Below are 69,519 nucleotides of genomic sequence, written 5' to 3' on the forward strand. Positions count from 1 at the left end.
ACAAAATAATCACAATAAATAATTAAAAGAATTTTATAACTAATGCACATATTTAATCTAATATGTATTTAAAAGAGCGGGGCATTACAGCCATACACTTGAGTGTGTGAGAGAAACTGCTATCTCTACATGTGATTTTTCTGCTCAATGGTTTGCGGTATGACATTACGGATGATGCATGCATGTTTGATCTGAACTGATAACTGTGCAGTTTCGTGTCTTGAGTCTTTATTTCTTTTCTTTCTTCTCTTTTCGTCGGTGTCTTTTGTGAATCCATCTGCATACTTGAGGGCAAGTATGGTTTAAGTGTGTAGGTGTGATGCGTCTTCGACTTTTGGGCCATTTGGCCCTATTTTTCTCTTTCTTTTGTTTTGTTTGAGTCCTCTAGGGGAGAAAACAGGTATTCAGGAGGAGGAAGCTCGGAAAAGGGCATATGCACGAAATGTGGTCAGAATGGGCATTACCGGAACAAAACTATCCAAGCTTCCAGAAGTGAAACTTACCAGGAAGAGAGCTCGACGAAGTACCCCTTAGAACCATTCGAGGCGCGAGAATCTCCAAAGTGTACCACCTGGTGTGAGGCTAACCGAAGGAAGCAGTTGGTAAGGCCATAACAGCAGTCGCAGTCAGCACATATGAGCTATATATGAACCAGGAAGAGAGCTCGACGAAGTACCCCTTAGAACCATTCGAGGCGCGGGAACATTCGAAGTGTACCACCTGGTATGAGGCCAACCGAAGAAAGAAGCTAGTATGACCATTCCCGTCAACAGCAGTCAGCAACTGGAGCTATATATGGAAAGACGTGTGGAGGAGATTGCCCGAAAGATTCTGGCGAATTCTAGCAATGGAAGGATCTGGAATAATGTGGAATCAACCCCAAATCCGCTGGAGATCCATTAGCTATCAAATCAAATCAAGGATCAAGCTAAATATGGAAGGAAATAATCTGCCAGATTTGGTCTGCCGGCTAGGGTTTACCGAATTGCTATATAAACTTCAGCATGTGTGGCTGGCAGAGGGCAGTTTGGATAGGAGTTTGAGGGCAGTTTTAGAGGAGAGTGATCCACGAGTTTTTCATTACTTACATAGTATTTTTAGTGCTCTTCTAGACTTAGATTTTAGTTAGTTCACCAAGAAATAATTTATTTTAGTTCTTTTACATTTTTCGCACCAAACGATTTAGTTGCTTTTCGTATTTCAATTCCGTTGTGACGAACAAAGCCAAGGTTGTTGCCTTAGGTATTTTTATATCAAGTATTTCGAATTTCCTTTCATTCATGTGTTTATTTTATTTTGCATTTACGTTTTTCAATATGCGTGAGTAGTTCCCTTGGTAAGGTTTAAGGGGTGGAAATAATTGTTGTTAATATGTAAACATTCGTGAGGCATTTGTTCTTTCGGTTGAGTCTCGTGGTTCCAGACGGATTTGTGCCAAACCATGGACAGTAGGGGCCTAACGGGTGATCTCCGTTCGGTAAAACGCTGTTCGTGTTAAGCAAAGGCCAGGGCATACCAGGGCGTGACAACCGGTATACCCACGACCGAGTAGCTGAGCAGCGTCAACAAAAGGCGTTGTAGATCCGAAAGGTGGGGAAAGGGTTGATGGGATACACTACCCTTCCTCAGTCTTGGGCTTCTCTAGAGGCTATCCATCAACTGTGACGAGGCATAAAGCCATGGTTATCAAACGAGGAAAGCAATCTCGGCGCCGTAGCATGTCTATGACTGGTCGGCTGACAAAGCCGGAAATAGTTGAGTCCAGGAGGCATGTGTCACTAAAAGCGTGGAGTTGGGGACCTCGGGAGAGAAGGTTGGTGAGGGCCATACTTGGTGAGTAACGGGTATGGCTACTATCTACGGAGAAGTGAAGCACTGCCTTGTGACCGGGGAATGTGTGACCTTCGGACCAAGTGACTACAATGGACTCAACCATCCTAAGTGTGAAGTATAACCTCTTGAAACGCCCCAATGTCTTTGGGCCACGCCTTGAGTTTATACGCATCATGGACGGATCATCAGTATGCCTATGACCGAAATAAATATTGACAACAGTTATGACCTAACCGTAAACCTTACCCCTTGTTATATTTGATCTTTGTTTAAGTTTACTTGTGCAGATAAACAGGTTGAGACCGTGACAACTCAATTTGTGCACCCGAAGAGTAAAGTAGTTCCTCACTCTCCGTGGGATCGACCCTAAACTTGCTGCTAAGACTATTCTTTGGTTGCGAGCAATAGGAGCGTGTACTGTCCGTCTAGGGCATACACAAATTATTTTGATACCGCGCGCCGGGCGACGGGCGCGCGCGTCCCATCAGTACTCATTTCGTGGACGGACGAAAAAGGAAATATGGGTACTCATTTCGTGGACGGAGGGAGTATATAATTTGAGCTGGTTGGAATTTTTTATGATTAGTTCGATCGTTTTGTAAAGTGTACTTCACTGTCCCTAAAATTGCCTTAATATGCGGATGATATTATTTTTATACAATATATAGAGTTTTGATATATTCAATTGAACAAATAAAATGTTATTTGTAATAAAGTATTTGGTGCAATATCTTTTTTTTCTTTTAAGGTATCTAAATGACAGAAAAGACAAAATAAATGCTATCATTACTAATAGCTTTAAGTCGTCGTTAAGCAAACAAAAAACAATTTGTAGTTGAAAATGGAAGTGGTGCTTCACGATTTTTTTTATGTTCTATAACACAAAGTCAACGCCAACATTTTTTATTTTAATTTTAATTTGGGGGGGGGGGGGGGGATGCGTTTTAACAAAGGTAAAGTACCCCAAAACCAAATTGAATCTATTTTTCAGAAAAAAAATCTTGATTAATCACAGCTTTAAGTGGTCAATCATTTTGATTGATTAAACTCCAATACCAAGAGGGCCACGTTGTCTACTTAAATAATCTAGTTGTTCGCAAGAAAATAAAACATCTTTTTTTTTTTAATTATTAATTATTAATTCTTTTAAGCGCACTTGAAACTTTCTAAAAGATACTTGAGAGTTGAGAGAAACAGTTATAATTGTTTCAGAGACATGGATCGGCGCATGAAAATCTAACTTAATTTTAACATAAGGGTAAATATCATGAAAACCCCTGAACTATACCCATTTTATCAAAAATACCCTAAAACTTTCGAAATGTTCTCTAAATCCTCAAACTATAATATTTTTATCAAATACATCCTACACCTATTTTTCGGTTACCACAATGTAATTTATATTCTATTTTTTTAAATACATAGAAAAAACGACTTCGTTTCGTACTATATTCTATCGTGTTTATCCCTAATTCTAGGTTATTATTAGCGTTAATTTCAAACACGATAGGAGTGAATTTTAAATTTCAGAGTGGATTTTTTTAATGATATGGTACGAAACGACGTCGTTTTTACCATTGCATTTTAGAAAAATAGAATATAAATTACATTGTAGCATCCGGCGAGCCACATCATGATTTTGGTGACCGAAAAATAAATGCGGGATATATTTGATAAAAACCTGATAGTTTGAGGGTTTAGAGAACATTTTGAAAGTTTCAGGGTATTTTTGATAAAACGGGTATACTTCAGGGGTTTTCATGATATTTACCCTTAACAGAATATTATTGGAATATATATAACAAAAATTAATTATAAAAGACACTCCCTCCGTCCCAAACGAAATGGCCTATTTCTTTTCGGCACAGAGATTAAGAAATGTGTATAAAGTAGATAAAGTGGGTTGGTGGAAATTATTTAAATATTAAGTATATAGAGAGAGTGTATTGCCAAAAAAGGAAACATGACATTTCATTTGGGACAGCCCAAAAAAGAAAACATGACATTTCGTTTGGGACGGAGGGAGTACAACATTATATATAAATAAATATTATCATAAAAAAGACATTAGACAAATAACTGTAACACTCAGTCTTTTATATATATATATATATATATATATATATATATATATAGATAGGGGAGGGATCCATGAAGAATTAGTATAAGAGAGAGAATGAAGAATTATTATAGAGCGTTGGATTTAACGCATCTAACGGTTATTATTGAAACTGATTTCAAAATTAAAAATTCTGAATATTCATTAAACATGTATTTTATTCTTACTAAAGGCTAAAACAGTAACTTGAAGAATGAGGTCTTATGATTCCGTAAGAGCACACGTCTTTCATCATTTTGTATCCCAAATTTCCTCCATGATTTTCGCTTCCCGTCTCATCATCTTTGAGTGGTTAGTTCGAATATTAAGGATTCATCTTCCTCATGAAACCCACACACACACACCAGCACACAGTAACATACACACACGCACGCACGCACAGAGCGCCGCCCCCTTCTACCCCAGCGAAGGCACGACCATCGCTTTCACGCCGCCACCGCCGCCGCCGCTGCCGCCATAGGCGAAGCCACGACCACTGCCTTCGTCCCAGCCATCTCCCTCTCGAACTCACCTCCATCATCTCCTATATCCTCGACTGAACATAAGCGGCAGAGCCTAGATCTTGATTATGCATTGCAGAGATTTTCCATCTTGATTTATGTTCATTGAAAAATGTATTTTATTCATTAAAGAATTGTATTTTGTTCATTGCAAATTTGCAATATAGTATTCTGTTCATTAAAAAATTTGTTACATTCATTGAAACAATGTGTTTTATTCATTGTGAAATTGTGTCATGATCATCAAATTTTTTTGGTTTTGTTCGCTATTTTATAAAAAATGGATTTAACATAAAACTTTTCGAATGAACGCCATAAAATTATGAACATTCAAGTAAAAAAGTCTGAATAATGATATTTGATTGAGATTTGTAAAAATATTTAACATAAAACTATTCGAATAAGTGTAACAAAATTACGAACATCTAAATAAAATATTCGAATATTTAACATAGAACTTTTCAAATAAGCGTAACAAAATTTCGAACATCCAAATAAATATTTGAATTGTTTTTTTTTTGTTGATATAAAATATTTAACATAGAATTAAAGGCCTAACAATCGAAAATATAAAACAAAATATTCAATTTTTTTGGTTTTGTTCGCTATTTTATAAAAAATGGATTTAACATGAAACTTTTCGAATGAACGCCATAAAATTATGAACATTCAAGTAAAAAAGTCTGAATAATGATATTTGATTGAGATTTGTAAAAATATTTAACATAAAACTATTCGAATAAGCGTAACAAAATTACGAACATCTAAATAAAATATTCGAATATTTTTTGCAAACATACAATATATAACATAGAGCTTTTCAAATAAGCGTAACAAAATTTCGAACATCCAAATAAATATTTGAATTGTTTTTTTTTTTGTTGATATAAAATATTTGACATAGAATTAAAGGCCTAACAATCGAAAATATAAAACAAAATATTCAAAAATATTAAATATTGAAATAAATACCGTGAATGAAACTTTGAAGTTGCATATTTTTTTTTATAATATGTGATATTGATAGATACAGCCTTATTTAAAAAAAATATAATGTGTGCAATATTAACTTGCAAAATAAAAAAGGAAAATAAAAATAAAAATAGCAATAAACACAAGATATGTCTTTGATCTACCAAAAAACAAGATTCGGTCAACTCCTATCTAATTCGGGACGGTTACATAAAATAATAAAATTACCTAATTAACCTTTAATATTATTTTTTTAAGAATTAATGCTAATTATCTCAACCATCAGATCTCCAATATCTAAGGGACGAAATCAATTCTTCATTCTCAAAATACTTACCATTCTCTATGGATCTTCTCCCTATATATATATATATATGGTCATCTTCAATGGAGACCACTTCCCTACATAGAGAATAGAGACCAAATCAGAGCCATTGATCTCACCAAAATCAATGAATCAGATTAATCCGAAATCCCGTAAATTCCTCATTTTCTAATTTTGGGAATCAACGAACATTATTATGAACTTACGAACATACTAATGTTCGTTGATGTGTTCGTATAAAAAACAAATGAACATACTAATGTTCGTCGATATGTTTGTATAAAAACAAATTAACATACAAATAAACATACTTATGTTCGTAAGTTCATAATAATGTTCGTTGGTTCCCAGAATTGAAAAATGAGAAATTTACGGGATTTCCTAAACTTGAAGAATTCGGATGAATCTGATTCATTGATTTTGGTGAGATCAATGGCTCTGATTTGGTCTTCATTCTCTATATATGGGAGTGGCCTCCATTGAACTCTTCCCTATATATATATATAGAGAGAGAGAGAGAGGGGTAGGCCAAAATAAAAACACCTCTTAAAATATAAAATATATATAGGATTAGGTTCTAGTGAAATTGATATTTTTCGTGAGATATGAGACTAATGAATAAGTCAATATATAATGTCGAATAAAGATATTCAAAAAATTAATAATATTTTTGCTCCCTCCAGGATTCAAATTTAGGTAAAAAAATTCTCCCTCCATATAAATATCAGCTATAGGATACATTAAATCAACACCTACAAATCAATCTAAGATTTCACCATATGTGAGACTAATGAATATGCCAGTATACAATGATGAATAAGACAATATATAATGTTAAATCATGAAATTCAAACATTAGTAAATTTTCGCTCCCTCCAAGTTCGAACTCAGGTAAAATAAATTCTCCTCCAGATAAATATTAGTCGTAGGATACAATAAATCGACACCTACAAATCAATCTAATATCTCACCACTATAAGGTACACCTACAAATCAAATATATATGTATATATATATATATATATATAGGGGGCCGCCCCAATTAGAACCCCTAATTTTAGTGAGATCTAAGGCACGATCTGATGCGTTTATTTTATCAATCCTATGGCTGATATTGTATCTGGGGGGAGATTTTTTAGTGTAGGATTCGAATGAAGGATTTAGCCCCATGTGGATCGTTTCTCGGATATCATAATTCACCATACAACGATTAATTCATAAATGCTCCTATGAATTTAAGTGCTGCACATTGGAGTTAGAATCACTTACTTGTGAATTGGATGCAAAGGCTGTCGATGACTGAATCGAATGACTCCAGTTCTGACCTTGTGAACTGTATCCCGCTCAATTCTCAATGTTGGATGGACAACGAACTATGAGAATTCCCAAGGAGAATTCGGCCACCTCAAAGTTGGTGCCCCCTACTGCTCTCTAAAACCACCCTGATTTTTGTATGTGTCTTATTCTGAGAGCAGATAACTGTATTTATAGACAAATTACAGTCCTAGAGCTCCCATAATTATAAGGGGCGAATTTTACTCCTACTGGGCTCAGGAGACTTTAGGCCAGTCCAGGGATCAGATACATGGAATAAAGATGGGCCTCTAATGAACTAATTCTTATGATCAGCCCAAATCATAATTAATTCATAAGTATTAATTCATTCCACTAGAGAATCAATGCTGACTTACCCCTTTATTACTGATGATGAGTCGGGGCTTGTATTTAGACTTATTAAATCTCCGTATTTAAAATATCCGACATCCATTAATTAATTAGAGCTCTGACATCTTAAATTAATTAATCTCTTTGTAATCCTTAAGTAGGATCAAACCTTATTATTGCGCCTGAACTTAATCAACCTGCAGGGTTTAACGCAATAAACCTTATTGAGCTCCTTAAGGGGATGTCATTATCCTATACCGGATACGGGTACTAATACAGATAACCAAATATCATATATTGACCGCTATCACCCAAGATACAGAGTACTCAAGTTAATATATAACTCTCACCCATAATAAATCAAAGTGATACACGAATCAACATATATATCTGAAATCTTATTAGTATTAAGATTCTATTAAGTCACCGAGATCTTGATTCTTCACTTATGTCAGACAGAAGAATACATCTCACTGTGATCCTATCAATACGTTATGACGTACCAGTATAGACAAATAGTCAAGACAAACTAGTTCCATCTATACTGCAGCCTAGACCAACGACTCGTCCTAGCTAGAGTCATCTCGACTGTGATCTATTTATATCTCTTAAGTTTATTCCAATTATATGACCTTCTGTGATCCGTTAATCACCATATAATCAACTTATATAGAGATAAAGGACATACATATGCAATCATGAACACAATCAGATAGGAGATTAAATAGTGAACACAGGAATCATTGTATACAAGCATAAAACGTTCTTGCTTTCAGTATACAAATCCAACATCGAATCCTAGAGGGAGCGAAATATTTTAAATTTTGTTATTCATCAGTAAATACTTCATTATTTATCAATATATATTGCCTTGTTCATCAGTATATATGTCTTATTCATTACCAATTTTTTAAATTTTATTTTTCATCAGTATATACATCTTGTTCATTAGTGTCATATGTCTTATTCATTATCCTCATATTACACGAAAAATAGGGGTCTCACTGGAGCGCGCCCCTATATATATGTGTATGTATGTATGTATAATGTATATATTTCATTATTTATTTATTTATTTAATGAAAAGTAATTTTCTTAATAATTTTTATTTCTTATTTTTATATTGAATTCACTAATTATACTTTATGGTTGAATGTAAAATTAATCACATTGACAAAAAAGAAAGATAGAAGATGAATAGATCAAAAGTAGGTAGAAGATATAGAAGAGCATTCAAGAAAGATAAAGATGTATGAGTGAAGACAAGAGACAGAAAGAGAAGGGCTCCATGTTAATGAAGAGAAGAAAAGATTGAGAAAACGAAAAGTAAATAAACCTTAATCTAAAGAGTAGAAATTTTAATGAAAATAAAATAATAATAAAAAAAAAAACATTTAGAGGCGTTTACTTGCATGATTGAATATTTTTATACTTAACAGTAAGATTTTTTCAATTTCATCATTTTCATAGGATAGGAATCAAGCAAACTACTTTGAATGATAGAAATAATCAAGGACATAGAAATATTTCAAAGTTCCAATCCATCAAAATAAACAATAGATTAATTTTCCTATTTTTTTTTATCTATCAAAATTAATCCTTCAAAATAAATATCCCTCAAATATAATTGGGGTCGAAAAATATGATATGATTACCTAAAACTCAAAATAGTTGCAATCTTTTGCAGCTAGAACAATTTGAACGCACAACCAACTATAGAATGACATGCCCTTTGCCGAGTGGGCTACAACAAAGAACAAACCATTAACAATTGAAAGTAAAGCATGTTACTATCTTTGTCTATAAAAAATTTGTCAACTTATGAATGACACGAGTTTTAATAAAATGTGAATAAAGTTTTTAATGGAATAATAGTCTCATTTTAAATATGAGTGGAGTTGTGTTAATATATTACAATAAATGAAAGTACAATTTTTATATGGACAAACAAAAAAAATTAATTATGGTAAATTTTTCGTGGACAGAGGAAATAACATATACCATATCTAGTTTTTTAGAGGCATGTGTGGCCGCTCATCTCGCACACCCCAAAACAGCCCTGATGATCATCTATGCATATGTACAAGTTATTTAGGGGGAACATCTCCAAATAATGAGATTTCTATATATAAAGAATAAGGTAAAGAATTCAATTTTTATTGTCCCCCTTTTTTCTATTCATACAAAAAAAGAAAAAAATATCAAAAGTTGAAGAAAACTTAGAAAATAGAAGATGAAATAAGGAAGTTTTAGAAAGAAAACGGTATAAAGGCGTCTAGTTTAATGTGGTTTAAGATATAAAGCAACTCTTATTTGACAAAATAAAACGATGAGAGGACCTTTTGACGAAAAAAGGTTGAGCCATAAATTTTAACATAAAATTCACTAAATAGAGGGATTGATCTCTGATCACTAATTTACTTAGCAACTAAACCGCAACTAAAACGGTGTAATTGTAGCACAAATGTAACAATCGAGTATCGTATCCACAGAGACTGTAAAACGAAATTACTCTATCTATTTCCTAAACAGACACTCACAGTAAACAGGCAAAACAAAAATGAAGGTGAATTACGAACTAAATTTAACCAAATAAAAACTCAAGAGCATATAAATACTGATAACTAACTCAAATATAAGGAAAACTCTGACCCTAGGGATGTACTTTTACTAATCAACTACATGCATTTAATATATTGATTCAATTACCAATTTAATCCAACCCTGATGAGAGATCACAGAACTATTCATAAGCTTCTCTAACGAACACCTATGAAAGTAGATTAATTTACCCCCCTTCACATTCAAGACTCCAAGGAATAAATTAACTCCCAAGCGTACACAAATAATAGCTCCCTACAGTTTCACCTATCCCATTCAAGTGTCAAGGCTACTACTATAACATGCATTCCTGAATCGGCTGAACAATTATCGCATTCAAGACTCAAACTGAACAGCTAGACATGCAAAATCATTGGCCAAATAATTCACAAGAAATTAAGCACCAGGAATCACGAATCACAAGTTGGAGGGAAAATTGATATCAATAAATCAAAAACACATAATTAATCAGCTATGTACAAACCCTAGGTTCAGATTAATAAATTAGCCAGACATACTAAAATAAAACATAAACATAATAAAAAATAACACAATTGTAAAAACCAAATTGTATAAAAACCGAATAATAATGATTGTAGCGGCTTGAATCTTCAATCTTGATCCAACCCTTGAAAACTGGGAAGCAAAAATATTCTAAAAGCTATAAAACTGAAATAATAATTCTGAGAACCTTAGATAGGTCAAAAGAGGACCTATTTATAGTCTTAGGGTAAAACAAGAGTTTAAAAATCGAAAATAACTCAGAAAAACGTAAAAACGCGGAAGCTGCAAAACGTGCGGTCAAAACGGCGACCCGTTCGGCGGTCGCCGAACAGGTCGCCGAATTTGGCCTAAAAACAGCCTAAAAACGGCGATCGCCATTTTTTCTCCATAAGGCGTATTTCCAATCCAGGGATTTCGGCGACCTACTCGGCGATCGCCGAGTTGGTCGCCGAATTTGCTCATAAAACCATCAAATTTCGGCGGTCAACTCCTTTGACCGCCGAATTGCTTCCTTTTCGTCCCGACTTCAGAATCTTCGTCTTTTCTCGATTTTTGGGCTCGATTCTCTCAAAACTTTTCTCTTCAACATGTTCCTTACACTCCATGCTTCAATATCACTCATTTCTGCATCCAAATAGTCAAAACTACACCCAACCGTGGAATCATGAAATAATAGTCAATGAACTCCAAACGATAATAAAACGGGCATAAAATCGACTTAAACTACAGAATATAAACCATAAAAACCATGCAAAATGAGTGTTTATCAATCTCAGGTCTAGAGACATTAAGAAAACGCCTTCACCACTGTGATGTTAAAAACTAACTACTTTAACAATAAATGAATTTCAATAATGATATATATATATATATATATATATATATATATATATATATATATAATACCATATATTTTGGGGTCCTGTTTCTTCTGAACCCTATATAATCGACCACCTCACGCAGGATCTAGGATCGCCTGTTCCAAATTATTTTCGCTACGCCGCAACTGCAAATATACAAATAGTTGTAATACGTGGAAGCAAGGTCGTATCCCACGAGGATTAGTGGTTAATTCTAGTGATTATCATAATTCATTGAGTTAGGGCTATTTAGACTAAGTGATAAAATAGTTGGTTTGATTATCTAATGATTATCTAACAAGTTCAAAGACAAACAAGATTAAACAAGCAAAGTGAATTACTAAGTGATTAAGGTGATTTAAGGACTAGGCATCAATGGACTTCAAGTTAGCTCAATATTAGTGATGATATGTCACGACCGGCCTTAATTAGAGATAATTAATCCGGGAAATCGTGACTAGGGAAGGGATTTAAGAAGCGGGGTTTAGAAAGGGCACATTTGACTCATTCATAACTCGATTATAGACATTAATATCTAGCATTAATTCTTGAAATAAAATTTAAGACATTGAAGCATTGACGCATATAATTAATAAAAAAATACTCGATGAACCCGAGTAAGCATTAGATATTTCTTTGAAGAGTAATTGGCATATAGTTATAGACTTGACTAAATCATAATCAGTGTTTTCAGCGGAAGGCAAGACGGAGATACATGTATGCAGACACATATCCTTTCTGAGCCTATTCTAAGTTCGACAAAAGCTCCACTCAGCAACACTTCATCGTTCATCACAGTTCAACCTGCACATTCATAAACATATGCAGGGCTAAGTACAAAAGTACTTAGTGGGCAGTTGCCAAAAACTAAATTATAAGCTTAACATTTTATCATCAACCACAACATCATATAAGCGACATGAATCTTCTTTCAAGTTCTTTGCATACTATCATTTTCAAATTCATAAATAGCGTAAGTGCATTCCTCATCATCAAAAGTCATATCAATAAGCATCGTGTCGTGAGGAAGATCCTCAACGAACACAGGCATCGCGCCGTGAGGGAGGCCTCCCTCAGCGGACACGGCATCGTACTGTTGAGAGAGGCCTCCCCCAACAGACGCTAGCATCGTACCATTGAGGGAGGCCTCCCTCAACGGACGTTTGACCGGCCAACCCTCTCATTGACTTACGGTCGCGTTGCATATATAAATATATATCCTGACAAGATAGCTATCCGCTCAGGAATCGATTTCGTTAACATCATCACATAAGCATTAGATAATAAGCATAAAGCATTAAAGCGTAACTCACATAGGCGTTAAATAATAAGCGTAAAGCATTAAAGCGTAACAAAGCGTGAACCACATAGGCGCGTAACAAAGCGTAACTCACTTAAAAGCGTAACAAAGCATAAATAATAAATAATAAAAATTTAAGTCGTAATTAAGTGTAAATAGCATAGCGTATATTATTAAAGCGTGACAAGCGTAGATAATAAAGAGAAATAAAGTTTTAACTCATTTAAGCATAATAAAGTAAATAGCATAGTGTAAATTATTAAAGCGTAACAAAGCATAAATTACATAGGCGTAAATAGTATAAACAACATAGCGTAAATCATTTAGCGTGAAGCATAATAAAGCTTAACTCATTTAGGCATAATAAAGCATAAAACTTGCATAGTTCTTTAATAGCATTTTATCTTACGCGTAAGAAATTGCCCACCTGATAGCAAGGTTTTGCTAAGGTACTGTGACTCCTTGAGTAATTCTTACTCTCGCGTTTGACCTTAATCACGAGAATATAAAATAAGACATTGGCTCGAGGAAAATTCTTAATTAATGAGAAAGCGTAATTTAACTATGCATGAATCTGGTATGCATGAACTAATACTCTGAGCGATAATCGGGAATTCTACTATTAATCCTCGTTAATAGATTTAGCTAATTCTCGTCTAGCGCGGTCGAATAAAACTTTAAAATCCTTAATATGAATTATTTTGAATCATTTCATCTCAACAAAACTGTAGAGACTTAACTTCAACTAATAAACTGCTTTGACTCCGAACTCTTATGGAGTCTAATTTTATATCAGTAGAAACCTCTTTGAGTTTAGTTTAATTGAAAAAAAAGTATGTTGAAAAACTCCAAGTAGTTTAAGAGATATAGCGATTTTCCCATCGCCTACCAGATTCGGCAGTTTCTGCCAACTGAATGTCCAGATTTGTGAAAAATAGCAAACGTTACCGGAATGACCTCAACTTTTATATGCAGATAGCTAACACATATATCTTTATACAATAAAAATTTGAGATCTAATATCAACATATGGTTACTGAAATAATTAACCTAATCATCTGCCTCACGACAGTTTCAGCAGATACTGGCAGTAGACTTCTTGAATTTTAAAAGGGTAGTAAACAAAGTTCAAATGACATGAAACTTTGCACAAATATTCACCACACTCCCATCTATACCCCAGAAATTTCCCATAATATAATAGAAACGGGAATGCATCGAAACAAGGGCGTCAACTTACCCCTGTCCAAGTGAGCACTAATGGAAGTTGTTCGCCGGGGGTTTTTCTGGTCGTCGTTCCGCAATGGTGTTTAGCCGCGAAGGTCTACGACTTAGTTTTCCTCGTGCGAGGTAGATCAGGCTACACAAAGGTGATTTCTCGATCCTTTTTCGTCGTAAGGATGGTGAGAAACGAAGGCCGTAAGTTGGCCGGTTGCTAAGTCGGGAATTCGACGTTGGCCGTCGAAGGATATTGCGGCCTTCGGTCAGGAAAATACAGAGAAGGCTTCGGCCTTTCGATTGTTGGATTTGGTAGCCTGAAGATGGAGGAACAAGTACACATTCCCGGTTCACGGCCTAGTGGCTGGTCGGCGAGGAAACGGGCCGGCGAAGGGAGCTCACTTGAGCTTAAGAAATATGCAAAGTTGTTTTTCCTCACAATTTTCTTCTCTCAAAATGCACTCACCAAACTCACTTGTTTTGCCTCACATCTCTCGCACTTCTGCACACTTTCATTCTGCAGAACTCACCTCAATTTATAGGCGAAGTTGAGCTGCAAATGTTGACATTAAGCAGCATCATTTGAAGAATTTTGGCTGCAGCAATTGTTGAAGGCTGCAAATTTCCTTCAAGTCAACAATTGCAACAAATGCAATCATTTCCTCCACAATCTTTGTCAACAATTGTGGCTTTGTACGTGAGGTCATTCCACATGAAGTGGAAAGCTTATCAACAACATACGTGTAGTAGGATTTTGATTTGCCGTGATCTAGTTTCTCAGCTCCTAGTTCTTATTCGTTTCTGTGCGTTGAAGGAGAGGGTGGAATAGTGTAGGAATAGTGTAGGAGCGTAGGGAGTGTGAAAGAAAAATGATGATTGTAAGTAAATAGAATTGAGGTGACTAATAAAAATCTCCTGCCTTGATTAATTAATCAAGTATTTGTAAAACTAATATTGGGTTCTACTAAATAACGACGCTTCGTTATAACTCTCTACGAATTAAATATCTAATTTAACTCGTTCTTCAATTCGGAATTAGATCACGACTTCCAAGTAAATAATAGAAATAATATTTCTATCGCATATAAATTAATAACTTGACTTTGCTAAGTCAGTTTATTTAAACTGGAAAATAAATTATTGAATGATTCAATAATTCAATTGCGATCATATCACGCAATGGCATCAAATTCAGATTTCTGAGCTGAATTAGTTGATAACTAAACACTGGATTTACCGTAACTGAAGAGGCAATATAACAATTATTGCAATCACTGGTCTTAATAAAAAAAAAAAAAAAAAAGAGCGGGCTACTACATGATATTACCTATTTATCTAGAGTGATCTCTCAACTAGTTCTAGCGTCCTCCCGGACGACTAAAATGGTATATTACGGGTCATAGTTGCCGTCCCCGGTCAACTTCTACCCTATAACTCTCAAAAGTACTAAGGATCGAAAATCTCTCACCCGACTTTCAACCTCCCGATTTATTGAGTCGATATATTTCAAGCACCTAATCTATTGTAATCATCATCTCCCGAATCAAATTACAAATGAGAAATGCATAAATAGTGGCCAACAATTCATGCAAGAGATAAAACTTGATAAGATATTGAAAAGGAAACAATAAAGACATATATTGCGCATAACAATCAATCCATTACATCATCCATAAAGCCTAATCCCCAAATCAAAGGGAATTTTGGCCTAACATGTTCACAATCAAAATACCTGAATAAAAAAAATACATAAATGACAGAGAGAGTAAGAAGTGACAAATCCTATTAATGGAGTTTTCTTCAATCTTCTTCCTTCTCTCCTCTTCAGTGCCTTCAATATTGATAGATAGATGTATTAATGGAGGCTAGTGTTTGGTGTGGAGGAGTTTTTGGGGAAGAAAGGCTTGTGTGTGTGTATTGAATGATCCCAAAAATGAGGGAAGAGGAGGGGTTAAGGGCTAAAAATCGTGTCTGGGCCCACTTGGGGGAGGAAACCCGCCTTTTCCCCCGCGGTCGCGGCTGGGACTGCGGATGGGAACGCGGTGAGGAGGTTAGGGGCCCGCGGTCGAGACTGCGGCCACGGTCCGGACCGCGAGTGCAGCGGGTGCAGTCTGTATCAAAAGGCTCCAAAGGCCGCGGTGTCTTGGGCTCTGTGCGCAGTCCGCACGTTTGGCTCTGTTCTCCCTCGTCCGAACTCTGATTTGGTTGTCGTTTGCTTTCACGGATTCCTCTCGAGACGTACTTCAATCTCATGTCTTCGAAATTCTCCAATTGATCTTTGATTTTCCCTGACATCATTCGAAAACTACACTAAAGAATCAAATCTAAATAAAACATAATAATGAGATACAAACAACCATTCATAAGCAAATCATGGGAGAAATGACAACAAATCATGCAGAATTGAGGTACAAAAACCATGTTTGTCACCGCCCTTGTCCACGTGTATGCCCACAAATTGCATGGAAGAACCACATGATTTAAGACCATGTCAATTATGTATTGATAAACAAAAACAAACATATTCTAAATGACAAAAAATTCCAATTCTAGCACAAACGCATATACACACTATCGAACATTTTCATATATATATAGGGAAGGGCTACCGTGTAACACTTCTTAAAATAAAAATAAAAATGTTTTTCAATGTACGATGTTTATGTAGAACACGTATGAATTCATCCAACAGGGTTACGAATTGTGAAAAATAAATTTTTACTGCCTGTGGGATTCGAACTCAGGACCACGAATTCATCCAACAGGGTTATGAATCAATCGTAGATCTTGATTCTCTAAGGGCTGAAATTGTTTATATTTTATATTTTAAGAAACGTTTTTATTTTAGCCCTCCCATATATATATATAGGGGTGGACTACTGTGAGAACACATCTTAGAATAAGAAATAAGAGCAATTTCAATGTATAAATTTTATGTAGAATACGTATGAATTAGCTGGAAAATTACGCGCGGCGCTAGGTGAGGGGGAGGAGTCGCGCGTCACTCAAAATTTTGGGGAGGAGTCGCGTGGTGCTGGAAGATTGCGCGGCGCTGGGTGGGGGTGATGCCGGCAAGCGGCGGCAGCGGTGTTCCCTAATTGGCCATAGTTTTCCGCTATATTGAATCTGCAAAAAAATTCACTCGACGTTGCCATATTGGAAAAAGGTAATTACAAAACAAAGCAAAATTATGTAAATTGCTATGTCCATGAAAAATTTTGTTAGAAACCTAGAACCTAGAAATTGTCGCCATGATAAATTGACCAGAATGGGAATTGAGGATTTACTAGGATATTATATACATATGATATACAGAATCAATTCGAGGAATATGAATTGTACATATTTAACCTTTTGCAATTAAGTAATATTTCGCTAGCAATATTTAATTAGCATAAAAATAAATTCTGGATTTAATCTGATCCGTTGATTTAGCTTTGATGAATGACCTTGATTTGATCTTTGTTCTTTATCTAAAAAGTGGTTGTCATAGAATGCAACCCTATATATATATATATATATATATATATATATATATATATGGGAGGGCTAAAATAAGTATATTTTTCTTAAGATATAAAATAAGAATCATTTTCAGCCCTTAGATCATCAAGATCTACGATTAATTTGTAATTCTGTTGGATGGATTTATGGTCCGGAGTTCGAATCTCAAAGGTAGCAAAACTTTATTTTTCACAATTCATACCTTTATATAGCGAATTCATATGTGTTTTACATAAAATTCATACATTGAAAATTGCTCTTATTTCTTATTTAAAGATGTGTTCTCACGGTAGTCCACCCCTATATATATAGGGTGCGGTTATAATGAGAACCACAATTATCGTGAGAACATAAGAACCAATAAAATTACTGTATCTGCTATACAAATTAATGCATCCGCTATTAAATTTAATGCATCCAAAAAAAATAATTTTTTTGCTCCCTTCAGGATTCCAACCCAGCATCTGCATCCATCCACCAAGATGATGCATTCACCGTAGATCTTGATGATCGAATGGCTTAAAATGGTTCTCTGTTCTTATTTTATTAGTGGTTCTTATTTGAACCTCTCCCTATATATATATATATATATATATATATATATATATATATATATATATATATATATATATATGAGAACTACAATGTGCAATTTTTGTGTGAAAGTGAGAATCAGTATAGTAAATGCATCTAGTGGTAAACTTAATGCACTAAAAAATAAAAAATTTGCCCCCTCCAAAATTCGAATCCAAACGATGCATTCATCCGGTAAGATGATGCATCCATCCTATATCTTCACGATCGAACTAACAATGATTATCCGTTCTCATTTTATATAGTTGTTCTTATTTGAATTTCTCTCTCTCTCTCTCCATATATATATATATATAGGGAATGACTACAGTAAAAACAGCTCATAAAATAAAAATTACAAACCAACAAAAATGTATGAATTTTATGTAGAACATGTATTAATTCACTGTATAAATGTATGAATTACGAAAAATATTTTTTTTGCTACCTATGGGATTCGAACTCAGGACCATGAATTCATCCAACAAGGTGATGAATCAACCGCAAATTTTGATGATCTAAGGGCTGAAAATGATTCCTATTTTATACAATAAAATGTGTTTTTATTATAGCCCTGCATTACCTTAGTGAATGAGTGCAACACTTGATGATGAGTAAAATATGCGTGGGGCAAGTTTGAAAGCACTAGGGTTGGCAGCACTGGGAGCGAAGGGTCTAAATAGTGCAATTCGGGGAAAACATAAAGGATAGAAGCAGCAGGGCCATTTCGGGAGAATTCAGATGTTATACACGACATGGCTGATGTAAAGAGGAAATGAGCAACGCTGTGGACTTGATCAAAGCTGACACAACCAGGAAGGGCATCTCAAAGCTGGAAGATAGACGCATCGCTGGAAAAGGTGGGCAACTCCCAACGGTTGATAACGACCTCAGAGAGATCCTCTCTAACTGCTAGGGTCACTTTCAATTGTACAATTACTACTTTACCCTTGTATTAGACGTCTATAAATAGGGGGAACGCCGGCCATTGTAGCACATGCAATCCAAACTTTAATACAATTCTCTCTTTTCTTGCTTTAATTGTTCTCGTCCTATCTCTACCGATTTACCAACACACTGCAGGTGAACCCCTTTACTCATAATCTAAAGGTGAAATTATCGAACTCACCAGCACTTGAGTTCGAATTCTGAATTGAGAGATTTTTTTCTTTTTTCGAGTGCAGTAAATTTAGCAATCCTATGGCTGATATTGTATTTAGAGGGATAATTTTTTTCGCAGGGTTCGAATCCTGGAGGGAGCAGAATATTTTAAATTTTGTTATTCATCAGTATATACTACATTGTTCATCAGTATATACTGCCTTGTTCATCAGTATATATGTCTTATTCATTACCAATTTTTTAAATTTATTTTTCATCAATATAAACATCTTGTTCGTTAGATATATGTCTTGTTCATTAGTATTATATGTCTTATTCATTGTCCTCAATGTTTCACGAAAAATAGTGGGTCTCACTGGAGCGTATATAGGGCAAAGTTCTATAGAAACACAAATATATACAGGGAACAGAGACGGAATCTCGTCCGTTGATCTTATCTAATCTAGCAGTCAACGTTCGTTCCTTTAACGTTCAACGAGAATTGTATTGAACATGTACAATGTTCGAACCCCCAAACCCCCAAACTTTCAACATAATTTTTTGTATGTTCAACCCATTTACTGACACGTTCATGACATGTTAAATGTTTCTCCATTCTCTACTTATATACTGGTTTCCATAGAATGCGACCCTATATATCTATATATATAGAGAGAGAGAGAAGGGTTCAACAGAGAAGCTAAATATTGTGGAGAATAGAGAATTCGTAAAATAAAATCGAACAGATCAATGTACCGCATGAACAACAATTTGCCCCGGGTTCAAATCCTGTTGGTGGCGAGTTTTTCTATATTTTTACTAAATATAGTCTGTTCATTAGTTATGTTGATCTGTTCGTAAAATATATAGATTTGTTCATGATGAATAAAAAGATAATTCTCTGTTGAACTCAACCATATATATATATATATATATATATATATATATGGAAGGTCTACCGTGAGAGCACCTCCTAAAATAAGAAATAAGAACTAGAAAAAATGTATGAATTTCATGTAGAACACGTATGAATTCATTGTATAAAGGTATGAATTGCGAAAAATAAATTTTTGCTACCTCTGGGATTCGAAATCAGGACCATGAATTCATCCAACAAGATGATGAATCAACCGTAGATCTTGATGATCTAAGGGCTGAAAATGATTCTTATTTTATATCTTAAGAAGTGTACTTATTTCAGCCCTATATATATATATATATATATATATATATATATATAGAGAGAGAGAGAGAGAGTTGGGCTAAAATAAAAACAGGATTTTTTGTTTAAAATAGGAACACATCTCAACCTTTGATTTGAATAGATCTCACGGTCAAATTTAATGCATCAATTATGCTCAATTCAGCGTAATTATACACGCTCTAAGTAAAAGAGGTTAATCATGTCATTTAACTTTTTCTAATCAGTTACTTTGATACGTTTTTTATTTCCCTATGATTTCCATATCTAAAGCATATCTTCTCTCACTAAATTAATCCCTAAATTAAGCCTGTATATTATCTCTTAAGGTCTTATGAAATTTTCTGCGCACATAATTTTTATCTCTCTAAGACGCAATAAAGCTGAAGTCCATTTGTTCTTTTCGTTGCTTGAAGATTTACATGGAGTCGCTTGGTACGTCACTCTTAACAGTTTGAAGCTATCCATGTTATTATCAAAAAATAATTTTTGTGCTGCTCGATATATAAGAGATGCGATTATACAATACATTGATTTTATGAACTATATAACACTTTAGTTCGAATTGCAATGATTCAGACATTCGATTCATGCATGCCAATGCTTTTGTTCACGACGATCTAAAATGCATGAATTTAACAGTTTACATGAATTCGTGCAAGATATAATTTGCCTATAATTTGATTATGTGATTCATAAGAGAATTTACTAATTCATAAGTTTTTTGGGTTTAAACAATGAGAATATGTATTGTCTCACGTTTCAGGCATTACCCTGTGGTTTAAAAATTGTACTTTGATTCATATGGTATCCGTATCCATGCCCGATATGAATCCTGAATCTTTAAAATCTAATTCGTATAGATAATACACATGGTTCATATACATGACCTACTGATTCGTGCCCACTGCAAGTCCAGAATTGTTCAATGCATATACATGTCATTTTTTCCTAATCTGTATTCTCTGTATTTTACAGAGGATGAAATTCATAATGATGCAACTGCTGATTCTCATTGCCACTTACCAGTTTGTGAAGACATTAAGAAACCCTATGTAGGTCAAGTGTTCCAAACATTTGACGAAGCATATGATTTCTATGAGAATTATGGATATGCTGCGGGCTTTGGAACTTGCAGGGGGTCTGTCAAAAGAGGCAAACATGAACAAATATTGTATCAATACTTTATTTGTACAAGAGAAGGTTTTAAACCGAAGTCGCATGAAGATCTAACGGAAACAAGTTCGCAAATCAAAATTTGACATTCGATCTCTGCACAGTTTTCTGATACAGTTTGTGGCATCTCCTGATCGACATGCGATCTCTGCACATAGGAGTCTTGCTCGGCGAAACAACCATCTCCATAATTTAGCATGCTAGAATTATCAATCACCCAATAGTTAAGCTTCCCTGGTAGATCCATAATCGGAAGATCAAGGAGATGATCGAATCCCAAATCCATCATTGCTTGCTGCTGGAGAGTATTGAACTCTTTGATTGCTTTTGCTAAGATACAAGGTGTTGTCCTTGTGAACATAGACGGGTATTTCTCTGTCCGTTTCACATCAACTTGGTTGTAGTTCACACATGTTTCTTGACGATTCTCGTATCTTGATTTCTTCACCAACGCAACAGGAGACACGAAAATTTATTTTGCCACATCCACGTTCTTGCGCTTGTTCGGTATACCTAATTCATTAAAAAATAATTAGAAAAGTTAAAAGCGAATCACAACTAACCACATATCATACATAAAAACAATTTCAGATTGTACACACGCCATTTAATGTACTTCAAAACAATTACAAATCATAGCAAACTATTTAGAAGCCCACTTAATACTCAATTTTCTGAGCTATGAACCGTTATTCATAAATCATAGTAAACTATTTACACACCTTTTAATACGAACTCTAATAGTCGCCTTAATATTTTTTTTTAAAAAACACATCCTGTTAAATAAGCACGCATCAACTCTCTGAGCAATGGATCGTTCCTATGCTTCGAACGTATTGCATAAAGTAATATATCGAATTTCATACAATGTATAACTTTATATGCTTAATAGTCGCATATTTTAAAAATAGATACATCCACCTTCTTCTACATGTCTGCTCGCGCCATCATTTTCACTCGGCTCCCGAATGACAATACCTTTGCGCCTGTTCCTAGCTACAAACTCTGAAATAATAATCAGAAAATTAATTAGAACACATCAGTAGTATTATCTAGTGAACTGAAATTACACGTTCTTTAACTATATTCTAAAGTTTCATCTTCGGTTCATATTAAGTAGGGCAACAATACGTAGAAATTAGCTAGCTCATACTTAATCACCCACTCCAAACATTACTAATAAATTTATATTCTATTCAGCTTCAACTATTTAAAAAAAAATGGTTCATACACACCTAACCACCAAATGAACAAGAATTGTTATTTCAAGATATATGTGTGTTACCCCAAAAATTCCACCCCTTACCATCGGCTGCAGAATTTATCCAACCGCCATCTTCGATTCCATCATCAACGGCAATACCCTTGCCCTTGTCCTTAGCCGGTCTCTTGCCTACAAATTGGCAAATAGAAACAGTAAATTAACAAGAATGACACCATAGAAACATTACTAATATGCCAGTTCATAATACACTGTCATTCTATTCATCCATTATACTCACTGATTCATAGAGTAGTCTAGTCACAAAAATTGTACATAATGAATCCTCTTTTTAAAACAGGATGAAACAAAACAAAAGAGGGCCACGATTCATACGACAATACAGAATGAATCATACTCGCACAACGTGGTTCATACATCAAATAATTTACCCATTTAATAAAAAAATTCATCCAACTAGAATTCACATATGGTTCAACCAACACATAAGCGTGATTCATACATAGACAAGAGGGGGATGGTTTATAGGTTTGCTCCAATCCCCGACGCAAAGCACACTAGAATTCACATTAAAACAAAAAATTGTTTACTTTGATTTCACATTAAAACACATTCAAGTGTTCATATCCAGGTCGCATCGGAAAAAAAATGCTCATAAAAAATGAACCACACCATCAACATATACATACCAGCTCTCTTTGATTTGGTAATCGCCATTAAATATGTAAGATCCTGGGGTTTTTTAGATCTTCGATACTTCTATACGAATTGTCGTCTCCCTGCGCAAAGCCAAGAAAATCGTATGAATCTTAGTATGATTCGCCCTCGTCACAGGAAATGAAGAAAGGAGAGAGTAGTAAAAAAAAATCCTAGAACCTTAGTATGAATCCCCCCCTTTCTGCGCAAACCCAAGAAACTTGTATCCCCGCCGCAAATGCTGAAATGAGAGATCTCCAAATTATAACCCTCCAACTTCCAATTCATACACTTAGAAATAATATTTTATTAATTGTTCAAAGATTTGTGAGATCAAATCATATCCTTTGAGTTCGCAGAAAAATAATACGGTAATTTAATTTCCAATTAAATGGGGCGCTATTTTCGGAGGGAGGTTGATGAAGATAATCAGCCGAATTTTTTTTGGACAAAAATATCCTTATCGGTCATTTCATGTATGAATCACAGTATCTTATATCTTGAACCGATCAAATATTCACAATATAATCTGGACCGCAAGATTAATTAGATCTATGGTTAATATTCATTTCTATTTTAAACACTAAGGGGTGTTTTCACCCTAGCCCAACCCTATATATATATATATATATATATATATATATATATATATATATATATATATATACTGCTGTCGAACGGTTCGGTTCGATTACCCGTACCCGAAATTTCGGTTACCCAAACTTGAATTTGTCATATTTCAATAATCGTTCCTGAACCGTTTTAGGAGTTCGGTTACCCAATAACTGCTTCGATTACCATATTCGATTATTTGGGTATCCAAAATACCCATTTAAAAAGAGATTTAATCTCGTACACCAAATGAAACGAGATTTTCAATATTTGAATTGTATCTCGTTGGGTAAAGGGACACTTAACAAATAATGCATCATAGATCTTTAAGCTAAATTACAACAATTGAATAGCTAAATTACATATTAGCTAAATTATAATATTTGAATAGCTAAATAATTCATCACCCACCGTCGATGATTTAATTTCCGGCAATTGAAAAATGGCAGATTTCGTAGTTAGTCATTCCATATTAGATAAATACAAGAATAGTTGAATCATCAGTTCATCACAATTCACCCATATTAGTATTTGAAATTAAATTGAGAATTTTGAAAAAAAAAATGCAAGTACATAGGAGATTCTGCTAAATACAAGAAAAGCTCATCATTTTGGGTGCATATTTAAGGAGATTCAAGAGAAGACTTACCGGGCGGCGGACGGTCGGCGGCTTGGTGTGGCGGAGCAGCCTGGACCGGAGTGAGGCGGACGGAATCGGCCAGGACACGCGCTTAGGGCAGGTCGGTAAGAATCAGGAGCAGATGGAGGGCGGCGGACGGAGTGCGGCTCACGGTGGCGATGGATGGCGTCGGACGGTCGGAGAAGGGAGACTGACGGTGAAGAAGGTAGACTGAAGTGAGGCGGAGGGATTCAGGACAGAAGGCGTGCCTAGCTTAGGGTTCTCAATTTCTCATCTAACTTCTAATTTTTAATTTACAAATTTATATATTAAATAATTTATTAAATTATTTTTGGTTATTTCGATTTTTCCGTTTCGATTATCGAGTTAACTGATACCTGAAATTTTTCTAAAAATGATACTCGAAATTGAACCGATAACTAAAAAATTCGGTTATTGGATACCCAAACTCGGAAATTTCAGTTCGGTTAATGGGTTATCCAAAACCCGAAAACTATTTAGACAACCCTGTATATAAGGTTAGCTTTAGTTTAAGTATGTCTCGCTCAGTTCAATCATAGCCACGTGGAAAGTAAGCTGCTGACTGTCAGTACAAGGTGCATTTAATGCGGAGATATATATGCAGAATCGTCCTTTAGAGTGCAGAGTTTCCCATTTCGTGTTGCTTTATTATGCAAAACCATCTCCTATGAAAGCAAAGACAATACCTACTTTCATTTTACGGAGATCGAAGACTGAGAACCTAAGCCAGAATTCAAATCTGAGTCACAGCGGTAGAAAATAAAGAAGGACCTCCTCCAACGGATCTATTCTCCAGACGCTGCCTATAAATAAAGCTCAAGGATCAACCTCATTCTTCACCGATTCAAACGCATACATTGAAGCTCTGTCGAACTCAAGTCTCAGCTATTACTTTGCAAAAAATTTGAATTGAAGAAGAGAATACATACCCTGTAAACATCAATCTATCTGATTACCTGTATTCTCTTAGCTTTCCTAGGCAAACACTTGTAAACCTTAAGCCTAGAAACTGATTACTTGAGAACATGTTCTCAGTAATCCTTGTTGGAATACAAAAGAGGGTTTGAGATAAGTATTCGAGACAGTGGTCTGAATAATAGGTTGTTTAGCACCCGCAAGCTAGACGTGTGGTTTACTTAGCACCAGTAAGCTAAGGAAGAGAAGTCCAACGGTTGTTGACTAAAGGCTATTTCTTAAATCGTTTCTACATCAGTGTTATCAGTCCAACTAATCAATCTAAGGACGATCAGTAAGATTTCTAACACTACTCTGATTTTGAAAAATTAATAAGACTGAAACCCTATCTGAGCTTCAGTTTGTTGATCAGTTCCTCAAACTGAAGTTACCATTAGGGGTGTAAGTGAGTCGAGCTAGCTCGCGAGCTACTCGGGATCGGCTCGAAGATTACTCGAAATCGACTCGATGTTAGTCGAGTAGAGCTCGAGCTCGAGCTACTCGAGTTGGTACCGAGCCCGAGTTCGAGTTTCGTGATACTCGACTCGTTAGGCTCGCGAGCCTAATCGAGCTCAAATAATTATATATATAATATATAATATATAAGCCCAAAATTAAATATATTTCAAAGCCCACAAAGATGGCCCAATTCCTAAGCCCATTCTAACACAACTAGTGAATTTGAATTACACAAACCCTAACTCACAACAGCTGCTGGCGCCGCCCACCCCCAATCTCTCATCTCTCTCTCTCGGCTGGCCGGTGACACGTACTCCGGCACTCGACGCGATGGTGGCTCGGCCTTTCCGGCGAAGGTTCGGATAGCTTAACAGCAGTAGTAGTGCAGCACGCACGGTTCAGTGCGATTCTGCGCTGCACGAGCAGCACGACCTCCATCCACCATTCCCGCCGTTTCTTCTCGCCACCAGACACCTTTCCACCGTCGCCCACTGTCATCTCCGTTCACTCTGCTCAGCGCGGTCTCTTCTTTTCTGCTCTAATCAGTCGGCCACAAAAGACATCAGCATCATCTGGATCGAGCTTGCTCCTCCGACTGCCATTTCCCAGCCCACCGCGACAGCAGCAGCGACGCCGCGACGGCTCTGCCCTCCTCGGCGCGACAGTAGCAGCAGTGCAGCAGGTTCTATTTTCTAAATTTTGGTTGTGGTTTCTGTTTTTTGTTGGGTTCATGTCCAAATAGATAGAAATCTTAGTTTCTGTTTTTTTTTTTTTTGCTGCTAATTCTGCACTATAGCTTTTGTGATATCAAATTAGTGATTGTGACAGAAAGCATATGTTAGTGATTGTTGTTTGTGTTTTGAAGTTAGCATTATAGCTAATTCTGCTAATTCTACACTATAGTCTATAGCTAATTCTGTATTATTCTGCACTATAGCTTTTGTGACAGAAAGCATATGTTAGTGATTGTTTGTGTTTTGAAGTTAGCATTATTTGTTGCTGTCTGCTGAACTTCATTGCTGTTGTTGGTTGTGTGCAGTCCTTAACTTCATTTAGAACATATAAATGTGTCAATTGCTCTAAATCAATCTAATAAGGTTAACTCTTTCAGTTGATAATGGCATTCTCCCCTCCTGAAGTCTCCTCAACAATGCCCAATGCAATAACATCTCAAAACTCCATTGACAATCAACATTCAACGGATGATCATATTGTTACAAATACTGACATTCAAGGTGGAAGTGGAGATGGTGAAACAGGTGGAATTAGAGATGGTGGAGATGGTGAAACAGGTGGAAGTGCAGATGGTGAAACAGGTGGGAGTGCAGATGGTGAAACAGGAGGAGCAGAAGATGATTTGCACTTTCAGCCGAAGAAGAGACAAAAGACTTCGAAAGTTTGGTTGGAGTTCAATGTAATTGATGCTGTCAATAAAGCCGAGTGCAATCATATCAAATCTAGACTATCGATTTTGAAGAGCAAGAGTACTACCCACCTCTCAAGACACTTGGCTTGTTGTTTGAAGCGAAAGCGAAATCAGAAGCAACAACAGAAGATTTCATTGGAGCCTATCAATGAAAATAGTGTTTCCATGGCTTCCATTGCTCTCATAGATGGCAAATTTGACATGAGAAAAATGAGGGAGGCAATTGCTCATTGGATACTCATGCACGAGCATCCATTTACAATTGTTGAAGAAGAATGATTTAATATGATGCAGAAACGTGCAGCATTGGAATGGAAAAAGGTATCACGCAATACAATCAAGAAAGATTGTACTCAAGTGTATGATATTGAGAGGAAGAAGCTGATGGCACAACTAAAGAACATCAACAAGATTAGTGTGACTACCGATTTGTGGAGATCAACGAATCAGAAGATCGAATACATGGTACTTACTGGACATTTTGTTGACTCTTGCTGGAAATTGCAAAAAAGAATTCTCAGCTTTGTTCATCTACCACCTCCTCATCGTGGTGTTGAGATAGCAGATAATCTTTACAAGTGTATGAAAGATTGGGGCATTGAGAATAAGGTGTTCACTATTTCAGTTGATAATGCTTCAAACAACGATGTGGCAATTCGCATATTGGCGGACACTTTCTCAAGAAACAAGAAGTTGCTATGTGGAGGTAAACTATTCCATGTGCGGTGTTGTGCACACATCCTGAACCTTATGGTTCAAGATGGACTTTCAAGGATTGCTTACATTATTGAAGACATACATGAAAGTGTGCTTTTCATCAATTACAATGAGGTAAGACTTCGAGCATTTTCTGAAATTGTGCAGCAGTTACAACTACCACATCGGAAGCTTGTTCTCGAGTGCAAAACAAGATGGAATTCCACATATGCAATGCTGTCAGCTGCCATCAAGTTCAAAGAGGCGTTTCCAAGATACCAAGACCAAGAGCCGCGATATACTTGTTGTCCAAGCAATGAAGATTGGAATATGGTTGAAAAGGTGTGTACCATAATACAAGTATTTGATTCAGCCACTCGTATCATATCTGGGAGTGAGTATCCAACATCAAATCTGTTTCTTAATGAAGTTTATCGAATCAAAGTGTTGTTGGATAAGATTCATGGGGATGAAACTGAAGAACCCTTTATTAATGACATGGTTGATGCTATGAAGACTAAGTTTGACAAATATTGGGGAGAGTGCAACTTGTTGATGGCTATTGCTGCTATTTTAGATCCGAGGTGTAAGATGACGGTCATTGAGTATTGTTTTCCCAAGATGTATTCCAAAGAAGAAGCTCGTGAAAAAATCAAGAAAGTCAGGGATGCATTATATGAGCTGTATGATGAATATGTGGTAGACATGTATTCTGATATTTCTACACAAAGTGAGCAAATCATTGACAATACCAATCACAGAAGTGGAGTTCAAGAAGCTTCGGGCTGGTCCGAGTTCATTCAACATGTGAAATCTGCTCAAACTAGTAAGCCACAACAGTCAGAGTTGAGCAACTACTTGGAATAGGGATGTCATATTTGTGAAGATATGTCAACTCCATTTGATGCTTTAGAATGGTGGAGAACGAGTGCCTTGAAGTATCGTATATTATCTAAAATGGCTCGTGATATACTAGTTATTCCCATCTCAACTGTGGCATCAGAAGCTACTTTTAGCGCAAGGGGTCGAGTTATTGATACATATCGAGCCTTATTGAATGTCGATACAGTGCAAACATTGATTTGTGGAGGAGATTGGTGTCGTAGTCTTCATGGTGTGAAGAGAAAGAACAAAGTGAGTTATGTTCTTAATATTTTATGATTTCTTAAATTTATTTTAACTTAAAATGATTATCTTATTTTATACTACAGAGTGAGAAGAAACCTTTGGAGATTATGCTTCCCAATTCTTGAGAGTGAGAAAAAACCTTTGCAATGGTATTTATTTATCATCCTGTTAAATGTAACATTTTTTTGCTTGTATTGTAAATTATGTTTCCATTCTACTTCTATATTTCTATATTGCTTATAGGCAGCGTGGAGAGTTGGTGAACTTTATTGCTATATTCCATCCTATATATTCCATCCTATATTGCTTATAGAGCAGCTTATATATATATATTGCTTCTATATATTCCATCCTATATTGCTTATAGAGCAGCTTATTGATAAGCTCTTTGACTGGAGAGTTGGTGAACTTTATTGAATGTTTGGTTTAATTTCAACATATAAAACTAAGACGAGTATTGATCATATATGTGAATATAGATTTATAACTAATTTATGCCAATGGTAAAAATGACCTGAATAAGATTTTGAGGCCTGCTGCTACATTGAGGTACTAATTTCAAGTTTAGGACATAAATCCATTATTCTAGTTTATTAGAAATTCGGTACTAAATTCAGAGGGTGAGCAGTATTTTGATTTTTTGTGGTTGATCTTGTACAGAGTGTCATCTATTTACCCTCCTTGCTGAAGCGTCTTGATCGTCTTTTGCAGCCTTTACATGGTTGGTGTTCGTATTGGAGATACGACTTGATGTTGGAGGCTTGGACCATTATCTATAAGAAGAAGTTGCAAATTTGCTTTTATTATGTTGTATTTGATTCAAGACTTGTTAGTTTTTGAATTTTTGATGCCTTTAGACTATTTGAATGTGCATTTTCGAGTCTAATCGATGTTTTGGATATCTAAGACTTGTTATAATTGATTTGTAGAAGTACTTCTCGTAATGAAATGCTTTGTAATTTTATTCAATTTGTTGAAGCATGTATCAGACGAGCTTAAACGAGCTCGAGCTCACCGAGTTTGAACGAGTTCGAGCTCAACGAGCTTAAACGAGCTCGAGCTCGAGCTCAAACTCGAGTACGGCTCCACAATCGAGCTTAATCGAGTCGAGCTTGAGCTCACGAGTATGGCATCGAGTCGAGCTCGAGCTCAAGAAAATCAAGCTCGGCCGAGTCGAGCTCAAGCTCGAGCTTCATGCAAATAGTCGAGCTCGAGTCTGAGCATGGCAATACTCGACTCGACTCGGCTCATTTACACCCCTAGTTACCATACTGTCTCATTATCAGTATCAGTCTTAACCCCCTTTCAAACTGATCTTTCTTTCTCAACCACTTCAGTTTAGAAACTGACCCTAGTGTTCTATTTGAAAATAGCACACTGGTGTATTCCCCCCTCTCCCCCATACACCAGTACAGATATCCATCGGGATCCAACACGTTCTTATTTTAGCCCTCCCTTATATATATATATATATATATATATATATATATAGAGAGAGAGAGAGAGAGAGAGGGGAGGGGGATCCTGCCAGAATGACCAAATGTAATGAGAAATGAGAATTATTCAAATTCAATGACAAATATTTATCTGAAGGGGCAAAAATTTTACCTAGTTTCGAGTCATGGAGGGGGCAAAGATTTCACCATATTATTGAATACACTACAAAAAAAATTGTCTTATACAACATTTAAAAATGCCTTAATAAAGTAACTATTGCAACATTTTAGCTATTCCCACATTGATTTGTGATGTCGTGTATGCTCATGTAGCTAAAGGTTAAGAACTTATAAAGACATACTCTTGTGTCTTGAAAAACAACGTAATACTACATTGTTCCCTTAGATAGGTATGCTATGGCAACATCTTTATATGCCTTTAAAGGCATTTTATTAAAAAGAATTTAAATACAAATATTATATACGTATTCTGCAAATTTATAGTTGTAATTGTTATTAAATTATCTAAATTTTACATCTAAAAAGTTAGCATATAAAAAAATAAAAATGTACATAACAGAAAGACACATTTAATAATAACACCAATACTTCATTCATTTCAAATATGAAATAAAACTTCATTACAAAGACCAATAAACAAGAAAGTATTAAACTGTATTGTTTTGTTGCTAACAAAAAAAGCTCTAAATTCTACCAAATTTCTAAAAGAAAATTAGACAAAGGTCGTTGGTAAGGAATAAAATTCCTTGTTTCAAAGCTATAAGTAGGTAGCTTCGTTGCATTCTTCAAATTTTTCTTGCGGGAACGCTTTGCTAAGATCTAGAGTCCAAGTATCTGACATTTCGCTGACGACTCCAACCGACACCTGAAATATAAATTCAAGTCACTTAAGATTTTAAGAAGTTGATTCTAATACATAAGAAACAAAGCAAACTACACTACATACGAAATGACAAGGTCGAACAACAGTTTTGTCAAAGAAATTTAATTCATCTTCAAGTAGTATTGTTAGTAATCAAAAAGTTAAATCAATCATCGTGGCATTATTCAAAAGCAATACAAAACAAATATGCAAAAAACACAATAAAAACCTAAATGGATACTAGGCAACTTACAAATATACCTGTATATGAATATTGTTATTTGAATATACTACTCATTCGTTCCAGCTTCAAGGAAACAACACTTTCAAATTTCTTTGTATTGCAGCTTGCATTATAGGATGACCCACTTAAGTGGATTTTGTAAAACTAACCTGCACAAAAAAGAAATCGAGTAAAATTCTAGCAAATTATAAGAAATTCTCGCGCCTAGTAAAAGAACACATTACATAGCTCAAAAACACTCCAACTAGTAAATCATCTCAGACATCCAATAAATTTAACCTTTTCCTTTACTAATTTAATTTCCACGCATTTATACACACCTTATTTGCATATCTATTTCAAATAAATGGAGCAGCACACTTCAATAATGCAATATATCACATAAAACACAATCTTTGTGCCTAAAGTAAAAAAAAAAGATATATCATTATATTAGCGTGCGCACACATAAACAAACTTAGCAATAATCATACTTAAGTTCATAAATATAATAAGCATTCATTTTGACGAATAAGTTTTACCTTGTTAAAGATTAGACGGCATGACGAATAAGATACGCTGTCGTTTGCACCGCTGCCGCTGCCACATCCTCTGCGCTATCATACGCCGCATCGATAATCCCCATCCGCACCACCGCCTCTGCGTCGACCTTCGCCGTACGGAGTGCCAGCTCCCGCCGCGCAGCGTTGGAGCTTACTTTTTCCTTGATCAGAGCTGTAAAGAAATCCGTAGGCTCATGCCAATGTCGAGCTCGCTCAGGTACAACACTACTCTCAATTTCTTCATCACAACGTAGTCGTGGGTCATTGCGAGGATCAACCCCGCCGCCACTGCGTGCCCGGTGACAGCAGCGACCGAGGCATAGGGAGAGAGAAGAGGTCGGCGATGACACCTCACAAGAAAGCATACACTCAAAAAACATCACACTAACAACACCAATCATGCTCACTTGCAAAAATCAAAGAACGTATATTCATTAAATCAATAAAGAATGAGCTTTGTAGAATTTATTGGACCTAAATTGAAAATCAACAATGGCAGGACGAGGTCGGATGACAAATCTAGCGACATACCCACCATTAACATGCTCGTTTGGGGCCCGATTTCATCAAGGGCAGTGCAACCTGTGCATTATCTGCAACAATTAAGATCGAATTAGAAAATTTTGGCGATAATTGAGATGCCAATTTGAAATCAAATTTAGATATTTACCTTTGCGATGAAGCTAGAAGATAAAAGAGAGAGTGAGGCGTGGAAGTGAAGGTTAAGCTTAAAGTTGATTATGGAGAGTTAATGATAATGTGAAGAAGAAAGGTTAGAGAGAAAGGAGCAGAGGGCGGTGGCGGTTTTCAAAGAGGAGAAAGGGAAAGGGTTAGAGTTTGGGGGAATTTTTAGGGAGACGTGAACATTTAGGATATTTAATTAGTAAATTAGTCTTTCATTTTTTATCATTTAAATGAAAAAATCAATTAATTAGTGGCAAATTTATCTAAAAAAAATAGCGGTAAGTTTAGCGCTTAAGATTTGTAAAATGATTAAGTTTGGCGGTATCTTTTCCCCCTCCTTTTTAATCTATTGCCTTTTACCTCTAAATAAGAATAAACTAAATAGAATTCTAAGGACGACAAAATATGCCCCCACTGACATAATATTGAGGCATCTACATTTTAATGTCATAATAGCTTTGAATAAACAGAGATTAATTATTTTTCAATAAAACAATGTCGTAATTGGCATCTGATACAACACTAATGCTTTGGTGTCTTTAAAGGGGTGTTGCTATAGGCCATTTTTGTTGTAGTGATATAGTTATTCATACGTTACAATCAATTTATTTGTAAATTTATTAATTTATTCGTCTTTATCATTTTTCACGAAAAATAATTATTTCACCAAATCTCAACCCCAAAGAAAGAAACCTGAGGTGAATGGCCACTCGTACGCATATGACCACTTCATCCTCTTTTAAGAATTGTCGCAGCATTTTCAGGAGATGGAAAACTGCAAAGAAAAAAAAATCTTGAAGAAAAAAACAAGGTGAGGTGGGGGGAGAGGGGGAGGCAACTAACATGGTGGTGGAGTGGCACCAATTTCACGCAGACAAGAAGTGGGGCAATTGAGTTTTATTTTCCTCAAACAAGAAGTCAGTTGGAAGTGATAGACCCAGCGAGATTGGACCTAAACACAAACCAATGTACTCAACAAACCCCAAAAGATAGCATCATCGATATCATGTTCCAGTCTGATGTAATGGGCCACTACACTACAACTACAATTATATATATGGAGAAAAAAAAATGCAGTAAACACGATTAAATATGGTAAAAAATGATAATGAATCTGAAACGAAAGATATTCAAATTATATGATTGGTATTTATTCGAATTAATCTTATTAAATGAGAATAATGAATAAGTTAATAAACTTTATGAATAAATCAATTTAACGTACGCATAATCATTTTCACTTGAGTTTGAATCTTGAAGGCGAAAATTCTACCACAACATTACTTGTATACAACTATTCGTGCGTTATATTATAGTATTGATTTATTAGTATATTTTATTAATTTATTTGTAATTATTCTTATTTCTCAAAAAAAAAAAAAAAAAACTTTTCAGTGGATCCCAACTCGATATATATGATATATATCGTTATCTACTACATATAAATATTGCTCACTTTTATAGATCTTTGCCCTCTCTCGTTTACAGCCCAAAAATATTATTTTGGTGGGACTCCTCATCTGGTTACAATGGGGGACAAACACTATCTATTTCGATCTTCGATGATTTTGGAATTTTGTGTTGAGAGAAATGGCTTGAAGAAAAAGTGTTGTTCTCACAAAACATACAAGATTATCAGTTGAATCACAGGTTATCGGATTGAACAAATTAAGTAGATAAAATCAACTAATTTTTTATTTGAGCATAATTAAACCAAATGAAATGAGACAAGGGCCCTTCCATTTTGCAGTGTTAAAGTAAAATTTAAACATTCTGCAAAAACCAAATGGAATGAGATGAGTGTTAAGTAAAATCGAAACACTAAGTAAGCTTGTTCGAATTCAACATGTATTGAGGAAACATGATGATCAGATATTTATATATTTAAAGAAATTCGATATTAGTTTGGGCAAAAAGAAGAAATTGGATATTAGTGAGGCCAAAGGTCTCGGACTTAAATCCTGTCTAACACCAACCTAAAACTCACACATTTAAGTGGCAATCAATCAATATTGTTCAAGAACAGAGAGGCCAAAGATATAGTTTTTTTTTTTTTTTTGAGGGAACAAAGATATAGCTTTCACTCTTTAGGAATTTAGTTTCTTTTGGTTCTTGAATTTTGATTTAGTGATGGCGAGATTGTGGTTCGATAAAAGAAAAGAAATAATTATTACTCCAACATACCTTATCACAATTTATGGTGGTGTCACATTAAAATATATTTTACTTTTGATTCTTTTTTCCGCGTTGTTATTTCATTTTATTAATTTACAACTGTAATAAGATGATGATGAAACGCTGCACGATGGTTGATGATCTATTTCAAAGAAGTGACTAAACAATATTTGTATAGGTAGCTGTTTTTGTTTAATTAATATAGTTATTGTCTATGGGGTGTCCATTCGATCGGGTCTAGTCGGGTGGGATACCCTACCCAAAATTTGTGAGTGCCCGAACCTAAAAATAGCCTCCAGCGCATATACTGGACTCTGTCCCGACGAAACATATTATGTACCTTAATATCTCAGGAGGATATTAGGGTACCACATATTCAAAATTAAAATTAAAAAAGAAAAAAGAAAAAAGCTTCTGCACATTAAAAATTAAAAAAAGCTTTTGTCTCTCTATTTTTATTTTATTCATACATCAGATTGTGCCCATCTTTCCTACACATTTTCTTCATTTGAAAGATTCTGACACCGGTACTCTTGAACGTATCTCTTCTCGCCAAAATTATAATCTCTTTGCCCCCCAAATAACTTTCTAGGAGGGATGGGCATGAATTTTAAAGATAAAGTTGTTGAGTGTATTGAAAGTGATGAAAAAAATGTTATAATTAGGTATTGAAAGTTGTGAAAATGTATTATAATTTGTATTGATAGTACTGAAAAGGCGAAATGCAAAAATAAATTGGATATTATTAGTGGTGAGGTAGTGTCCCAAAATGAACAGAAAGTTATATGGGGTACGTTCCAAAAAGAAAAGAAAGGAAATTATTTGGGGGACGTAGGAAGTATTATTTTTCTCAATTATCATAATTGTTGGCTCATAAATGGATCATGCACAATTCGTCGTGTAGGTTGTTTTGATTCACATAGTATAACTGATTTCATAATAAGTCATAGTTCACAAAAATAAACTCATAAAACTCTCCATCGAAACTAAAATTGACTTTATCGATGAATACTCCCTGCTCAAGTAGCGAATGAAGAAGCGGCTGCAAATGAAGAGCACTTCAGCCATACAAACCATGACGTCCATCATTCCCAACAACTCTTTGCCCGTTCTCAGGGAGGGGATTGATCAACCCTTTGCTCCTTTCATTCGGTCGAATAAATCTTCTATCCTCGACAGAGGATACTTTTTCTTGATGGTAAGTTGATTGGGCACGCGATAATCTATAAACACTCCGTCTATATGCCTATCAAACAAGACTGGCACTCCCTATAATTATACGTTTGGTTGAATAAACCATATGTCTAAAAGCTCTTGCAATTGCATATTTAATTCTTTAATTCCTTTGGCGTCATCCTATACAATTCTTTTGAAACGTATGATGCTCCTGGTGCTAAATCGATTGTGAATTCCTCATGTCTATCTAGGTAGATTCTTGAAAAAACTTTGAGAAAAATAACGAACGCGTGACACATTCTCGAGGGAAAGTTCTTTTTCTTCTTTGCCTACAACGTTCATTACACGACGCTCACCAAAACATGATCCACCACCTTAATTGTTTTCATCACGGACATCGCCATTGTCGAGCATCATCTTTATGTTGAAAGATAGTATACAATACCTTCTGTTCGTTTGTATAATTGATAACTTGTATACTGAACTTGAACTTTCTCATAATAACTTCAGTTATTGCAGCAAATTCAACATAATTTCGAAATATCAACAATTAATACTCATCCATTTGAAAATTGTTTTGAAACACTATTACCTTGAAGTCGGAGCACATAGAGACTGATGGCATTTTGTCACACATAACTTTTAAAATATTTAGGAAATTTTATTTTGCAGTGTTTATAAGAAAGTAGACTTGCTCTTATACCATGTTGTAATTAAGGTATTAACTTTAAATTTTTAAATTAATATTTAATACATAAGTCTTTATATATATATATATATATATATATATGTGTGTGTGTGTGTGTGTGTGTTAATTTAAATGATATAAACCTTTAAATGAAATAAACTCTTAGAGACATTTCAAAAACGATTTAAAGATATTAATTTTTAAGTAATATATTCAAATATTAACTTTAATTTAAAGACAACAATCAACACCTGTGTCCCAAATCATAACGTAAAGAAGTCTTGAAGATATTTAACTACTAAATCAATCAACATTTGAAACCAGATTAAAACATGAAACTTAGACTAACTAAAACATTAGATACTTATATTTGTTGCAAATGAAGTCAACTATTAGCAAAATGACTTGATGTGCTCATTCGATCTTCCACGAGTATGCTTAGTGTGGAATATCATGCAATAATTATCCAAGATAATAAAATGGTACTCCTTTCGTCCCAGCTTTTAGTATTCATTTGAGAGCGTGACACATGTTTTAATTAAGTGGTTGAATGTGTTGTAAGTGGAATAATGGTCTCACTTTTTATGTGAGTGTTAAAATAATTAAAGTGGAGCAAGGATCACACCTACTTTTACTAAAAATAAAAATGAATACTAAAATGTGGGACATCCAAAAAAGAAAAATTGGATACTAAAAGTTGAGACGGAGGGAGTAACATTAATTTATAACTGAAAGTCGCATGTTGGCATACTATACCAAGGATCTTTCCGCCCTGGACCAATTATGCTAGCCCCTAATGATATGGTTGCTACCTTAACTTTAACATATAAATCGCATTGTGACATACCAAGGACTGTGACATTTTGTACCAATTATGTTGGCCCCTAGCAATATATAATTTAACTAACATATGACAAACACGTAATATTAAAATGGTCAATAATTAACAACATCATGTATTTAAATAAATCTCACAGCTGAAACTTGAACTTCATAGCAATTCAAATCTTAGTCTAGCTGCACATTATCATATAAATTCAAATAATAAAATATAAGGGCCTAATCATACTTAGAAGTAATTTAATACTTAGAAAACTATTTTATAAAACCTTAAAAAAAACACTAGTTCAATTAGTAAAATATATAAATAAAGATATTTTTCTTAGGGGTTATTGCCGAAAAATACCTATAGTTTGTCAATTTTCTGTTTTATAACATGACCTTCTAATTTGACCAGAAAATACATCAAATTTCAATTTAATCGCAATTATAACATGACCTTATAGTTTGACCATAAAATACACCAAGTTTCAATTTAGTCTCAATTATAACATGACCTTATTTAGATTATTGTTTATCATATGTATTACTCCATCCGTCCCGCTATTCATGGCCTGTTTCTTTTCGGCACGGGAACTAAGGAGAGTTAAAGTAGATGGATAAATAGGATGACCCACATGTTTAAGGATGTTGTTAATATTACTAATTATTGTTGATTCTAAATTAAATATTGACTTGCAATAAATAAATAAATAAATAAATTAAATAATTTATTTATTTATCTAAAATTAATTTAATTAAATAAAGGGTAAACATCATGAAAACCCCTGAACTATACCCACTTTATCAAAAATACTCTAAAACTTTCGAAATGTTCTCTAAACCCTCAAACTATCAGATTTTTATCAAATACATCCTGTACCTATTTTTCGGTTACCAGAAACGTGATGTGACTCGCCGGATGCCACAATGTAATTTATATTCTATTTTTTTAAATACATAGAAAAAACGACTTCATTTCGTACTATATTCTATCGTGTTTATCCCTAATTCTAGGTTATTATTAGCGTGAATTTCAAACACGATAGGAGTGAATTTTAAATTTCAGAGTGGATTTTTTTAATGATATGGTACGAAACGACGTCGTTTTTACCATTGCATTTTAGAAAAATAGAATATAAATTACATTGTGGCATTCGGCGAGCCACATTATGATTTTGGTGACCGAAAAATAAATGCGGGATATATTTGATAAAAACCCGATAGTTTGAGGATTTAGAGAATATTTTGAAAGTTCCAGGGTATTTTTGATAAAACGGGTATACTTCAGGGGTTTTCATGATATTTACCCTTAAATAAAAAACATGTTTATTTTTTTTCTTTCCTAAATGTTGAAACACTGCAGTGTAGAACAGTTTAAGAAAAAGAAATGATGACACAAGGATAAAAAGTGGCGGCAAAGTGACAAAATTTCCATAACACTTTTACTAAAAGTTCAAATTTCCCTGTAATATGTTCCCAAGGCTTCTATAAAAGCCTTTAATCGGCTGACAGTAGAAGTTTGAACTCTGAAAATTTACAAAAGCTATCAAACCAAAAGATACAACTTTCAAACTCTACAAAATGAGAAGGCCCGATCTAACTACGGCCGAGAGAAACACGATTGTGCAGTTTCTTCTTCACAACTCCAACAACGGGAAGCCGAAACGAGGGAAGATCCAAGAAGCTATCATCAAGTTTGGGTGCTCTCGACGGACCGTGAGTCGACTATGGGCTGCAGCAAGGAAACAACACTCAATAACGTCTTCTTAAGCTTACAAGGATGCATGGTGGAGATAATGAAGGTAAAGGGCCAGAATTCTTACAAAATTCCTCACATGAAGAAAGGGGCTCTAATTAGGGCTAATCAACTTCCATTGAATTCGGAAGTTCCAGCCGAGTTGGTAACAGAATGCATTTCCTACCTAATGGAATAGGGCATTGTTGATGGAATGTACCATCTAATGAATAAGTTACGCATAGCAAACTACTCATTAGATGGCATTGAATACCTAATGAATAACTTAGGTATTCGACAGCCACCAATGCTATATTAGACTACTATGTGAAGTTTTTTGTGAACCTCTATGCTTTTGCTAGATTAGACTAGTATGTGAAGTTATTTTGTGAACCTCTATGCTTTTGCTAAGGCCAAACATGAATGAATATTTTGTTTTATCATCTCATACATGGACTAGTTTAATCATTGATGTATATTCACACACGGGCAACAAACATGTAGCCACACAGGGCAGCAAACATGAAGCCACACAGGCAGCAAACATGATGCCACACAGGCAGCAAACATGATGCCACACACGGCCACAACTTAACAAAAGCAGAAGCAACACAAGACAGCAAGCAGAAGCCACACAGGGCCACAAATAGAAGCCACACAGGGCCATAATATAAGGCACAACTAGGCAGCAATTAGAAGCAACGCAAGGCAGCAATCAAAAGCCACACAGGGCCACTCAATAAGCCACACAGGGCCACAATTATAAGGCACAACTGACAGCAAACATAAGCAACACAAGGCAGCAAGCAGATGCCACACAGGGCCACAACTACACAATAGGAGCAGCTAATTACATCTCATGCAAGAATCATAGATGTTAGAATCAATTTTCCACTAAGTGAGCATGTTTTTCATCACTTCAAAACCGAAAGTAACCCTATCTCCCTTAGTACATTCACATGCAAATATAGGTCAAAGTAAAATGTGAGATCTCACCCGAAATAATGCTGGCAATAGGTTCTTCAACATATTCATTTGAACTGGGGTATAACCCACCAGCTGAGAAGCCAGAGAATCTCCAACAGTAGCATTCCAGGCCACAACTTCATCCCACGATTCCTCACAGAGTAATTGACAAAGGGGATAATCAGTACTATCATTCAAAATAGGAGATTCAGGGGTAATTATATCAGAGACCGATTTTCTCACAGGATTTTGGGGGCGGCGATAGATCGGAGCCCGTGGTGAAACAAGACATCTCCCATCTCCACAGAGACTCTCGATCTCACTGAAGCCGAGAGAGTCTTCCGCCGTTTCTGAAAATTCAGCCGAGAACGGGAAATCTACCTCCGGCGGCGATCCCCAATCGGAGCACGAGTCCTCGCTGTCCGGCACGTACTGTCCGCTCAGGTAAGCCTCCGACTTGGACTTCATCACGGCGGCAGAGAAGCGCCGTTCTAAGGGCAGCGTGCGTGGCAGAGATTCGCCGATCTAAGGGTGGCGAAAGGGGCAGAGATTCGCAGAGAATCGGGAGATAGAGAGAGCAGTGATGAGCAATCGAGAGATAGAGAGAGCCGCGATTTAGGGTTTCAGAGGAAAGAGAAAAGAGGGAATGTGTGGCGCAAGAGAGAGAGAGAGAGAGTGAAAGAGAGTGAACCGTCCGTCTTTTTCTTTTAGGGTTAGGTAGTCTTAATTAATTAGTGTAGTTAATTAGTATAGTTAATTACACCCTTATTATTTCTAAAATAAGAAACATGCCATGAATATTGGGACAACCTAAAAAGGAAAACATGCCATGAATAATGGGACGGAGGGAGTAATATTTATTGTAATTTCATATTAAATTGTTATACTCCCTCCGTCCACGAAATGAGTACCCATTTGTGGACGGCACGGGTTTTAAGAAATGTATGGACTGTATTGTGAATAGTTTAAGGGTTCCACTTTTTGAGTGTATTAATTAAAGAGATGTGTGGGGTACACTTGCCAAAAAGGGAAATGTGTACTCATTTCGTGGACGGACGAAAAAAGAAATATGAGTACTCATTTCGTGGACGGAGGGAGTATATAAAATATTGTTAATTAATTGATTTATTTTTATAAAAATTAACTTGGATGATTAATTATTTTATATTAATTGTTTCATAATATATATATATATATATATATATATATATTTCTACATTTTCAACACACAAATGCATATATATAAATTTGATTTGAATATTCTATTAATATATACATATATAATAAGTATTTATCTATTTAAATTATGAAATTATAAAATATTAGAACCAATAAATAATATAGATGCATATTCATCAAATATGTATATGTATATATATATATAGTATATTGTGAGAAGAAAAGAAAATAAAAAATATTTAATGTTAAATTTTGATATTATTATACTAAATTAATTATAAGGTCATGTCATAATTACAATTAAATTGAAAATTGATGTATTTTTTTGTCAAATTATGAGGTCATGTTATAAACTAGAAAATTGGCAAACTATGAGTATTTTCGGGCAATAACCCCTTTTTCTTATGAAAAATTAACTCAAAATTTTAATTTAAAACCAAGCCCAAATTAATAATTCTGTCATAGGATGAAATTTCAATTAAAAGGTAGCCGAACATTAGAGACCAAAATTGATTAATTAAAAGTCCACTAAATAACATAATTAAACCCAGATTTATTTACCCATTTAAATTATGTTTCATTAAATCAAGGGCCCAATACATAGCCCAATTTTTCGCTCACTTAATATCACGTAAAACTCTCCTTCTTCACTTCTTCTTCTCCCCCTTTCTCTCTCTCTGTCTGAGACTGACACCGCCTCCACCTCCGGCCAATCCGCCGCCGGCGTCTCGTCACTCGCCTCTCATCTCTCGCCCCTCGCCTCCCCTCTATCTTTCTCTTACAGAACACGCACACAAACACATGCCCAAACCTTTCTCCCTCTGTCTTCCTCCTCTCGCCTACATCACTTGCCACTCTTCGGCGAGGAGCCACCTCTACTGCCTACCGCTTCCTGCTCCAGCCCTGCATCGCCCCTCATCTCCTCTCTCTTTCGCCCGACGGCAGCTGCCGCCATCGGAGCCCCCGCGACAACAGCAGTGCTGCCCAGCCGCTGCCTCCCTCTTGCCCAACCGACATCGCACAGCAGCAGCACCGCCATAGCCGCGGCGCCGCCGTTTTCCTCAGTTCATGGCGAGGTTGTCGCACTCCTCTTCCTGGCTCGACCACAGCTTTTCACATAAATTCCCCAACCCCCTAATTTCTTTTCAGTGAAGTATCAGAATTTTATTCCATTTGATTTCTTAATTATTCAATTGAGGCCATTTGATTATGTGTACGCGTGTCTGAATTTTTAGGAACAAGATTCTATGAGAGTATTTGGCTATTTGCTATGACTGCACAGACAAATGAAAGAAGGAAGAAAAATATTGATTGTTGTATTGAAATGAAGCTGTATAAATTCACAGAAATAATTAAAATTACCAGTTGAATTCTGCCGTGAAAAGAACAGAACGAATTATGTGTGAATGGAACAGAACGAGAAGACACGTTTGCTGGGTGATGACGGTTTTGGACACAGTGAAGAAAAATGAAATAAATATATACAGTATTGCACAAAGAATACATGTTGTGCAAGAATAATTAGAAATAGGTGGTTGAAGAAGAACCCAGAAATGTGGCTGAGAAATAAGAGTTTTTTTTTTGAGGGAAGAGAAATAAGAGTTATGATGAGGCTTACACTTAAATTAACCTTACACGTATAATATGTCTGATACTATATGGGCTTTTATAGTAATACAAAAATATAGTCTGGCCCAACACAAATGGGCTTATAAAATATTTTATTTAAGACCCAAAATTCACTTGGAATATTTAAGAATGAAATTTTCATTTCTTAAGACAAAATCATTATTTCAAATTCATTCAACTAATTGAATAAATTTATAAAAGGACGCGACTAAACAAATTTATAAAATATCCAATAACTTCATCATTCAAATGCATTACAAGAATTGAAATTTAAAATAATTTGAAATAAATAATTTTGGATAAATAATTTGATTTCGGGCTCTCACAACCCTACTCACTAAAAGAAAATTTCGTCCTTGAAATTAACTTGGTTCTAAACGGGGGTAATGAGCTTGGATTTCTTCTTTGCGTTCCTAAGTAGATTCATGAGGTCCGTGTCTAGTTCATCGAATTTTGACTGACGGTATTTCTGTCAGGTCCCGGAAGGTCTAGAATAGATGTATGGTGGGGGGGGGGAGAATACACCTATAGGCTATTTTTTAAAACACACAGAACAACCTTTTGAAATTAACTGATATTGACAGTTAACGGAAACTTAGTTAAACAAAGGTTGAAGACTGATACTGAAATTACTTCGATAAAGATATCAGTTAGGCACAAAACTTTAACTGATATTAGCGTAGAGCTTCAGTCTTGATTTTAAAACAGAGGAGTGTTATGAATCTTACTGATTATCTGAAGATTTATCAGTTAGACTAATAACACTGACAGCGGATAACTTATCTTTTGAAATAGTCTTTGATTATCACGTTGTCAGATTATAGTTTCACTTTGCAGTTAATCAGTTTCAGTTAAAGAGACGTTTGTGCACAGATAAGAAAGTAAAACTGAAAGTGATAAATGACAAAGGATTTTTACGTGGTTCGGAACAAGTTCCTACGTCCACGGTCAGTTGATCACACTAACAAATACTCTGGGCTTGTGCTTATGATGGGTGTGTTTTAGTTATCTATTTTCGTGTCGTTTTGCCGTTGATTTTTCCTTGATATTACCCAAGTTGTTGACATTTGGCGCAGGAATTAGATGGATTGGAGATAGATCTCGTGGATGGAAGAAGTTGGTGAAAATCAAGCTTTTGATGAAGATTAGAGTTGATTGTGGAGGAATTTAGAGATTGTGCTTGGAGTTAATTATTTTACATTTAATTAAGCCCAAAACTCTTATTTTAATTATTTTGAGAGCTTATGTTTTTGAAGGGGCTGAAAGCCCATGTTGGGCTGAGACACGGTATTTAGGGATTTAATCCCTTGGTCTTTAGTTGGGAGACGAGCCGCATAGATAGTTAGTTTTAATTAGGTCATGTTCTTGTTCTTTTGATAGATACTCAGCCGCAACATTAGACTTTTAAGGAGTTTGACTTTTGATTAGATTGGTTTACATACACTTTACCTTTTTCTTAGTTTTAGTCCAGATGAATTCCTTTAGATTTCCATGCATGCAATTTTAAGTAATTAGTATTATTTTAGCTTGGACGTTGAGAGATTTCGGTTGGAGCAGACGAGTTCTCTTCAAGTGGTTCAAGGGTTACATTAATTCTTGCAATTTATTTTATTAATCTTTGTTCAATTATGTTATTTATGTTTATTTTTATTTATTTGATTGTTCTTATTTTAAGCATGAGTAGCTAAGCCTTTTAATTCGGCGAGAATAATGAAACTCTAATTCAATGATCTGTGAGACCTAATTGGTTTAAAATTGATTCCTATTGATTTCGATTAATTCCTATGGTTTAAAAATAATTTCGATTTTATTTAAGTCTGGCCAACTTAAGTTTAATTGGATTACAGTCAATTAGCACCTCCAATCCGTAATTGTTGGAATATGGTTGATTAGTGATAAAGCTACCATGTTCGTAGTAGGAATTAATTGATATATTAATTATTACTAGCGTCTCTAGGATAATTGATATAAATTGGGTTCCTTCATCTTAATGCTGTTAGAATATTAAATCTAGGTCTGGCGTCTCCAGCTAGGTTATATTTTAATAAGAGAAATAAGCAGGTCTGGCGTCTCCAGCTGTTTATCGACACAGTAAATAGGAATTGGGGTACGTCCGTTGCGTTTCACGGTATCCTATAACTGGTTGGTTGGTAGGGATTGATTAATTATTGCGTCGAGGATCAGAGTTGAATTAGAGTGGATTTATTTGAGCCGAATTACCCTTTTTATTGATTTAATTCAAGAGTATTTTATTTGATTAATTTTGCGTTCTTAGTTTAATTAACTCCTCTTAAATTTAAGGCGTGGTGGCATCACCGATTTTCTAGACTTAGGGATTTGAATGATTTTTAACTGCTCTCTGTGGGATCGACCCTGCTTACCATTGTGCTAATTTATTTTGGTAATTCCGCAGGAATTATTTGGTGGTTGGCGACGTCCACCAGCTTATGGATGCATAACAAACCTAGCAACTGAAAATCAGATTTTCAGTACCAACACACTGGGTTGGATTTCTCTCTCACTCTTAGCACGCTAAGACACAACAATGCCTTTTCAGCGGATGGCTAAGATCTCTTGGAGTGAGAACACTGGTATGAATTTCGCTCTACTCAAACACTATTTTCGCTCAGTTGAAAGGAGGTTCGAAGTACCAACTAGATCACAGAGAACAGGCACTTTGTAATCGGAACTTAGGCTTTGGATATACAATGTATTTGCCTATGGATCTGAGAGAATGTATGAAATCAGTAGTCTAATTTTGGGCTTTGGGCATTCTCTTCTTCGATTCAAATCTTTGAAGGCTTTGAATGGTTGAGTTGCACTGTTGACAGTGTTTTAGCTTGTGCTTTTGAATCGGTGAAGGTTGAAGTGATCCTCGAGCTCTATTTATAGAAGAGGTCTTGAATAGATCCGTTGACGGAGATGGTCTTCAAGAATTCATCCGTTGTGAGAGTAATTCGAATTTGGCTGAGGCTTCAATCTTCGAGGTTCCTTGTTTGGTGAGAAACGGCGTCTCAGATACATGTGGTAAGGCGCCTTTGAAAAGTAATCACCAAAAAGCAATGCTCTGCAGAGAAAGAACGATCCTCAATATCTCTGCATTTAATGCGGCTGTACTTGAAAGTGTGTGGCTTCCTATTAAATGGAGTTTCAGTCCGAGAAAGAATGTCAATTGATACTTGATTTTAGTATCAGTCCGCTAAGTCCACGTAGCCAGCATTGATGAATTATTCATAATTGATTCTTCAGTGAGAAACTCATTCAGTCAAAACATCAGTATTTGACTTGACCTTTTATTGCAACTTCAGTTGAGTTCTGGTGTTCAGTCTTCAGAACACTAGACAAACTAGAAAGTGAACTCCAACAATTGAGTTCATAAAGTTCTAGTCTATTACAAAGAAAACCTAAGGATTTTGGTATCATCAAAACTAGGGTTATGATATTTCATTAAATTTCCAATAATTTCTCAACCTCGCAATACGTAAACATTTCGATCTAATATAACACTCGGCTTTTCTTCGTATATGAGGTCTTTGTCGAGTTGGAGATCTTCATGATGGATATGACTAGAATCGTGCAAATATTTTTTGCATCATGGAGGCGTGAAACACATTGTGTACAATTGATAGTACTGACATTAAAGATAAACGATAGGCTACATTCCTTATGCATTCTAAGATTTCTAACAGATATACAAATCGAGGTTTCAATTTCTTTTTATTTCCAAACCGTATAACTCATTTCATCGGTGCTACCTTTAGAAATATTTTTTCGCCAACCTCGAAATATAACTCCTTTCTTCTGCGATTTGCATGGATTCCCGACGATCTTGAGCTATTTTGATCTTCTCTTTTATTTTCTCGATCACGTCGATTGTTTTCTCGATGATTTTCGGACCTAACACTTTTTCGTTCACCAACCTCATCCCAATACAAAGGCGACCTGTACTTTCTCCTATATAATGCTGGTAGGGAGTCATGCCAAAAGTCGTTTGAAAACTATTATTTTACGCGAATTCTATCAACTGTAAATGAACTTCTCAAAATATTCGGCTATCGTTCTCTTCATTCCTCTCCACCAAAACGTTCTTTTGAGTTCTTAGTACTTCTTATTGCTTCCATGGTGTGTTGTGTAAGTTGTGTAATGCGCCAAGGTGCGTGCATTGCACGCGAATAGACAAAAGGGCGGATGAGCCGCAGCTCGAGCCAGGGGGCTGCATCGGTCGTGTTAGAGTATTTTTCTATACTCTACTTTGGTTGTCATTATGTAGACAATGGTGTGTAGCTGCGAATGTTCTTCCTTAAGTTAGTACTGTCTTCTTCAGTGTTCTAAGTGGCAACATAGATGTTCAAGAGCCTTAAGTTAAGTACTGTCTCCTTCAGTGTTCTAAGTCACAATAAAGAGGTTCAAGAGCCTTCAACTTGCGAATTTTTGCAGATTTCTTGGAGTTATCTTTTGCGTGATTTATAGATAACATGACCACGATTCTATAGATTATGTGAAGTATTATTCGTCAGTTATTACAGATAGACTCCAACTTCATATTCAAGCTACAACTCTTCTAGGGTTTTCCTATATAATGACATTGAAGAGGAAGAGCAGAGGCTGCTGCGTTTTTATCACTCTCCTAAGATTTTGCAGAGTATTTTCGTGCATCATTCCAGAGCATACATTGCGTGCGTGTGTGGTCTAGCAAGTTCGCTTATTTCATGTTATAAGCGTTGATCGGTTGATTTACTTCTTTGATATCTTCCACCAGCGTGTTGGTGTGAGTTTATATTGTTGGGGGTGGTGAATGTGTAGCATTCACAGTTTCACACTTAAAGGGTGAGTTGTTGCCTTACTCTCAGTTATTCAAATTGGTGGAGATTTGAGAAAATATAGAGGCTAGAAAGATTGAGTCTTTGCGTGTAAGTCCTTTGTACTCTTATCATCACTAGTGGATAATTTACTTTGGGCGTGGTCCCCCCCGAGCGTAGGTATTTTATCATCGAACTGGGTAACTAATCTTGGTACTATCTTCTTTACGGTTTCAAGTACACTTATTGCTACTGTGTCTGTGGATGTTCTAACTATTGCTACTGTGTCTCTGAGCATTCTAACTTTTGTGTATGCGAGATATGATGTGTATTGGATAGGTGACAATTTCAGGTCGATCGGCTCATCGCTTGGGCTGACTCGAGTCAGCCCTATGAGCTGATTGATGTGGATGCTCTTAGAAAGATGTTTCGTACACGGAGGGATAATATTTATACTTTTCAAATTCGAATAAATTGTAAATATATTGTCTAAAATTTGTGTTTTGAACTTGCATGGATCTAAGAATGACGGCTTAATAAGACGAGTCAGTCGTGTGAGAGGAAACTGTTCTTTTATAAAAAAGTTGGAACAACAAATATTTGAACCTTAAAATAAAACTGTTAGTACTATTTACAACGATTAATTTCACGAAAATCTGGTTGGTAGGCAGCTCAGTTAGTCAAATAAAATAAGAAGAGTAGAAATAATTAGAACTTAGGTAGAAGTCTTGGCCACGCCAGAGCCTCACATGGCAAATACCAGTTCCTCCGCTGCATCGCCACCCATCACGGCCACCGCTTCACACACCAACCACTCCACTATTTCACCTTCAATCTCACGCACCATCTCCTCTTCTTCACCCCAGAACCCATCCCACTGCGGCTTACTCAAATCTTTATCTATTAACGAATCAATATCTTCAAGGACCACACACTTGGCCGCCGGAAAATTGCCTACTTTCTTGCATAGTTCCTCCACCAACCGAGAACCGCCAAAGGGAGAAATTCGCCGGTTCATTTTAAATTGGCGACTTAAATTCTCAGCTAGAAGTTCGTCAACCAGCTGAAAAATCATCTTCCTCTCCCACCGGTGGCTTAAGCCGGTGGCGGCCTTGAGTTCGAGGTGGTGGAAGAGTCGGGGGTCGATGGGCTGAGACGGGGAGTGCCATTTGGCTATCGGGTTAGCTTGGTTGATGATGCCGCTGTGTTTGAGGAGCATTTGGATGTAGTTCCTCTTCTCCGGCGAAGCGCCGCCGTGGAGAGCAGCGGCGCCACTGCATTCTGAGACGGTTGTGGATGATGTCTTATCGTGTCTGAGCTGCAGCTGGCAGCTGTACGGTTGGCTCGGCTTACTAGATAACTGTGTGCTGCTCTTCCATGAAATTAGAGCTTCTGATACCTGCGACTGCATTTATTTTTTCACCCACGCTAATTAATATTTATGAGGTTCAAAAAGTCTAGGTAGAAAAATTTAAGTAAGAAAAGGGAAACATATTCCGGTGTAGTTAATGAATCAAAACTCTAGCTTCTCGAAAATCTCCAAACTTAAGCTTAAATTAAATCATTTGAAGAAATAACAAAACAAAAGAGCAGAGAAGAGAAGTCCTAATATACATTGGTTTGCAACGTAGGATTCTGATCTGGGACAAACGGCTATTACCAATTCATATAGTAGAAACGAAAGTAATGATAACATAACTCCAAAATATGTTACCAAAATGCTGCAGAGACTATTATGAGCATTTCTTCTATCAACGATAACAACAAAACCCACCCCCACAAAGCTAGAGAGTTGGAATTGAAATATACCTGTTTTTGAGGTAATTTTGCAAGAGAAGGAGCAGCTCCAATCTTGACTTGAACAAGAGTTGGACCATTTACCTTGAGAATGTCACGTGATAATCGACTTTTCTTGCACTTGTTTTGTGCCAGATGTGATTTGTTTCTCTCTCTAGAACCAACAAATCCATCCTCTCTCCTACTTGCAGCAGCTCGAACCGGCAATTTCTTGCATTTTCCGCTAACTTTCTTGCTTTCCTCGTGCTGCTGCTGCCGCTCTTTTACAACAGGGATTTTATTCAAAACCCTTTTTGATTGATGATTGATCTCATAAGATGACGAATTTCTTTGAACTAGTTTTGTTGCATTTGATTGCTTGACTTGCTCCTCTCCAAATTTCCAACTTCTCTTGGATTGGTCTGAGTTTCTGTGGGTGTTGGTGATGTCGAGCCCCACCGATCTAATTTTCTTGTCGTCTTGCCTGAGTCTTCCGCCGTCCGAGGGAGAAAATGCGTTCTCTTTGTTTAGTTGGAGCGAGAGGCGGTGGCGCTCCACGTCGGACTTCCGGGATGACGAAGATGTCCGCGGCGTCTCCGGCAAGGAATGGGCGGCGTAGATTTGGAGAAGAGCTGTGTCTTTTCTTGATTTGGTAATGGAAGGAGAGGTGCATTCTGGGTGTGGGAGTAAATCAAGGCCCATTAGCCTTGCTACTACGCTTGGTGTCTTCGTTCCCGGAGAATTGCAGTCTGACGTCGAGATTTCATCTAATCTAATTTTCGAGCTTTGTGTTTTAATGCGGCCCTCCTGAAAAACATACGCACACTAGTATTCATCATTCACATACTAATAATTCATTGCTGAAATTATTAGTTACTACATATTTGCACCCACCGGAAAAATTAAACCTTCTTGTTGCTTCGTGGCGGCCGTCTCGTTTAACTCCAAGCTGTTTCTCGGCGCCTCCACTCCTGCATGAAGAAACAAGAATCATATTTAAAATTGAGGAAAAGGGTTTATTACGTGTGTGTGTGTGTGAAAATTATTTATGTACCTGTAGTTGTAGTGTGTTGTTCTTGAAGGAACGGATATGTGTTGGAGTGATTCCGGTGAGTTGAAGGAAAGTGGAAACGGTGCAGATGAAATAGAGCAGACATGCAGCCACCTCCAGCAGCTGTCTTGTTGGAGGACCTACTATTTCCACCCCCGCTTCCTCCGCCGCCGCCGGCCCAAGACAGCCACTCTTTGCCCATAAATACACTCACGGCCCTACTTAATTTTGTAAGTGGGTGAAAACGACGCGAGTGGAAGTCGTCGTCAACAAAAGTGGAAGCTTGAAAAAGCTGCTCTTAATGCTTAGGAGAGAAGAAGAGCAGCCCCAATTTCCTGTCGGAGAAGAGATAAATTAGGGAGAAAAGAAGCCTGCAACTTTTTATCACTCACATTAACATTGTGTTTCTGTGTCTGCTTATCCAAGTGTTTGCATAATCACTCACTCCCAAGCAATATTAGCAGAGCAGAGGAGCAGAGAACCAATTCTCTGTGTGTCACCAAGGATGACACTTTTCTCCTGTCTCATATAGATATACCAATGTGAGCTTACAAGTTTATATTTAAGGTGCTTAGGATTTCAGTGATTCAACTCGATTTCATTGCCACATTTTTAACTTTAAGAAATTACTGGCATGCCTTTATATTTACAATATCAACTATTGTCCCAATATTTATACGAAACAATATAAATGTCCCAACGTAAGTGTAATTATAATAAAAAACATGTTTAGGCCCCAAAAATGATTTCAAGTGCTCAAAAGATGACGTGTATGTGGCATATGTTTAGGCCCCAACGTGTATCGTTGTAGAGCGTATGTGGCATATCTCACATATAACTTAAAAAAATCTTATGTGAAAGCTTTATAGTTAAAAATAGAATAAAAACCTTCTACTTTTAAAAACGATGTCGTTCTTATTACAATTAATATAATACTATAATCTTAATTAGTCCTCAACTTTTTCGATAGAAATCACTTGTTGCGATTTTTAGACCATGTCAAATATGCTATTTGCGCGCTTCACGAGACAAATATATCACCTTTCGGAGGTTTGAAATAATTTTTGGAATACCAACTGAATTCTTTTGAAACCTTGAGTATATATTTTTTTAATGAGTAATGCTAAACAGCCACATTGTGCCTACCCACAATTTACTTAAGTAGAAAATAATTTAATTTATTTAACTTATTTTTTAAAATAAAAATAAGATTTAGTCATTTTATCATATTCTCTACATTATAGTAAGTTTTTTGCAATTTTTTGGTAACTTTTTTATTTTTATTAAAAAATAAATAAAAAATAAAAAATACAAAAAAAAATTTAAAAAATAAGTACAATGTAGAGAATATAATAAAATAACTAAATCCTATTTTTATTTTAAAAAATAAATTAAATAAATCAAGATTATCCTTATTATATTAGTGTGTGGGTGGCCACAATGTGGCTACATAGATTTATTGTTTTTTAATTGCACTTACATTGAGACATTTAATTTTCATTAATCGCACAAACATTGAGATATTTATTAATGGAGTATTTACCCTTTATAGTAATAAGTCATAAATATTGTCCTACTTAATTTCCCTCTGCACACGACAATTTATTTATTATAGTGTGACTCCCCCAGGCTTCAAGAGGGATACCGCTATTTGAATTTACAATAATGTTATTTGGACAAAATTTGTCCGAACAAAATTTAGTTAAATACTTTATAAAATAAATTTATTTAAAAGTTTTGATTCAAAATAAAATAAGATTTAGTTAGTTTTATTGTTTTCTTTATATTGTAATTATTTTGTAATTTTTTAATAACCTTTTTAATTATTATTATTTTTAAAGTACACAAACTACAAATAAATAACAAAAAAAATGTTAAAAAATTATGAAAAAATTACAATATAGAAAAAACAATAAAACTAATTAAATCCTTTCAAAATTGAATCAAAATTTATAAATAAATTGATTTTTAAAAAAATTTAACCTTATTTTTGTCCGGACAAATTTTGTCCAAATAGCACTACTCTTGAATTTATACATGTTGGCATTCTGAGAATATGAAATACTCATTCGGTCCTTAAAATGACTTTTTTTTTTTGGACGTCACTCAAATAACTTCTTCTTTCTTTTTTTTATTTTTGGACAACTATCTCATCACTAATAATACTTTATTTATTCTTATTTTAATTTTACTTTTCACCACTCTCATTCCCAATACTAATTACTCCCTCCGTCCCGCTATTCATGGCACATATTTCATTTTGGGTTGTCCCACCGATAATGGCTCGTTTCTATTTTAGAAAATAATAAGGGGGTAGTTAGTGTTCATTAAATCACTAATTAAAAGCCTAATTAAAAGCAATTCTCATTAAGTTAAAAATGCGTCTAACTAAAAGGGCGTTTGACTAAATCACTGTTGGAATTGGAACGGTCGATCGGATCTGTAAGATAGAGAAATCATTTCCATTTTACAAAATTCTTCAAGTCCGCCGCTCTCAAACCCTAAATCTATCACTCGAAGGTTTCGCCTGAAACCTCCCTCTCTCTTAGCCTGCCGCCTCTCGTCGCCTTGTTTGGGTGTAAGCCGCCGCCCCCTCTACATTCGTCTCTTACCAATTTGGCCTCCACCATCGTCTTCCGCCTTTCGAAAAATCCCTGTGATGTAAACCCCTTACCCAAAATCAGATCAATCTCTCTCTTCGTCTTCCGCCTTTCGTCGCCCGTTCTCTGAGAGTATTTTTACCAAAATCTGAGGGATTTAACCAAATAGATGTCTAAATATTACGGAGATTCAATTGATTGGAAATGGATGAGTTCTTTGGAGACATGGATCGAGGTCAAGGTGATTGAAGATGGATGCTGAGAACGGCCTCGCCTGACTTTAGCCCAACAAGGTAAAGGCCCTCTCATTCCCTCTATCCCGTGTACTCCTATGGTCTCCGATGAACTACCTGTATCATCTTCAAAACCTAATTGTGATGCTTACCCCGATTCTTTTTTTTTTTTTGAGAAAATTTGGCAACACAGGGAAATGAGTGATGGTGAGTTGGGGATGATGAAGATCCTACTTCCTGCCTATTTTTTGGTGAGATCTACCCTAATCCCTAATCTGCTCTTCACGGTAGATATATATGTTGCCGAGCCCTTGTTCTTAAGTTGGTATAGGTTGTTGCATGTGGAATTTGCAGTGTTTGTACTATGTGCTATGTGTGATTATGTGGGTCTGAAATGATGAAAACATGCTCATACTTTTGGTCCCTATTCTATTGTGCATCTATGATTGAAATGAATTAAATCTGAGATGAAATATCTCTGATTCTTATTACTTCCCTTGTTCTTATGGTTTGATATCCTTTTGTTCTAATTTGATGGGGTTCTTGGTGTTTGATGTTGGCTGCTGATTGTTGGGTGTTGGTGTTTATTTGATGGCTGCTGTTTGTTGGTGTTGTTGGGCTTTGATGGTTGGCTGTTGTTTATTGGTTGTCTATTCTGCCGAAATTCATCAACACATCTTCATTTACAAACAGATTCATGGTTCAGTTTTTGCATTCATAGTGCTAGCTACATTTACAAAAAGTTTCCTTCAAAGCTTCATTTACAAAAAAGATTCACAGCTTCATTTACAAAATCATTCCTTCTTCTTCAAAGCTTTGCATTACAAAATAGAACCTTCTTCTTCACATTACTTCAGTTCCTTGAATTTGAAGTTGATGCACCATCATCTCAACTTCATTTGTGCATCCTGCATTGTAATGACCCGACTTTTTATTAAGGATTATATACTTTTAATTACTGATTTAAGGATGTATTAGAGTTCAGCATCCATTAATAAAATACGAACTTATATGAATTTGATAATTTATATATGTGATGATTTATTTTTTTTTTATTATTTTCAATAGATGATGCACTCAAAATATATTTTGAGTCCATTAATTTATTGTGGAGAATTTAACACTGAAGTGTTAAATATGAATCTTTTATCGATTGTTTACTTAAGCCCATGAGTAATTTAATTTAAGTTAGAAGCAAGCTCAAATGGATTTTATGCTTCAATAAGAATTAGGCTTATATGTCTTAATGTATTTAAATGAGTTTGGAACCATATAAATAATATATTAATCTCTTAGATATTTTATTACATATATAATCTTAAGCATGCTGAATCCTAAGCATGCTGAAGAATTTTGAGCGCATGCTGAAGAAATTCTTCAGTCTTACATACCAGCTGAAGTGTTCATACTTGTCAGCTGAAAATTCCACAATCCTCATCCATCCAAACCACCCCATTTTTCTTTAAAACCACAGCCACTTTCACCATTCTCACACCACCATTTTCAACTACTGCAGCCCAATTTCACAGCCAATTTTAAGGTAATGCAACAAAGAAATTTCTGCATCTTTCCATTCTCTTCCCAAATTGATTCCTAATTTTGCGATATACAATATCTGCAGAGACTAATATCCACCTACTCAAGGTATCATCACCCTCAGGGAACCACCAATTCATACCAATTCATACGGCTGTTCTGATATTTCACAACATGTTTACATATGCACATATGAACTGAAATTTACAGACTAGTTCAGTTTCAAGAAAAGAATTTCAGATTTCAATAAGCATTTACAGTATTTGATTTTTGCTCAAAATCCTATACTATTTTGTGAACTGAATTGGCTTGAACCTACTGTGTGTGTGAGTCAAGGTCAGGGGACGGCAGCCGCGGTGGCTGCCGGCGGTCGACGGTCGGCGACGGAGCCGAGGTGGTCTCCGATCTGCCAAAGAGGGAAAAAGAGATGAGTATTTCCGATTTTTAATTTAGAAAATGAAAAAGAAAGGATGAGGGAAGGAAAAAGAAAAGGAGAGAAAGGAAATTTGAGTACCTATTTTCAGACGGCGGCAGAACGGCAGAAAACGAGAGAGAGAGGTCCGAGAGAGAAAGGCGAGAGAGAGAGTGAGAAAGAAGAGATGGGGCGCAGCTAATGTGTGTGTTTGAGTGTATTTAGTGTGTGTGTATATTTAGGTTAGAAAAGGGAGCCGGGTTTGGGCCGGGTTTCAGCCGGGTTTGGGCCGGGTTTCAGCCGGGTTTGGGCCGAAAATTTTGGGCTTTCTTATTTGGGCCTATTTTAATTTAATTGTTTGGGCCTTATTCAAAGAAAAACATGATAGACTTAATTTATCTAATTAATTTGGGCTTATATCTATTTAAATTATTTGAGCTCTTAATTATTAATTTAAATTGAGCTTGATTAATTTAATTATATATTGACCTTTAAATTAATTATTTAAATGGAGTTCTTTATTTCAAGTATTTATAAAGGGATTATAAAATAAAATATTTTGAGTTAAACTCTCATTTAAATTAATTCTTTTCAAACGACTTATTAATATGGATTATTTGAAAAGGATTAAATTGTTTTATGTATGAGAAAGCATGATCTATGATGATATAATTTATCTATGTAATATTATAGGTTTTGTTTTTAAATGACGGAATATTTGACTTGATGACATAAATAGAACGAGTTATGATTAATGCGCATGTTGATGTTCGAATAAATAGTTTCGAACCTAAATGATAGTTATGTGATAATGTTTTGAGTCTAAGGTTTTGACGAGATAAGATTAATATTAAAATTTACTAATTATTTTAAGGGTGATGATGGGCTCACTTATTGGGCTTCATGATTTTATTATCTTGGGCCTCATTTGTTGGGCTCTAGAATTTAATTGATGTTGGGCCTAATTTTATTAATGCACTGGGCTTCGAATTTGTTCTTTTGGGCTCGAATTAAATTCCTTTTGGGCCTTGATTATTTTATTTTAATTGGGTCTTCATAATTATTCTATTAAGTTTAATTAGAGAAAATTTTAAGACTTACTAATTATTAATTAGTAAGTGAATTAGATTATTTTAAGATGAGTAGATTATTAAAGATTAATAATCCGACCTCATAAGACGAAATTTAATTCCTTAAATAGGATTAGCATCTCATAATTTAATTAAAGGAATATGAGTCATGCATAATCATTTCACGCATCCTCATTTATTGAGATTTTTCGAGAATTAGAATCTTATTTTATTTTCTCGGATTAAAGGTCAAGCACCAGAGTTAGAGCTAAACCGTGAGTCTGCTATTCAGGTGGGCTTTCTACGTATAAACTAAAATTATATATTAGAATTGTTAAGACTTTATGCTTATGAATTTAGATGATATTGTCAATGCCTAAATGCTTTATGTTTTATTATTAATTGCCTATCTGATGTTAATCGAATTCGGATTCTGGATGGGACCGCAAATCCCTTCGGAATTAGTGTACACCTTGTGATCGTGAGTCATCTAGCGGGTTGGCCGATCATAGTGTCCGTAGAGGGAGGCCTCCCTCTCGGCACGAGTTACTGATATGGTGATTAATGATATAAAATACCTGCGCGGGTTATTGATGAAAGAAATGATATTATGTTTGGTAAATACGAGTCTTTAAAGGAAAACCCTCGTATCTTACTACTGTTGAAAGGCTTGACAATAAAATATTATGCATGTATGTAAATTTCGGCAAGTGTCCACTAAGTACTTTTGTACTTAGCCCTGCATGTATTTTTTTAAATGTGCAGGTTGAGCTGTGATCGAGGATGTAGTGTGCAAGCGGAGCTTTTGTCGATCTAGGATGATTACCTCAGAGTAGAGTATATGTCTTCATACATATACTCAAATTGTTATTCCGCTGCGAACACTGATTATGTTAAGACATTATGTCATTTGTCAAACAATATGTATTACTTTAATAATGTACTCAAACTCATTGAACACCCATTTCTGGATATTATTATGTACGGTCCTCTTGTGGCCTTCTTTGATATCTAGATATTTCAATTGATTTCCTTATACAAGTCGAGTCATCAAGAAATCGAATATGCCCCTTTCTAAATCCCGCTCCTAAATCCCCTCCCTTAGTCGCGGTTTCCCCGAATTTGCTATCCTTAGCAAGTGCGGTCGTGACATGCATTCACTCCCAACTGTTGCATTTGTGTATCACTAATTGACAATACTCCATTGTTAATTAGGTATGATATGCACTCCCTAACAAGTTCACTTTGAACTTGGAGATTCAAGGGAAGCATATCCTGCCTAATTAATGCATCTTTCCCTAAATGAGGAATCTTGTAGCTATTTCTCCCTTTAACTTTTAGAATTTCAATCATACAGCTTTGCAAGCTTAAAAACACTTTATTCAAAGTGTTTGGGCTTAATTCATAAAATGAATTAATGACAGCATTCACTAGATCACCCACACTTGTACAAACTGATTCAGTTTGTAGGCTCTGTATTTCCCTAAACCACCCCAAATCATTGATGTTTGTATCTGGGGAGTTTGGTGGTTGATGCACCAAATGATTGTCAAAGTCATCTGCTGATGCTACTGCCCTGAAATTTGGATCTGAGTCTTGAATGTGAGGCCTAGCATTATCTTGTTGTATATAGATGATTTTGCTAGCATTTGCTGGCCACTTTGCTTTAATAGCAGGAACAATCTGATTTTTTAAAATAAAAACATTCAGACTTTGAAACAAATGCATACATTGCCATTTAGCAATACATTCCATGCATTCAGCAATACATTACATTAACTAAGCATATACTGAAGTGAATTGAACTTGGTACATGCTATTGTTACATTTAGAGCAGATATTATTCACCCTATGTACCTGATTGATTAGACAATCTTTCACTACTTGTTTGGTGATGCTTTGTATTGGTTTCCATTCCATTATACTTGCTGCCCTGTTCTTACTCTTCCTTTTGGTTGGTACCAATTCAGTGAATGAAAAAATTCCAATTTTTCCATCAAACAAGCAGCTACCTTCACTATTAAAAACTGGCCTACATACAGCACACATGAACATCACCTTGGTGATGAACTTCTTGTTGTTGCATGTCTTGTGAGGTTCTATCTCTTTGGGAGTCAAATAGAACCTTTGTGCAGTTTTTGTGATGTAGAACCATTTCTCATCAATGTGGATTGTGACGTGCATGCTTTTAAATGTCAAACTCCTAAGAATCTTATCATATTCTAGAGCTTCTAAGGAAAATCGTAGCCTAAGCAACTTGTTTGGAGCTGTAAGATTAGGTTTTATCGCATTAGAATGAGCCCTGATCAGTCCAGATTTAATCCACCTGCCCGCGGTGCTTTTACTGCATTTAATCCCAAATGCTAACCTTCTAATGGTAGATCTTTTTGACAAATCTAAGCTTGCAATCAAATGTAAATCAAGTTCTACAAGTTTTCTCCTTGGTCTTAACATTTTCTTGCTCAAAGAACTAATTACCTCTTCACTTTCACTTTGTTTTTTTGCAGCTGCCCAAAGTCGATTAATCGTTCTTCGCAAACTGCTCCACTTTTGCACTGCTGCACTCATCTTGCCTCTGCCATGTTTTCCATCTTTGCTACCTTGAAGGAGGAATTGGATGATGGCTGCTCTCTCAAAGGAAGAAAGATCTTTTCTTCTAGTAATTTTGCAGCTATTTTTTTTCTTTTAGGAGTTGTGAGATCTGCCGAATGTTGTAGGAATTGTAGGAATCAGATTGTATGCCTTATTTATAAAGGGTTTTAGTTTCTGCCCTTTTGAAAAAATGTGGGAACTTTGAAAATTTTAATGTAAAAGCAGAATTCAGATTACTTTTTTCAATTAGTGGCGCCAATTTTTTTAAATTTTTTAGTCATATTTCAATTTTTAGAGTACTTAGCTCATTATGGATCAGTTTTTAAGTTTTTTCAATTTTTAGGAAATTATTCATTTAAATACAGATTATTAAAAATAAAATTAATAAAGAAAAAAAATAAAGTCTTTTTGGACATTAATAAAATAGAAATAACTAATAATCCCCTTAATCACAAACTCAAAGATGTGGACCACACTCCTTATTCATCTAATTTGCTTCTCCTTAATCTCCGTGCCGAAAAGTAACGTGACATGAATAGCGGGACGGAGGGAGTATAACACATTTTCACAACTTCCAATTATAATTATAACACTTTTTTTTCACTATCAATACACTTTACAACTTTTCCCTAAAACTCGTGCTGTCCCCAAAGAGGAAGCTATTTCACGGACTTAGAGTGATGCTATTTGGTCATATCAACTTTAAATTTAATATAGTTAAATATTTTATTTAAAATAAAAATAGAATAATGCTAGTACTATTATTTTTTATACATTATAATTTTTTTACAATTCTTTGTTTTTTATACGTTGCTACACTAGCAGCTGCGTCGCGGAAGTTCTTCTCTCTTTCGAGCGTTGGGGGTTTGCTCCTTTGGGGCCTTGCCGCGGTTAATGGGCAGCTGGTGCGGTCCTGTTTGGTTGCTCACTTTTCTTTGGGCGTGAGTCTTCACAGCAGATGGGGTGCTCATTCTTCGATGGAGCTCTTTTTGATGTTTGTTTGCAGAGTCTTTTCTATTTTGGCTCTTGGTTTTGTTGGTTTTTCTTTTTTGTGTTCGGGAGACGGGGCTATTTAGGGGTACGGCCGGAGCTCCTAAAATAGTCTCAACTCCGCACCTTAACACTTCTTTAGGCGAGTACTCTTTTTCCTCGATAAGACTTTTCCATTGCGGGTTTCCTTATCGAGGTTTAACGAGGTTCGGCCCTTAGTCTGTTTTTTTGTGCTTTCAAAGGTTCATAGGTTTCTTTTTCTTTTAATAAACGTTATTTTAATAATATAATTCTTTATTTTTTTAATTATTTTTTAAAAATAAAAAAATTATAAAACAAAAATAGCTACAATGTGTAAAAAATAAAACTAACTAATTCTATTTTTATAAATTTATCATATTATGGCTGGCCAGCCATAATATAACCAAACATCTTTACCAATTTAATTATTAGTTGTTATTTTATCAGCAACTGATGCTTTTGCATATTACTTTTTTCACACTACAACAATAACTAAGATTTGTTATAAAAATTAGGGTTAATAGTGTTTTATATTCCGAACTTTAAGCGTTTTGCACAAAATATTTCGAATTTTAAGATTTTGCTAAAAAATCCTGAATTTTGAACTTTTTTCATAAAATTTCCCGCTATACAAAATTCGGTGACAGAAAGATGAATTATCTTGCCGAAAGAAATATTTTGAGAATCGTCATTGTTGAAAAACCATATTAGGAACCGCCATTATTGAAAAACGTTGAAAGTTCAGAATTTTTTATCATCTTTTTGTCATCGAATTTTGTATAGCGGGACATTTTATGGAAAAAAAATTGAAAGCTTAGGATTTTTTTAAGAAAAAATAAAAATTCGGGACATTTTTTTGTGGAAAACGCTGAAAGTTCGGGACATAAAACACTATTAACCCTAAAAATTAACGATGGAAAGAAATTTGTCAGACTTCTTATTTTCAATATTTAGTACTTTCTCTGTCCCATTATTCATGGCATGTTTTCCTTTTTAGGCGGCTGTCCCATTATTCATGGCCTGTTTCCTTTTTTTTGATAAAATTAGGGCTCATTAGCTACAACTAGGGCTGTCAAAATGGGCCGAAAATGGCCCGGCCCGATGGGCCCGCCCGTAGTTTTGGCCGGGCTGGGCTAGGATTTTCAAGGCCCAAAAAAAATCGGGCCTCCCTGGCCCGGCCCATGCGGCCTGCCGGGTCACCCGGCCCGTGGGCCAAAAAACCCGTCGGGCTTTCGGGCCTAAATCGGCCCAATATAGAAGGTGAAAATTTCTAAAATTTATATCTCCTCCCAAATTCCAATTGGCCAATCCCAATGGACCCAACCCAATCTAAGTCCATTTTATCAATTGACGACAATGACGAGTCGAAGTCTAACTTAGGATTTAAATTAGCAATCAACAATCAATATTAAATTATTTTTACTTGAAAGATTTATTTATTTTTTGTGGTTGTTATTTGATTCCAGTTGATTTGATTACTGTATTAATTAATTTGTAAATAAATCGTTTTCAGTTTTTGTTGTTTTTGCAATTAGTTTTTATTTTTTACTTGTATTCATATTGTTTACATTTAGTTTTAGTCATATTTGTTTACATTTAATTTTAGTTAATTACATAATTTAGATGTAGATTGTTTAAGGCCCTTTTTGTTTCATCGAATTTGTCTTCAATTTTTTTCTTTAAATTTGATTTAATTTATTAATTTTTGGAACTAATATATATATATATATATATATATATATATATATATATATTAATTTATCAATTTTTGGCCCGTTTTGGTCCGACCCGCCCGGCAGCCCGCTGAAATTTTGGGTCGGCCCGACCCGACCCAAAAAATTGCCTAGGCCCGCAAGGTTTGACAGCCCTAGCTACAACTAATTAACTTAATTAAAGCAACTAAAATTAGGGCCCATAACATTATTCACGGTCTCTTTCTCTCTCTACTTTGGCTCTCTCTCTAGCCGATTGCGCCGCACTCTTCCAGGAAACCCTAGATTTCCCATCAAATCTCTATCGCCGCCCCGATTCTTAGTCGGAATACCCGTCTCCGACGACTCTTAGTCGGAATACCTATCTAGATTTTGCGCAGCCCTTTGATGGAGGCCGATTTCTAGGAGGAAACCCTAATTTCTTGTCGTTCGTTCATCTCTCACTATGTTGCCGGTGTGGCTACATTACATGTTTGCTGCCCTGCGTGGCTACATGTTTGTTGCCCGTGTGTGAATATACATCAATGATTAAACTAATTTATGTATGAGATGATAAAACAAAATATTCATGTTTTTATTTAATTAAATTAATTTCAGATTAATTAATTAATTAATCAATTAATTGCAGGTAAATATTTAATTTAAAGTCAACAATAATTAGTAATAAACATGTGGGTCATCCTATTTATTCATCTACTTTAACTCTCCTTAGTTCCCAGCCGAAAAGAAACAGGTCATGAATAGAGGGACGGATGGAGTACTATTTTTTTTAACACATTATTCGTTGTGACATTGTTATTTATTTTTTTAAAATTTTCATTCATTATTTTAATTAAAAATCCCATTGTAAATGTCGTTAATTTATTGGGTAAATATCACCTTAATCTATTTTCACACTATCAATTATATCTTGAATTATTGAAAATAATTTTTTAAACCTTGAACTATCAATTTTGTATCAATTGTACCATTCGTTCATTTTTTAGCTTAAAAAATTTAACGTAGCTCACCGGATGCCACAATGTATTTAGAATCATTCTTTTTTTGACGTATATTATTTAAAACGACGTAATCATGTGCATTACTCATTAAAAATTAAAAGGATGAAAAATAGATAAAGGGTACAATTGATACAAAATTGATAGTTCAAGGTTTAAAAAATTATTTTCGATAGTACGGGATATAATTGATAGTGCGAAAATAGTTTGGGGTTTAAAGTGATATTTACCCTAATTTAGTCGGTTAGAGGAGCAGGTTAGTCAGGGGATGCAATTACTCTCGGACAAGACGACCAAGCGGGGACGTGGCCGTCCAAAGGGCACGGGAAAGGGAATGGGAAGTGAGCCCATGCAAGCAGTTCCGGAAGGTAGCATAAAAGGTCGCCTCAGGAGTGCGGGGGAAATGGGCTACAATCCGAGGAACTTTGTGGTTGATTATAGCAATAGTGATAGCATGAATGCAATGAATAACATAGTTCATAGACGTTGGTCAGATGAGATGGACGACTATCCTGATTTATGGGATCGCTAGTGTCTTCAGGTTTCTTTGTTTAACGATCTCTTTTCGAGTTTCGTGCCCTTAGTCTGCGTTTTGTGCTCTCAAGGGATTCTTTTTACTTCTTCTTTTATAAAAAACCTCTATTTAATAATAATAAAAAAATTTACTCCATATATTCCTATAATTTTTAAATTATTTAAATTTTCATAGTTGAGAAGTTGTTAGATTTAATTTATTTATTATTAATTTGAAAACTCCAATAGTAAATGAGTCATTAAATTATTTATATTATCATTTTTTAATTATTTTAATTTCTATAATTAATCTGTCTCTAATTGCGATTTTATATTTCCGCCAATTTAACATGACAACACAATCCTATATAAATCCAAGATCGATCTTTCTCTCCCTCTCAAATCGGCGCCACTCTCTTTCTCTTTCACAAATCGGCGTCACGCAGTGTAGAAAATTGCAGCGGAGGAAGAGATCGAAGACCAGCGAAGATCGGGGCAGATCCCGAGGCGTCCAAAAATTACGGCAGAAGAGAAGATCAGCTGTTTTTTTTTGAGTAAAATTTTGAAGTAGCCAAAATGAAGCATAAAACACAATTTATGGCCACACATTGAAAAAACACAAATTTTGGCCATTTTTATAGCTTTGGGACGTTTTTGCCCTTAATTGGGCGGACTGGGTAGGGTCAGGAGCGCGGGTCGCGTGCCGGGTAGGATCAGGCACGCGGGTCGGGTTAGGCACTTATGACACTATAAGTGCCATAAGTGCCAACGAAATTTTTTTTGTACTCCCCCTGCCCTGTCTACCCCCCAGACCCCCGACCCCACCCACCCCACCCACCCCCAAGCCAAAAACTTTTACTTTATTATTTTATTTTATGGCACTTATGGCACTAATAGTGCCATAAGTGCCAACGAAAATTTTTTTTTACTCCTCCTGCCCTGTCTACCCAGACCCCCGACCCCACCCACCCCCAAGCCAAAAAATTTTACTTTATTATTTTATTTTATGGCACTTATGGCACTAATAGTGCCATAAGTGCCAACGAAAATCCAAAATAAAATAAAGTAAAATGGTCTTTTTAGCACTTATGGCACTAATAGTGCCATAAGTGCCAAACATGCAGAACAAATATAGAAACAACAGCATCATCTAAACCCTAAATGGAACATTTAAACCCTAAATGGATAATCTAAACCCTAAATGGATAATCTAAACCCTAAATGGAATATCTAAACCCTAGGGGAAGTGTTTAAAAAGTTCCTTTTGGCTTGGGGGTGGGTGGGGGGGTAGGGTCGGGGGTAGGCAGGGCAGTGGGAGTAAAAAAAAAAATTATTGGCATGGGGTGGGTGGGGGGGTGGGTGGGGTTGGGGGGTCTGGGGGGTAGACAAGGCAGGGGAAGTAAAAAAAAAAAAATTTGGCTTGGGGGTGGGTGGTGGGGGGGGTGGGTGGGGTCGGGGGTCTAGGGGGTAGACAAGGCAGGGGAAGTAAAAAAAAATTGGCTTGGGGGTGGGTGGTGGGGGGGATGGGTGGGTGGGTGGGAGTGGGTGGGGTCGGGGGTCTGGGGGGGTAGACAAGACAGGGGAAGTAAAAAATTTTTTTTTTTTTTGGCTTGGGGGTGGGTGGGGGGGTGGGTGGGGGGTGGGTGGGGTCGGGGGTCTGGGGTCTGGGGGGTAGACAAGGCAGGGGAAGTAAAAAAAAAATTTTTTTGGCTTGGGGGTGGGTGGTGGGGGGTGGGTGGGGTCGGGGGTCTGGGGGGTAGACAAGCAGGGGAAGTAAAAAAAAAAATTTGTTTTTGGCTTGGGGTGGGTGGTAGGGGGTGGGTGGGTGGGGGGGTGGGTGTAGACAAGGCATGGGTTAATCCCTAAATCTGGATCCGGGTCAAAGAAAGTTGTTGGATCTATTGGGTTAAAGGGTAAATTATGTAGAACACATAAAAGATGGCCAAATATTGATGTTTTAAATTTTGTGGACAAAATTTAAGTTTCAATCACCAATAGGGCCATCCGGCCCTATTGTTTCTTTTTTTTTTTTCTCCAAGTAACTCTCTCTCTTCCTGTAGACGGGAAGCTAAGCTTTCGGGGTTCTGGAGACTGGAGAGGTATATAAGATATATTCTCACTTCATTTATTAGGATAATGTACATTTTCACTATATTTAATCTTTATACATATATATATATATAAGGTGTGATTTTAGTGGGAAATATAATTTTTGTAAGAACGTGAGAACCATTAAAATTATTGTATCTCCTATAAAATTTAGAGTAGTGCTAAATACACATAATATATGTGCACATAATGCCCTTAAAAATTTATTACCTAATCTAAATTATTATCATTACTAAACTACCCTTAATTGATTTTGGAAAGTTTCTAAAGATTTTATTTTCTTTTTTCACTTCAATAATTTTGAAAGTTAATTATGGACATGGCCACTAATCACAATCCTACCTAAAAATATAAGGCCACGTTTTTCTTTTAAGAATAAAAAATATTTCTCTAATATATTTAATTGCACATCAATACTTTTTGTTTTGATTTTTCTTTCCATTTCCTTTTTCATTTTGTGTTGTATCTTTTCATTTCGATATTTTTACTTTTTTTATTTTTACAATCATAGCAATTCTTTTATATTTTATATTTTTAATTTTGAGTTCATTAAATTTATTTATAATTTAATTTAATTGAATAACTTATAGGTGTGCTTAATGTATGATATTATTATCATAATTATGGTCATTTTTCATTTTTTATTTCGAGTTTGCTAAATTATTATAATATAACGTTGTATAATATATTTTTTTTAAGTTACCGATTGATGTGCTCATATGATATTATTCCGACAATTATAGTCATATATTTATGTTTTATGAGTTCTATTTCAATTTCACTAATTTGTTGTGATTTATTCATTAACCTGTGTTTTTATGAAATAATCAAAGAATGTAGTTAACGTTGATATTATTCTAAACATTTTAGCTATTCTTTCCTATTTCATATATATATACAAAATTTTCCCTGCTTCACCAGTATGAGATTATTCCAAAATTTTAATTTATAGTAATTTATTTATGTCTTCTAAATTTTATTTAAATTTTACTAATTTGTCCGATTTGTTCTTTAATCTATAGTTTTATGATATAACTAAAGAATGTAGCTAGCTTGTGATTTTATTCTAACCATTATAATAATTTCTTCCTTTTTTTTCACGGTTCACCAATTTATTAGTATAATATAGTATCCTACAACATAATTTCATCTAGTAATCGATCGATATGCTCAACGTATGTTGTTATTTATACAATTATAGTCCATTTTTATTATTATTTTGAGTTCATTAATTTATTATAATTTATTATAATTACTACATTTTATTGACTTATTGATCGATGTTTCAATGTATGACATTATTCAAAACAATTATAGTTCATTTATTTATGAAATAATCAAATAACCTAACTAGCATATGATATTATTCTAACGATTATAGTGATTCCTTCATATATATATTTTTTTTAAATTCACTAATTTATTGATATAATACTATAATATCCTACATTTCATTGAGTAAGCGATCAATATGCACAGCGTAAGCTATTATTTTAACATATATGGTCATTTCTTTTTTTAAAAAAATTGTTATTTTAGTTCATTAATTTATTATAATATATTGTCTTATAATATATCTTTATTTAAATTTCGATCGATGTCCCAACGTATGACATTATTCAAAATAATTATAGTTATTCATTTATATCTTCTAATTTTTATGTCAATTCATATTAGGAGTGAGTTTTTAATCTTTATTAAAAGGATTCATATAAGAAATTCATATAACAAATTTAAAACTAACTCTTTTTTTTTTGACTGGGAATTTAGAACTAACTTCTATTCATATTAGAAGTTCATATGATAACCATGGTAATTATTTGAGTGGGAGAATAACAATGAAATTAATTCATTTGCTTTATCATATTTTAGTTCAAAATTGTTTTTTTGTTGTTGTTGTAATTATTGACGTGGTGGGGTTGTATGTACACTTGCACTAATTATTTAAGATCACGTTCATATAATCAAAGGGAATGAGATTGTGAATTATTAAGGAAAGATTATGGATAATCCTTTCCTTAATAATTTCTATGGCTGATTATGTAAATGGTTATTTCAAATAAAATAAATTTAATTTCTTATTTTATGAAAATGTGTAAAATGACAAAAAAAGTCCAATTATGTGCGCACATATTATGTGCGTTTAACATTATCCTAAAAGTTAATGCTTCCGTTGCTAAATTTACTATACTAAACAAAATATGTTCCCACTCGGATTCGAACTCAAGTGCCGCCTTCATCCACTAAGATGATGCATGATGCATCCATCGTAATGATTGAAGGTCAAATAGTTATTCGTTTTTATCTTGTAAGAGCACCCGCATCGCGGGTACTCGAGGAGGTCCTCGAGGAGAGGGAGTGCGTCGAGGAGGGCGATGCGGCGTGGAGCTCCTCGAGGACTCCTCGAGTTATCGAGTATCCTCGAATGGGTGGAGGAGATGGCGCGTGCAATGCACGCGCCCAATTTAAAAAAAAATTATGAAAAATTCGAAAATTCGAATTTATATACATTCTTTTGACTGCAGCTCCTCGGTCTCCGCACCTTTGACCGACCGTTTGCATTAATTTTTTTTTTCTCCTTCTTCTCTTCTTTAAAATACCCCACCTTCTTCCTTCTTCTCTTCACACCTCTTCTCCTTCTTCCTTCTTCCTTCTTCTCTTCACACCTCTTCTTCTCCTACAATTTTCTCCGTCATGGATCCACACAACCCTTTCTACGATCCAAATTGGTGCCCTGATCTCTCCTCCGATTATCATCCCGATATGGGAGGAATCAACTTGGAGGAGAGCCCGCCCGAGGAGGAACCGGTGAGTGCTCAGCAGAGTGTCTCCCCACCAAAAAAAGGCGGCCGGAGGAAGGAAAAGGCCACCAAAATGAAGCACGACAAACAAAAAGTTTACCGTCATACTTACCTTCCACAGCATACGGATCTCATCGTCCAAATTTGGGCGGAGGAGACCAACGACTCGATCCGTGGGACGGATCAGAAGGGAGAGTCATATTGGGGCCGGATCCGCGAACGTGTGAACCCCATCCTCGGCGTCGACCTCGGCATCAAGCAACTTCAAGGCCACTGGTCCCGGGTGAGCGCGGATGTGCGTCTCTGGGAAGCTGTTTGGGTGGAGACGCGCAACAATTGGCCGTCCGGTCATTGGGATGATATGATTCGTGAAAAGGCCCAAACCATCTTCAAGGCTCGAAGCCCACAGAGGGCCTCCTTCAATTTCTGGAACGCGAGGAGAGTTCTCCGGAACAATCCCAAGTTCAAGTCGATGTACCTCCTTGGAGACGTGCATAGCTCCAAGAGGACAAAGACTACGGAAGAGGGCGGCTTCACCACCTCGGCGTCGGGCGAGGAGATCTCTTCTGGTCGGCCCATTGGCAACAAGGCGGCGAAGGCGGCGGAGAAAGGGAAAGGGAAGACAGCAGCGTCGCATACGAGCTCGGATCCTCCACCAGAAATTGAAGAGATGTTGGATAGGAACGACGCGCAGATGAGGGCATTCACCGCCCAGTACCAGCGGAGGAACGATATCCGGGAGAGGGAGCTCGATATGCAGCTCCTGAACACGGATACAACGAACATGACGGACGCACAACGTGCATTGCACGCGTCCATGGTCGCCGACGTGCTCAGGCGT

General features: G+C 35.6%; 3 protein-coding genes and 2 long non-coding RNA genes across 5 annotated transcripts; 2 read left to right on the forward strand and 3 right to left on the reverse strand.

The window, feature by feature from the left end:
- Positions 1–26,480: 26,480 nt before the first annotated feature.
- LOC131014519 (uncharacterized) lies at positions 26,481–27,566 on the forward strand. Its single transcript, XR_009098239.1, has 3 exons — positions 26,481–26,738; positions 27,168–27,315; positions 27,373–27,566. It is a non-coding gene; the product is annotated as an uncharacterized LOC131014519 (long non-coding RNA).
- Positions 27,567–27,733: 167 nt separating this feature from the next.
- Positions 27,734–30,275, forward strand: LOC131019019 (zinc finger BED domain-containing protein RICESLEEPER 2-like). The gene is made up of 4 exons (XM_057947707.1): positions 27,734–28,985; positions 29,046–29,312; positions 29,390–29,455; positions 30,018–30,275. Exons 1-3 carry the CDS (start codon positions 27,768–27,770, stop codon positions 29,429–29,431), a joined length of 1,527 nt encoding a protein of 508 aa, XP_057803690.1. The 5' UTR covers positions 27,734–27,767; the 3' UTR covers positions 29,432–29,455; positions 30,018–30,275.
- A 1,056-nt stretch (positions 30,276–31,331) lies between these two features.
- LOC131014529 (uncharacterized) lies at positions 31,332–33,289 on the reverse strand. Its single transcript, XR_009098240.1, has 4 exons — positions 33,082–33,289; positions 32,391–33,004; positions 31,887–32,018; positions 31,332–31,628 (listed from the first exon to the last, which is right to left on the reverse strand). It is a non-coding gene; the product is annotated as an uncharacterized LOC131014529 (long non-coding RNA).
- A 15,530-nt stretch (positions 33,290–48,819) lies between these two features.
- LOC131014522 (uncharacterized) lies at positions 48,820–51,602 on the reverse strand. The gene is made up of 4 exons (XM_057942513.1): positions 51,095–51,602; positions 50,935–51,011; positions 50,074–50,847; positions 48,820–49,669 (listed from the first exon to the last, which is right to left on the reverse strand). The coding sequence occupies exons 1-4, from the start codon at positions 51,291–51,293 to the stop codon at positions 49,010–49,012; spliced, it is 1,710 nt and encodes a 569-aa protein (XP_057798496.1). The 5' UTR covers positions 51,294–51,602; the 3' UTR covers positions 48,820–49,009.
- Positions 51,603–58,073: 6,471 nt separating this feature from the next.
- Positions 58,074–59,510, reverse strand: LOC131019020 (uncharacterized). Its single transcript, XM_057947708.1, has 2 exons — positions 58,983–59,510; positions 58,074–58,625 (listed from the first exon to the last, which is right to left on the reverse strand). Exons 1-2 carry the CDS (start codon positions 59,508–59,510, stop codon positions 58,074–58,076), a joined length of 1,080 nt encoding a protein of 359 aa, XP_057803691.1.
- Positions 59,511–69,519: the final 10,009 nt, after the last annotated feature.

The sequence above is a fragment of the Salvia miltiorrhiza genome, chromosome 3 (genome assembly GCF_028751815.1).
Source record: "Salvia miltiorrhiza cultivar Shanhuang (shh) chromosome 3, IMPLAD_Smil_shh, whole genome shotgun sequence".
Taxonomy (NCBI): Eukaryota; Viridiplantae; Streptophyta; class Magnoliopsida; order Lamiales; family Lamiaceae; genus Salvia; species Salvia miltiorrhiza.

What these genes read in the sequence shown, in the direction of transcription:
- LOC131019019 (XM_057947707.1), top strand. Translation starts at nt 27,768, where the DNA reads ATGATGCAGAAACGTGCAGCATTGGAATGGAAAAAGGTATCACGCAAT. An exon ending in GGTCCGAGTTCATTCAACAT is followed by an intron (nt 28,986 to 29,045) that starts GTGAAATCTGCT and finishes TACTTGGAATAG; the next exon opens with GGATGTCATATTTGTGAAGA. An exon ending in GTGTGAAGAGAAAGAACAAA is followed by an intron (nt 29,313 to 29,389) that starts GTGAGTTATGTT and finishes TTTATACTACAG; the next exon opens with AGTGAGAAGAAACCTTTGGA.
- LOC131014522 (XM_057942513.1), bottom strand. Translation starts at nt 51,293, where the DNA reads ATGGGCAAAGAGTGGCTGTCTTGGGCCGGCGGCGGCGGAGGAAGCGGG. An exon ending in ACAACACACTACAACTACAG is followed by an intron (nt 51,012 to 51,094) that starts GTACATAAATAA and finishes TTCTTCATGCAG; the next exon opens with GAGTGGAGGCGCCGAGAAAC. An exon ending in AAGAAGGTTTAATTTTTCCG is followed by an intron (nt 50,848 to 50,934) that starts GTGGGTGCAAAT and finishes TATGTTTTTCAG; the next exon opens with GAGGGCCGCATTAAAACACA.
- LOC131019020 (XM_057947708.1), bottom strand. Translation starts at nt 59,510, where the DNA reads ATGAGTGCAGCAGTGCAAAAGTGGAGCAGTTTGCGAAGAACGATTAAT. An exon ending in AGGTGATGTTCATGTGTGCT is followed by an intron (nt 58,626 to 58,982) that starts GTATGTAGGCCA and finishes TTAAAAAATCAG; the next exon opens with ATTGTTCCTGCTATTAAAGC.